General features: G+C 40.6%; 1 protein-coding gene and 1 non-coding gene across 2 annotated transcripts; both read right to left on the bottom strand.

Annotated features, from left to right (window-relative positions):
• Positions 1–49,731: 49,731 nt before the first annotated feature.
• LOC109547313 (SWI/SNF-related matrix-associated actin-dependent regulator of chromatin subfamily D member 2-like) lies at positions 49,732–63,765 on the bottom strand. The gene is given in 7 exon segments (XM_033864524.2): positions 49,732–50,086; positions 50,089–51,362; positions 51,364–51,455; positions 53,324–53,399; positions 62,631–62,825; positions 63,256–63,347; positions 63,652–63,765. Coding segments are annotated over 7 exon segments (1,995 nt in total). The 3' UTR covers positions 49,732–49,934.
• LOC117310039 (U6 spliceosomal RNA) lies at positions 60,693–60,799 on the bottom strand. Its single transcript, XR_004524308.1, has one exon. It is a non-coding gene; the product is annotated as a U6 spliceosomal RNA (small nuclear RNA).
• Positions 63,766–72,089: the final 8,324 nt, after the last annotated feature.

Here is a 72,089-nt window from a genome sequence, read left to right as displayed (position 1 = left end):
GATTTGGGCCTTTAACCCCCATAATCTCCATGAACCACCCATTCTTTGATAAGGACAGTTAAAGGAATGTTATGTATTATATATACATCTTTAGAACAATTTGCTATTTAAAAGAACTGATGTGGGACGTATAATGCAACCCCAAACTGTGTACTTTCCATGCAAAAGTAGCTTCAAGGTCAGTCCTTTAGCTATCTTTTTAAGTAGATTGCTACCACTGAACACCTTCTTTTTTGCCTCTCATTGTTGTGGCCTCTCCCATTGCGGAGCACAGGCTCCGGACGCGCAGGCTCAGCGTCTATGGCTCACGGGCCCAGCCGCTCTGCAGCATGTGGGATCTTCCCGGACCGGGGCACGAACCCGTGTCCCCTGCATCAGCAGGCAGACTCTCAACCACTGTGCCACCAGGGAAGCCCAACCACTGAACACCTTCTGTATGGAAATTCAGAAGCTGTCAGGAAGATCTACATGTGATTCTGGAAGAGGAGTTATTTCAATAGTGAATGAAAAGATAAATAATCCTAGAGACAATTTCAGGGGTTTCCTGGCTACAGGCCCTTCTTGATTTGGCCTCAGGTTGGCGTCCCAAAGATCTGGGGACCTGCCTGGGTAAAGGCTGTAAAAGGACAGTGCCTCCTGGGTCCCTCCTTAAAAGGAAGGGAGCAGACCTGCCTGACGCCAAAATGCAGTGTAATCATAAGAGGAAACTGTCCAAATAGCAGCAAGACAATCACAAGAATATAAGGAGATGGAAGGACTGAGGAAGAGAACATCCATTTGGATCTTCCTCTGTGAGCTCTCCTGATTTCACAACTGCATTGCCATTTGACCCCTACCGCAGTGCACACCAGCATCTTAAATTTCAAGGCTGGTTTAGTTCAGTGAAGGGCTTCCAGCAAGAGAGACTTTTAAGAGGGAAGAATAGCTCGAAATATCACTTAGGTTTTTCTGCAGGAAAACCTTGCTGGCATTTATTAGAGGATAAGTTAATTATGTGTCATTTTCTAGGCAGAAAAAAAGTATTCAAGGCTGATGGAATTTTGCCAGTGAGACAGACAACCTTCTTCTGCAAAACTAGATACCATCTCCTTTGAAAAAGAGTTTATGGTTTGCCCACAAGGGGGCTTTGAAAGTTAGGGAGGTACTTAAAGGTGCTATTTTCCTAAATGATAATGAAACATCCTGGAAACAGAAATGTTATTAAGACATCAGGAGCTTAGAACCCTACGTTACTGGCAAGGTCTCAGTGCTCTAGTCATCGGGACATTCCAAGTTCTGGACATACTGAGAGTCTGAGTTTTGGAATTCGATTTCAAATTGTATTGATGATACAGAGACAGATGCGTACTGTTCAAAGCTTAGTGCAAGAGGGGGATTCATTCACCCTCCAGCTACTTGGTTTAGGGACCAGTACTATCCAATATACCTTGTACATGAAATTATATAATAGCTAATACTTACTGCATGTTTACTACGTGAAAAGAACTACCCTAACGCAAAGTCAGGTACATAAAGGCTGTACGACGTAGCTCATTGAAAAGCATGAAGCTGGCCCCGGGAGAACTGAGACTAGAGCATGGGTCTGTCTGACTCCAAAACCCATCACAACGCTCAGGTGGCAATCAAATACATTTTCTGGGACTTCCCTGGTGGCGCAGTGGTTAACAATCCACCTGCCAATGCAGGGGACACGGTTTTGAGCCCTGGTCCGGGAAAACCCCACACGCCGCGGAGCAGCTAAGCCCGTGCGCCACAACTACTGAGCCTGCTCTCTAGACTCCGCGAGCCACAACTAGAGAAAGCTCATGTGCAGCAACGAAGACCCAACACAGCCAAAAATAAATTAAAAAAACAAAAAAACAAAAAACAGCAACAACAAAAAAAATTTTCTGTATCTCTTTTGCAGTCTCCTAACCATTTCTGTCTTTGTCCTCTCCTCAACAAGACTAGCATTATGCTAGAATCAAGAGAGAAAAAGCACTAATTTGTTTCTGAAGAAGCCCAGACACAGAACAAAATGAATAACAAGGGAATAGAGTTTAGATTAAAAAATGCTGGACAGAGGACACATACTGGGGACACCTGGGGGCCCATTTTGAACTTTGAAGGGGTATTTCCGTGCGGCTTCTCTTGCTGCCCTGGCCGGTAAGCTTTCCGCGTTCTGTGACTTGACTGGGCATCTGATGAAGCTTGGGGTTCACGATGGAAATTAAGTCAAGAGCCTGGGGACAGATGTTCCTTTTTGCCTTGAAGGAAGATAAACATGTCACTTAATAGACCAGAACGTATATATTGGATTCTTCAGAGGGTAAGCATGTGGATGCTCCCCGCCCCCTCCCAATAGATCTTGTTATCTAAAGCCTTGCTCGCAGTTGCCATTAATTGCAGGTGACAGCCTCTACCTTTCCCAGCCCTGCTGAAGGGCAGGTGCTGCAGCTCCTTAACCTGAAGTTTCTACTAGTCCAGGGCCTGGAGTCAGACCTGACCATGGAGCTGGACATCAAGAAGTGGTCTTGCTCTGGTGGGCTTGCTATCTCTGAAGGAGGTGGGGTGTATATGCATCTTCCAGACCTGAGGTTTCTTTCATCCTCCCCGAGCTGTGTGGCCTGTCTGTGGATTGTACCCCAGGGCTTTTCTCTAAAATCTAGCATATCAACTGGAAACACCATTCCTCTACTTTTTCAGGCTCTGCACCATTCCACCCATCAGATCGAACCCCTTTGGTCTCTGAGTTTGATCTGAAGAATGACTTTGAGGTCTGTGATTTGGATGACTAACCACCTTTGCCTTGTGTGGTCAGCCCAGTAATTTGTTTAACTCTCCTTTGCGTCTTTTCTTGCCTCTCTTTCCTCTTTCCATTTATTGATCCATTATGATAATTTTCAGACCAATCTTTTATTTCGAACTTGCAGGACTCAAACATCCATCGCGTATTTTTGAGAGAATCACTTCAGATGTGTCACACACTGTGCTAGGTGCTGAGGGATCTAAGATAAGCAAGTCACTGCTCCCCACAAAGACCTCACAGTCTAAGGGAGCAATTAGACTCCAAAATAGGTGATTGCAATATAATCTGGTAAACACACGGAGAGATGTATGTACAAACAGAAAACAAGGGTGGACATAGATAACTCAGTAACCCGTACAACACAAGAAAGACTTTTGGGTATTAAAGGATGGGATGGAAATCATGTAAAGGAGACTCCAGGCAGAGAGCAAACACTTGGAAGTAATAATAACACCTGTATGTAAGGAATCATAATATTTTTGTTATGCTGAAGAATAAAGATGGATCAGGGAATAGTGAACTTGAAAAGGTAGGCAGGGGCCATGTCATGAAGAACTTCATAAATAGGGTGACCATATAATTTTTTAAAACCCAGGTTCTTGGGCTTCCCTGGTGGCGCAGTGGTTGAGAGTCCACCTGCCGATGCAGGGGACACGGGTTCGTGCCCCGGTCCAGGAAGATCCCACATGCCGCGGAGCGGCTGGGCCCGTGAGCCATGGCCGCTGAGCCTGCGCATCTGGAGCCTCTGCTCCGCAACGGGAGAGGCCACAACAGTGAGAGGCCCGCATACCGCAAAACAAACAAACAAACAAAAAACAGGTTCTTTTGAGAGTGAAAGAAGTCCCAATAATTATTCAAGGACAAAAATTTAAAATAAGGCTGTCTCAGAAAACCTGGGACACATTGTCACCTTACTTCTACAGCAGGTATGGGATTTGAACTCTAGGCCATAAGTAATAGAGATTTTCTGAAGAGTGTTGAGTCGGTGGCTCCTTGCCATCTGAAGACCATCCTGTTTCTGGAGGCAGACGTTCTCCCCTACAGCTACCAGGCAGGTCTGGGTTAGGCGTGTGATCATGTTCTGCCAGATGGATGCTCCAGCCTGGGACTTTGAATCCTGAGAGTGAAAAGAGATTGAGTCCACGAGTGTGGTGGTGAGCCGAGCTGTGGTTCTGACACAGGAAGTGGTGCCTAGAACAGAGTTCTGGGTAGATCATTTCCGTGCCCCCATCTTAGCTGTGCTTTGCTCACCTGATGCATGTCTGTTTTCTGCGCCGGGTTCCCTAGGCTGCATATTGATTCTCTGACCTCTCGGTCCTCCTTCCAGAACATTCTTTTTCTAATTAAGAAAGCCAAAGTTAATGTCTATTTTGTGTAACCAAGAACCTTTTTTTGTAAAGTGAAGTCACAGGCTCAGGCATCTTTGGGGTGGCTCACCCTGGCAGCTGTGCCCAGGATGAAAATGAGGGGGACAAGTGAACGCACTGCCATCAGGGGGTGGGATGGTCCTTCTGCCATGTTCTGAGGAGAGCTGCTAAGGCTGCTCGCGATGTGCTGAACAATCATCTTCCTCACCGAGCAAAGCAGAAAGAGAACAAGACCTCCCGTTAGCGTCCTTCTTGGAGCCTTGACTGACCACAGAGAATGACAATGGGGAGAGCTGACCCAAGCTGGCCCTCCACTGCTGCTGTCCGGCACCGACAGCACCAAGCAGGGAGTCTGACTGAGGACTGTGGGGACATTTGGCTTGAACTTTTCAAAGTCCGCATTCTGCTGGCTGTAAAGAAAAGACACAGCCCTGCAGTCTCCAGGGCTGTTCCTTATGTGAGTAGTAAATTCTCTTCAAGAAGAGGGGATGGAGAGCTATGTTAGGCAAGTTTAAATAAAGACGCCATTTTTATCCCATCTTTAAAGGTTTGGATTAAAAAGAAATTCAGTGTATGTGTTCTGAACTTGCCTTAATTAGGAGAGTCACTGAAGCTGTGTTTCCCACAGCTTTCCTTGTGGTTTGTGGTTCCCTTTGTAATCCATTAAATTTTATGGCATTAGCAGTGATTTGAAGCACCAGATTTAATCGAGTCATTTCTCCTGCATCAGCACTTCTGCACAGTGCTCCGTATATTGCGCAGTATTTTAGTGCGCTGCCTGACCTTTACCTCTTAGACTGTACTTCCTAATTATGACTTCGTCTGTTTGACCGTGATGTATCTCTAAGGTCAAAGGTTATTAATAGCACTTGTGAATTTTCCCCAGAGGATCACAAAAAAATGTCCCAGTGTGTGGAAATCAGGAATGTCCATGTGTTTAGATCTGCTGATTTGGGAGGGTAGTCTGTAAATCACCCCAGATATGCTCTTTAGGATTCTGACACGCTCTGGGGTGCAATTCAAGTTTGGGACACGCTAAGCCCTCTGATACGAGGAAAATCATTTTCACACTCTCATTTTCCTACTGAGACGCTATGCTGACAGCCCATGCTGCCTATCTCATTGAGAAACTGCCTTCTAGTGGCAGAAGTCAGACCTTAGGGTCCCACTTCCTGTTTTCTCTCAGGGGACAGGTTCCTATCATTGCCCACAGTGCCTGTTAGCTTGGGAATGCTCAGGCCGCTGCACTGAACATTGGTCAATAGATCTACATCTGGGAGGATATTCAGAGGCCCATCCCTGTGGTCTCTGTCCTCTTTCTGAGTCAAATGGGAAAGATACTCTAAGCCAACAGCTTTCGCAGCCAACAGGCTTTTTTATTTCCAGAGCAACTTCTCAGTATGAGTCAGATCTTAGAGTTTGATAGGTCACCTTATTCTCAGTAGCTCTGAAGTGAGAATGCTGACTGTGGGTGTGCCTCTAGTCCCATCACACCCTGTTCTGAGCGGCAGTAATAGCCTTCCAGGTGCTGTCTGTGCCGCCATCTCTCCCTTCTCTGACTTGGCTCCCATTCTTGCTTCTAAGCCCAGCCTGTTGCCCCGTGACAGCTCTTGCAAGAGAATCACTTTCCAAAACATGACTCTTCAATGTTCCTCTGACTCAGTACTTTAGTCCTGTTTGTCTCATCAAGAGCAAAGCCTGGAGCTTGATCTGTAGAACTCAAAGCAACTCAACTCACTGAGAAAGGGCTTATTGTTTCCCTCCCAGGCCTGCTGGGTCCCCTGCCTCGATCATTGTGTTCCCTTAGAGGCATTTCTCACACTCATAACTCTGGACGATTGCACCCTGGGCTGGAAGTAGGGCATTCACTATAAGCAAAAAGTATTGGGAAGTGGGAGGGGAAGACCAGCTCTGTGACCTTGAGCAGGTTTTTAACATCTCTAAGCCTTGGATTCTTTATCTCTAAAGTCAGCACAATATGAATAGTTTCTTGGGAAGTGAAGTAACATAGGTAAAACACTCAACAGTGTCAAGAACTCCGAAGGGCCTGTGGTTTTACCCTACTTATAAGCTAACAAGTTAGCCTGCCACAGTTTCACAGATGCTGGGCAAAAGACACAAAACTCCTGGGTCAGAGATGAATGACTTTCTTACTCATAGCAATAGCAGTAGCTAGAGCATCAGCGATTACGCTGGTTACCTGAGCTCTACTTCCCATGAGGCAAAACCCTGAGAGCCAGGTGAAGCCTGCACATGCCATGGGTTTGTTACAGAAAGAAATCCTGATCTCGGGGAACTCCAAAGTAAACCTGCACCTTTGCCCCGATGGAAAAAATCTCTGTATCTTCCAAGGTTATTAGCTATACAAACGTCCTAGAAAAGACAGTCCAGAACAAAGTCAGTCAGGGCATCTGTTTGCAAGATGTGCAGGAACGCAAGAGACCCATTGGGAATTGTCTCCCAGCACACAAAACTTGGCTCTGATGAAGTTAATGAATTCCGGGTGTCATTATTGTTGATAAATTACTTAATCTAGTACCTAGCATATAACATGTACTCAGTAAAATGGTAGCCATTAAGAGCTGGATGTTTAGTTGAAAATAATGAGACTCAATTTCTGCCAGTGAGCAATTTAATGTATATTCAGAACCTATCTCAGAGCTTGATACACAGTAGATGTTCAATATGTATTACTGAAGGAATAAATATTATTTCAAAGTGAGAACACTTTGAAAATTGCATTAACCAAATAGAAGATGTGATTATCAGGCTGCAGACTATGTCTTTTTCTTCTTTCTCTTCTATCACATAATTCTTTTTCAGAATATTTTGCATATAGTCAGCTCTTAAATACTGTTTGAAATATTAATAGTAAAATAAACAAAATGTACACCCAATCACCAAATTTTAATTATAGCAATGATTTATTCTTCTCTCCCACCATGTACTGTATTAAATTGCTGAAAATATGAAGTAACTAGGATTTTAAATTTCTCCCCATACTCCGGTATTTCACTATAAGGTAGTGAAATGTATTCCTTGCCATGCTACTATGAAAGTTTTGAGAGCATTAAAATGGCTATAAAGGTAGACAGTGAGAGAGAGGAGAATTAAAAATATAAATAACACTGGAAAAAAATGTAAACTGGATAAGCAGGTCTTGAATAAATGGAAAGTTGATGTAAGCACAGGAGTAGTGCTTCTATATTTCCCATGGAAATTTACCAAAATTCATGCACTTTTCAAGATAAAAAATGTTCACCAAATCACCCCTTGGCATAAATCTTCTAACTTCTGAAATTAAAATCTCTAAGGAAAACCCAGGAGTCACATTAAACCAATTGCTCAAGCCTGGTTGGCATTCCCCATTGTCTGGATGGAAAGAAGGCTCTGTTTGGCTGGGGGTTAGAAAGGAGTCATAGCTGATGATGGAGGATTGGGGGTGGGCTGAGGAGGGGAGGACGGGGGTGGGAGTGGGAGAGGGGAGGGCTCTTGGCATATTTCTCCCCACAGGCCTCTCCTCTGCTCCTTGGAAGGTCTTTCTGTCTCCTGATGCTTCAGATTCTCTCTACAAATCAGGAAGGATGCTGTTTGCTGCGTGCTTTAAAGAAGGCAGTAAAGGATGTAGTGAGTCAGAGCACAGCAGATCAGACGGATATAATTATTGCACAGATTTGGTATTCACAAGGTCATAATACTGGGCGACTATCAGTTTGGTTAGATTTTTGGGGGGAGGGTCTCTGAGGCAAGTCATGAATAAAAAAGTAATAGTGTGCTGCGTACCACCTGCTGTTCTTTAAACTGCCGTTAAATTTCCCCTGATAATTTCTTTTCCATTAATCCTTTTGTCCTGTTAGGATATCTTTGGAAAATTGCTGACTTGGCAGCCGAAGATATTTTTTCGACAAGTCTTTTGAAAATGTAATTGTATTAAAGTGCCTTTTTCTTATCTTTGCCTTTAAATAATTTTTTTTTCTTTTTTGGTCTCTGCTGCAGGAAGAGGAATAAAATAAATGGTACATCTTTATCGTCCACACATCATTATTTTTGAACCTTTGGAGACCAGGGAAATTCTCCGCTGTATGAGATTTTAACCTTAAATCAACAGCACGTCAGGAAGCATTAGTCAGGCACGGCATGACACGCATATGCAGATGGGTCTGGTGTCTTCTGGATGGTCATCAAGCATAAATGAGCTGCTGGCCAACAAGCTCCAGAAACAAGAGTGCTTAATTACCCCCATTCCCATCCCTACACATTTAGGCTCCAGGGACACAAATACTATATGCCAATTATGGTAACACTTTCTGACCCCAATTTATCAAGAAACACAAAATTACGTGCTCGATATTTTGTGGAGCCCCCTATTTCAAAATTGACTTTTAGGGAATGGTTGCGTGTGATTCTTTTTGCCTCCGCTGAGAACTGGGGGTTAGTAAGAACAGTATATTTCTCTTGATGTCTCTCTGGGATAAATAAAAAGAAAATAGGAGGCCAATTTTTGGTTAGCCTCAAGTTCTCTTCCGGGCGTCTGGACTCATTTTGTCCTGCCTCTCTAGGGCTTACGCTTGGCCTATGACCCTGGAGGAGAGAATCACGGCATTGGATAGCCTGCCCTCACTTGTAAGTCGACCCTGATTCTGGCCAAGAGGCTTTGGCTCTTGATGGAACCCAAGGAAATGATTCTGGTGTTTTCCTCAGGCCACTGAGCTCGGTCCCACAGAAAAGTAATTTTTCCCTCCTGCAGCTGGTGCTGGGTGGGAGCGCTGACAGCAGAGCAGGAGCCCGGGAAAACCCACCAGATTTTGCATTTGATGCAAAATACTGAAGTGCTAAGTGCTAAAAGAGATTGCTTCCATTTCCTGCTCTCAGGCTGACAAGAAACAAATGCACCATCAAATGGAGGGTGGAATTAAAATCAGGGATTGGAATGAGGTGGCAGTTGAAGATTCTACATCAAAGAGCAGGGGGCCAACCCTGGGACTGTGGGCACCTAAGGCAAGTCACCCACGCGGATGGTGGAAGCTTTTTATGCTACCCAAAATCCTTTTGCAGTTACTTAGCTAAAAATGTCAGGGAACACCTGAGTTCAGGTCTCAGCACTGTCATTTTTTAGTTGGGTAGCCTTGGGCAAGTTACTTAACCACTCTGTGCCTCTGTTTCTTCATCTAAAAAGAGAAAATAATACTTCACAAGCTCATTTAAGGATAAAATGTATGTTTATGTAATGCGTCTGGTGCATAGTAGATGCTCAATTAATGTCTCCACCCTTTCTTTCCTAACATTTTAATGGCCGGTCATATTAGCCTTGCTAGACTGGTCCTCCAGAGGCCATTCTTTACCCCAGTTAGAATGGGGCACCAAAATTATTGCTCTGGATTTTATAAGAAATGCTAGCTTTTATGCCAAACTGCTAGCTCTTTCAAGTAATGAAAATAGGTAGGAGGTAGGTTCTTGGAAATGAGGTGTTATCTCAGTGTTAGGGGTAGGAAGTGAGACCTGGTAATTTACATAAAGGCAAAGTAGAACTTGTTTTTGTTGGAAGAATACAAGGATACATGGTATAACAGATCCAGGTGAAATGAGCAAATGAGTTAGATAAGTTAGAGTTTTTGGTGGCCAAAGTGGGGCAATGACGGAACTAATGAGGGCAAATGGGAAAGAGGGGCCTTATATCCCCTTTCTGTTTCTGTATCTTGATTTCGTTTTCATCAGTTTGTAAACCGAGGTGGGGTGTACATTAATTGAAAACACACACATATATACACTAAAGGAGGGATACAGTCTTTTGAGTTTGGAAAGAGCATGGTGGGTATAGAATTTGCAAGTGATCTTAATACATCAACATTTTACATTTCGAATTTTAGAATCATAAATACATGTCTCTTGGTCTAATTCTCATAGAATCTAGAATCCTGCCTGTATTACTTTCTTACTGTTGCTCTAACACATTATCACAAATTCAGCGGCTTAAAACAAGACAGATTCATTATCCTACAGTTCTGGAGGTAAGAAATCCAAAATGGATCTTATGAGGAATCAACAGAACTGCATTTCCCCTGGAGGCTCTAGGGGAGAATCTGTTTCCCTGACTTTTCCAGCTGCCCATGGTCCTTTGTTTGTGGCCCCTTCTCCCATCTTCAGACACATTATTCCAACCTCTGCTTCCATCATCCCATCTCCTTCTCTGACTCTTATTCTATTGCCCCCCCACCCCGCCAACTTATAGGGCCTACCCAGATAACCCCAGATAATCTCCCTGTCTCAAGGTCCTTAACTTAATCACACCTGCAATATATTCATAGGTTCCAGCGTTTAGGGTGTGGTCATCTTTGGGGACCATTTTTAGTACAGCACACCTCCATAAACCACCCCTTTCTTTTTTTTTTTTGCGGTACGTAGGTCTCTCACTGTCGTGGCCTCTCCCGTTGCGGAGCACAGGCTCCGGACGCTCAGGCTCAGTGGCCACGGCTCACGGGCCCAGCTGCTCCGCGGCATGTGGGATCCTCCCGGACTGGGGCACGAACCCACGTCCCCTGCATCGGCAGGCGGACTCTCAACCACTGAGCCACCAAGGAAGCCCTTCCACCACGCCTTTCTTATGGTTAGATATGCACCTCTTTTTGAACTCCCTCTGAGGTAGTCCATTCTATTACTGTAACAAACATTATCTGACTCTCTTTTACTAGTTAGATGAAGGAATGAATGAGTGGAAGAAGTCATGTCCTCTTATTCTTCCTCTTCACCGGCCAGAACAGAGCTGGACAAAAGTAGCATCAGGAGTGTTTGCTAGAGTTTTGGTTACTACCTTGAGTTTTAACAGGCAGGTTTCCAAAAGAAAAGTAGCTTGGTTTGCCCCAAGTCAAGAGGGCCACACAAGCTTACAAATGCATTGTTTTAGCATCTGTGAAATAACTAGGCATCATTATCCCTAACAATAACTTCTGTGATTAATTGTAATGCATGTACTTACAACTGTGTAGCCTACATCCAAATTCTTCTATTGTTATTGCAAAGGACAACGCCAGCATTGCCTTGAGCCAATTCAGATAAACACCAATAAGAAGTAATTTATTTATTCATTTACGTGCTGCAGCCTCAGTGGGGAGCCTCTGTCAACCCAAGGCTGTCCATTTTCAAAGGGGTAATGGTACAATAAGTGGCGGATCCCTGAGGCTCTGACAAAGACTATGTTCTTCTCCTCGTTTGTTTTTGTAATAGCGTTATTACTATTAAAACAATTTCAGGAAGCTCTTTCCTGTTGACAATATTTCCAGGTAGCTCTCTCAAGTCTATTTAGTTCAGTCCTCTGATGTACAAGGTATGTATAAAGTGTAAAATTTTGTATGTAAAATCTCTTTTTCCCCAAATATGTAGAATTGACTTTCTCATATATTACCTAACAACTTCTCATTAGAAAACTTTTGTCAAGCATTGAACAAGCAGAATGCCTTACCTATGAGACTGGCCCTAATAACAGAATCCGAAAGTCTATCCAACTACTCTGAGTGTTCATTTAAGGTGACTCGTGCTGCTGCCACATGCAGCCACTGGACAGACTGACCCCTGTTCCTGCTGCTCTGGCTGTGGCCCTTATCTCAGTCTAATGGTATTTTACATTCATTTTCCCCAACATTTTATTAATCACTATGTCTCTTCAACAGCAATTTCACTGAGGAGTTATTTACGTACAAATGCATATATCAGTGTAACTATCACCACAATAAGGTGTAGAACATTTCCATTATTGCACAGAGTTTCCTCCCCCGCCAAGCCATCAAGTCTTCACCATCGTCCAGGCCCAAGCAACGATTGATTTGCTTTCTGCCACTATATATTAGTTTGCCTTTTCTAGAATTTCATATAGATGGAATTGTACTGTATATACTCTTTTGTGTCTGGCTTTTTTTAAAAAAAAAACCCTCAGCGTAATGTTTTGGGGATTCACTTATATTGTTGTGTATATTAGCAGTTTGTTCCTTTTTATTGCTGAGTACTGTTCTATGGTACGGATTTACCACATCTTGTGTGCCTGTTTACCTACTGGTGAGTATTTGGGGTGTTTCCAGTTTTTGGCTATGATGAATAAAACTACTATGAATAATTGTATGCATATGATTTCTTTTGCTTTGCTTTTCTCTTTTTATTTTTTCCAGTAAATACCAAGGAGTGGAATTGCTGGGTCACAGGTAAATACACGTTTAACTTTGTAAGAAATTGACAAACTGTTTTCCAAACTGGTTTTACTGTTTTATGCTCCTACAAGCATTGAGCACTGTCTGAAAGTTCCAGTTGTTCTTTAGCAGTTGGTATAATCTTTTTAATTTTAACCATTCAAATGGGTGTTCAGTAATATCTCATCCTGGTATTAATTTTCATTTCCCATAACTAATCATTTTGGGCATCTTTTCATGTGTTTATGGCCATCCAGGTATCTTCTGTGAAGTATCTGTTAACATTTTTTTTTGCCCATTTTTAAATCGGGTTGTGTTATTATTATGGAGTTGCAAGATGTCTTTATATATTCTAGATACAAGTCTTTTATTAGATATATACACTGTAACTATTTTATCTCAGTCTGTAGCTCGACTTCTTATTTTCTTAACGTTGATTCTCAATTTCGATGATGTCTAATGTATTAGTTTCCTTCCTATTGCTACTACAACAAATTACTACAAATATAGTGACTTAACACAACACAAATTTATTCTTTTAAAGTCTGGATGTCAGAACACAAGACCAGGTTGGCAGGGCTGGAGTCTCTGGGGGAGAGTCCATTCCCTTGCCTTTTCCCACTTCTAGAGGCTGCCTGCATTCCTTGCCTGGTGACGCCACATCACTCTGACCTCTCCTTTCATCCTCACGTTGCCTTCTCTGACTCTGGGTCCTTACCTCCCTCTTAGAAGAACCCTTAGGCCCTCCTGGGTAATCCAGGGTAGTGACCCATTTCAAGATCCTTAATGTATCACATGAGCAAAGTCCCTTTTGCCATATGAGGTAACATATTCACAGGTTCTAGAGATTAGCATCCAACATATTCATTTGTTAAATGAATAATGATGAACCTTCTGTCACTCAGCACAGGACTCTCCTCACAATGGTGTTGCAGACTGACATTCACAGACTGTGAAGAATGGACTGGATGAAGGAAGGATGGTGAAGAGCCAATTTTTTAGTTAGGCAAAATTCCAATTAAGTATTGATATACAAAGGGATATTTGGGAATTCCTGGCGGTCCAGTGGTTAGGACTCTGGGCTTTCACTGCCGAGGGCCGGGGTTCAATCCCTGGTCAGGGAACTAAGATCCCACAAGCTGCACAGCCAAAGGGAAAAAAAAAGAAGAACGGATGCAAAGGGCAAAGGGATATTCTAATAGCCAAATCAGAGTTTGGGTAAACAAATGATAATATTTTACATGATAACCTTATAAAAGGTTAGATTGTTAGAGCATTCTTTCTCATAGTTTAATGTGTATCCAAATCGTCTTGTTAAAACGAACATTGCTGGGTCCCACCCCTAGAGTGTCTTAGATCTGGGGTAAGCTTCAAGAATTTACATTTCTAGGGCTTTCCTGGTGGCGCAGTGGTTGAGAGTCCGCCTGCCGATGCAGGGGACACGGGTTCGTGCCCCGGTCCGGGAAGATCCCACATGCCGCGGAGCAGCTGGGCCCGCGAGCCATGGCCGCTGAGCCTGTGCGTCCGGAGCCTGTGCTCCGCAACGGGAGAGGCCACAACAGTGAGAGGCCCGCGTACCGCAAAAACAAAAAAAACAACAACAAAAAAAGAATTTACATTTCTAACAAATTCCCAGGTGTTGCTGTTGCTCACTCCTCTGGGAATCTCATTTTGAGAACTGCTGGATTAGAGGAATAGCCTGTTAAGAGCTGTTCAACCAGTGTTTTTTCATAGGTGGGACAAAGGCCATCTATGTAAGAATCACCAGTAGAGCTTGTTAAAGATGTTGGTTATCCAGGCCCTACTCTCAAAGGTTTGGATTAGTAGCTTTGGAGAAGAACCTACAAATTTATTTTAAACAAGTTCCCCAGGAGAGTTCTTATGTCACTAAGGTTTGTGAACCGCTCTGTTAAACTGTGTGAAGCTCTTTTAAGCCATCACCCACTCCTGTGTGCTCTGTGTAGTAAGCAGGTGACTGAAGTGGCGTATCCTTATCCTCCATTGGTATCACTGTGGCACAGAGGTAAGCACTGAGATTTTTGGAGCTTGATAGAGAAGGGTTCAGGTGCTGTGTGTGCCACTTTCTATTTGGGTGACTTCAGACAATGGGACTTAACCATTCGGGGCTTTAAGTTCCTAATCTGTCAAATGGAATAATAATAATGAATAGTATTACATAATAATCACTTAACATAATATCTGATACTTAATAGGTAAGCAGTCAGTAAACACTAGCTCTTCTATGATTCCTTCCTATTTCCTATTCCCAGTAGTGTATTATATGCTGTTGACCCGCTAGACCTGTCTCTTCTGGGGTAGGGGAAACTGTCTTCCTAGTTTTCTATGCCAGTTGACATCAGTGGGAGGAATACCAAAGGAAAAGATAAAAAGGACTTTGGGACCTAACAGCTGAGTGGAAAAATAAAAAGGAAAAACACTCTTCCCTGGGTAGTGCTGGTGACAAGTGAGCAGATAGGAAGATTCCTTTTGGAAGCTGTTCACTGCCTGTTTGGTTACAACTCTTGTCCACATTCATAATGACACACATGTCCTCCTGTTACACGCTCCAGGACTCTGCAATGCATTTTCATGCACACTTAGAGGAGGGATGTGCATGCTTGTACATGTTTAGAGGAGAGATAGTAGAGGAGGTGGAAGAGGGTAGTCAGGAAAAATGAAGAAGACTCTCTGGAAGCTCAAAACAGACCATAAAGCCCGGAGCTGTTTTCAGTGTGGCCCAAAAGCCTGGCACCGTTTTGTTGACTTATGTTATTTCCCTGCATCTGTCCGGTCACACAAGGGAAGGGATACTATTTTTTTTCCTGAGTCCTTGCAGCACAAGGCCAAGTAGATGGACTCTGGTAAAGAGAGTAAGTGAATGTTTTGGCCTCATCTGTTCAACTGATCAAATAGTCCTTCTCACAGAGCCAGTTTTCTCTTGTCTTTTTAGATTTTTTTTGTGTGAGTATCTTCGTGTCAAAATGTACCTGCAATTTAAAGGACAGGATATTCTGGCTTCAAAAGAATCTCTCCTAGCTCTTATCTTGCTTGTGCTGCAGGTGTTTATTATATTTATAATGTATTCTTTTTATGAGCTCTGAACAGTTATAATTCCAAACAAACATGAGACAACAGGCCTAAAATTCAAAATGATTTTTGTTTTGTCTGTGCTAAATTTTAGTTCTGATCATCAAAAGACGATAAATGAAAAACTTAGACATGTGGCACAAAAGCAGGCACATAGATCAATGGAACAGCATAGAAAGCCCAGAAATAAACCCACACACCTATGGCCAGTTAATCTACAACAAAGGAGGCAAGAGCATACAATGGAGAAAAGAGTCTCTTCACTAAGTGGTGCTGAGAAGACTGGACAGCTACATGTCAAAGAATGAAATTGGAAGATTCTCTAACACCATACACAAAAATAAACTCAAAAGGGATTAAAGACCTAAATGTAAGACCAGAAACCATAAAACTCCTAAAGGAAAACACAAGCAGGACACTCTTTGACATAAATCTCAGGGATATTATTTTGGATTTGTTTCCTAAAGCAAAGGAAATAAAAGCAAAAATAAACAAATGGAACCTAATTAAACTTAAAAGTTTTGCAGAGCAAAGGAAACCATCCACAAAATGAAAACGCAGTTTTCTATTTTCTGCTCACATACGCTGACATTTCTGATCAGAACCAAGTCCAAAATCATCATATTTTCAAACTTGAAGGAAATTAAAGACCAGGAAACAGAGGCTCAGAGTATTTAAGTTACACAATAGTGTCGCTCATTTATTTGGTGTCAGAAGACAGATCTTGTGGTGTCTATTTCAATGCTCTATTGGACCAAGATTTACCCTACCACCCTTGATTTGAATCCGCAATCCCATAACTATTAAAATCCTTAAAGGATTCAGAGAAACACACTTGTGATGTTTATTACACTAAGACCTAATTCAAATCCATTCCACTTGCACAGATTTATACATCATTTTATAAGCTGGCTAATTAATTTATCAGAATAAGTTTTTGAATGATGACCACCCTCATTCCCCACTGTGGTGCAGGATAATTAAAAGCCCTCAGTGAATGGCTTCTTTCCTAAGACTAGGGGTACCTTAGTGGTGGTCTGTTTGAGACTGTGTCTCCTGCCATGGTCAAAGGCAGACATTAATACTCATTTTTGCTCGGTGTGTTTGGCACTTTACAAACTCCTGAAAAGGGTAAAACTTAGCTAGACATTTCCAAGTATAAATTTTTAAAAAATAATTTAAATTTTTAGTTTTTTTAACTTAGAATTTTTTTACTGGCTTCTTCTTGTGACAGTTGAGGACTTGGCTCTCCACCACCCTCCAAATTTCTTCCCTTCCTTTTCCCACTATAAATAATAAGACCACAATTTTAGTGAAGTCAAAATTCAGTCTTTACATTATTATTATTATTATCATTTTTTTAAACCAGGAAATTGATGTTGGTACCATACAATCAACTCAGGTACAGATACTTGGATTTCATTGTTTTATTTTTTTTCTTTTTAATTTTTCTTTTATTTATTTATTTTTGGCTGTGTTGAGTCTTCATTGCTGCACGTGAGCTTCCTCTAGTTGCGGCGAGCAGGGGCTGTTCTTCGTTGCGGTGTGCGGGCTTCTCATCCCGGTGGCTTCTCTTGTTGTGGAGCACGGGCTCTAGGCATGTGGGCTTCGGTAGTTGTGGCACACGGGCTCAGTAGTTGTAGCTCACGGGCTCTAGAGCACAGGCTCAGTAGTTGTGGCACACAGGCTTAGTTGCTCCGCGGCATGTGGGATCTTCCCGGACCAGGGCTCAAACCCGTGTCCCCTGCATTGACAGGCGGATTCTTAGCCACTGCACTACCGGGGAAGCCCTTTACATTATTATTATGATCTAAGTAAATATATTTTACTGAAGAACCTACTATTATATTATGATTGTACTTTCCTTCTTGTTTTTTAAAAATCTTCTCTTGGAATTTAAAACTCCCTTATTTTTCCAGTCCCATAATCTCCTTTATACCCACTAATTTTTTCCAAATGCTCTACTAGATCTGCTGTACATGTTTAAGAAGCTTTCCCCAAACAGTTTAACATGTCTGCTAATTTATTAGTTGTCACCACAACCCTTCTCCCCACTTCCCTCTGGTGAACAGATACTTCTGCTCCAATTTTTTTTTTTTTTTTTTTCCTCTAGGCCTGTTGCACATAATCATCTTGGGACCTCGCCTCTCTTCTGTGTGGGATCTCTTGTCTCCTGGATCATGTGCTTTCTTCTTCCTTGTTTTATGCCACCACTTTTTTGAGCAATCCTTCATAGATTAGAACTTAAATTGTAAAAAATGTACAATTCAAGGATGAGAATGTAATGAATCCCTACATACTTATCACTCATATTCAAAAGTTATCACAAGTTTGCCACATCTATTGCACATGCCTCATTTTCTTTTTTTTCCCCAATCTTTCTCCCTCCACTCTTCTCTCCTTCTCCCTCTCTTCTCTCCTCCCTTGCTAAAGTGTTTTAAAGCAAATGCCAGTATTTTAAGTCATGACACTGGATGAGCTCCGCTTGAGAGGCAGACTACATTCGACATACATGGTGAAAAAGAGACTCTGACTGCATCACCCAAGTTGCTGACACCAGCGCACAGGAAGATTTATCCCGGATCTTTCAGTTACATAAACCAATGCGTTCTATTTTCGAGGGACATTGAGTTGTGTTTATGGCACATGCAAAATTTTCAAGCTGACCAGAAGTTTTGGCACAATGATTTCAAAACTTTTTTTCAAGATAATAGTACTTAAATTAAATTAATTCCCAAATAAACTTGCTCTTCTTGCTATTGTTATCCAATAGGTGAAATGTTAAATTTATAATATTCAGCTATGGAGACTTATAAATATAAAATAATGTGATGTTTAGCTCCTTTGAAAATATGCTTCTTGTATAGTACTAAAATAAAGATTAAGGTTTGACATTCAATAGGAAAACTATTTTGTTTCATTGGGAGCTGTACAAATTTGATGGCAAAGGGCTTTCTATTTCTATTAATGTGTCATTATATAGCTTAGTTAACTTTAATCTAATAAAATAGATATAGCAATTTTGTATCACAAACCAGTAGCTAATGGAACATTTGATAACTAGAAATTGTGTCCATGAATTAGCACATTAGCTTCCATAAAATTGTAAATCTCATACTAGTATTTTTATTCAGGTGTTCTTATCTTCATTACTGAAAGATGATGAAGATAAGAATTCTTTTTGTATTTTCTGAATTGTATTAACAGAATAGCTGAAATCAATTTGATGTAAATAATTCAGAAATGCTGATAAAAATCTCTACCTCATCATTTTCGTATATATAGCTCCATTCTCCAAGAGGTCTTTTACTTTTTACAGTACACAGATCCCAGAAGCTTGCAGCTTTCTGGATAAATAACTTCATTTATAGTCCTATTTCTACTCTTAGATATTTATCCCCAGAAGGTAAGGAAATTAGGTTTATTATGAACAGTTTATCAATGTATTTATAATAAAATCTTCCCACTAATCTTATTTATACTGTACTTCACATGTTTTTAGTAATCATCTTCTGAAAAGGTCATGCAAAAAAAGCTTTGAGTAGCAGGGATTAATGAACTTATTCATATAAATGTTTATTAATATACTGATTAAAGTGACATAAAGATGAGTAAAATGCTTCCTCCTAATGACAAAGAAAAGCATAATTATAACTCAATTAATACTAATCATCTCAAATTTTACCAGTAGGTTGGGTAAAAATATCTAAGTAGTTATTTAAATGATGGCGATAATATATATATATATTTTAATAAATTTATTTATTTATTTAGGCTGGTTTGGGTCTTTGTTGCTGCACATGGGCTTTCTCTAGTTGCGGCGAGCGGGGTCTACTCTTTGTTGCGCTGCGCGGGTTTCTTATTGCGGTGGATTCTCTTGTTGCAGGGCACGGGCTCCAGGTCCGCAGGCTTCAGCAGTTGTGGCTAGCGGGCTCTAGAGCACAGGCTAAGTAGTTGTGGCACACGGGCTTAGTTGCTCCGTGGCATGTGGGATCTTCCCAGGGCAAGGCTCGAACCCATGTCCCCTGAATTAGCAGGCGGATTCTTAACCACTGCACCACCAGGGAAGTCCCAATGATGGTGATAATATTTTTTAACTCACAGGGATTTTGACATGATCTCTACCAGCTCATTTTACTAGCCTCCTAAACCTTGCCAGGGGAGGCTATGTTTTCCAAAAATGGCTAGATACATATTCCATTCTCCATGTGCTTCTTGAATTGAGACACCCTTCTTACCAAGAGGTGGGGCGTGTTCTCTCTTCTCTTGAGGTTGTTTTCCCAAGGAGACTAACAACTGCTACTTGGACTCAGTGTGAAGCAGAAGTGATGCTGCATGGCGTCCGAGGCTAGCCCATAAAGGGGATGCGGCTTGTGCGTGACTTGCTCTCTCCTGGGACATGCAGCTTGGAAGTCCCAAGCTATCGTGTAAGAGATCCAACTACTCTAAAGCCACCATGCTGGAGAGACCAGGTGGATAGACTAAAAGGAGATAGAGAAAAGTATCAGAGGATCCCCAGATGCTCCAGTCTTCCCAGCTATGATACCAGATACTCACATGATACCATGTAAGTAAGTAGGCTCCCTCTGTCTGCAACCATGTGAGAAAGCCAGAGGAGGATCTGACCGGTGGGGTCCAGTGAAGTCCCACAACCATGTGAGAAAACATTAAATTTCGTTGTAGTTTTAAGACACTAAGTTTGGGGGTAATTATGCAGCCATAGTAAATAGAACACTGGCCTTTCTCCATGGTTCCCTTATTCAGAGATCTGCATCATCACTCATATGACAATCCCCAAATTTTCACATAATGTACTTCTCTGAGATCCAGATGGGGAGTTCCAATTGCATATGCAAATTTCCATGGTCTCAAATGTACCTATTGGGAGATACTGCAAATCATATAGCAACAGGCAGCAGTGTGTGCTATCCATTCAGGGAGGGGAGCCAATAGCAGACAGCAATAATGCAATCTACCACAAGTCTATTAATGCAATGAGAAGATAAATGTTTTCTCTATATTTATCTCTATGTGGTGACATAAAAAAGGATTAAAAAGATACCCATCAAAGTACTAGCAATCCTCTGGCATAGGGCTAGAAATGTCAAACAGATGAAGGAAGACTCCAGTTCTCCTTAAACCTCTGTAGTGTTTGCATCTTTTACAACAAGACTCCAAGCAACCGAGGGAGACTGAGGCTGAGAGCTGCTGCCCGCCTCATACAAGGTCATTCAGCAGTCAGAGCTGAACCTAGTTTAGGATCGTTTGCAATGTATTTTGTCTGGTACCTGCCTTTGCCCATCTGTATGTGCCTCGCATATTTTCCTGTTGTCATCTGAGCATGTACAAAGAAAAATGACCATATGGGTTGTATTTCTGGCTGTTTTCCTTTAATTTCAGGCTTTGTATATGAGGTCATAGTTATTTACTTTTGCTTTACTGCTTCTTCATGTCCTCCTTCAGGTTATTGACAAAGTGTTGATGCCAGGAAGATTAAAAAAGTCTTTGGTGTTACTCAGAAAAAAGAAGCTGTACACCAGGTAGAACTGACCTGTAGTCTTCTCAGAGAAATTAGCACCAGCAATAGATCCGTGTTTTCCTTCATAGAAAGGTCTATTTTCAGGAATTAAAAAAAAATTTCTATGGATTAATAGTGAACATACCTTGGTTGTAACTGAGAATTAGGGCTCTTGATTCAACTGTCATTAATTTGCAAACTGTCTCAAGATATTCCTTTACTTTCCTTATTTACTTTTTATAGTGATACAACAAGGAAAAGAAAACTACAGATGTATCCTATTAGAAAAGAATCCACATTCAAAATGGGAAATTTTACAAAACAGATAAGTTATAGAGTTAGCCTGTGTAATTCCTTGATTTCTAAAAGGCTTTTCTTCAAGAATTCTTTTAAACGGGATGAATCTAATATACTTTGGATTTTATTTATGGATAACAAGGAAATAGGAGGTGGTGGTGGAAGAGGAGAGAAGCCAGAGAAAGGTAAAATGTTTTAGGAAACCATAGTGATTAAAGATCAATAAAAAGTGAAAAACAAACAAAAAAAAACACTTAGAAAATTGTTAAGCCAAGAGATAAAGATTAAATTCATGTTTCATGAAAATGTGATACAAAATGAAATTTTTTATGGTCCGTAAGGTGGAAAGTGTCTTTTCCTTGTAGTAAAAACTATCTTTCACACAGAAGGGAGGTATGGTCATGCACTTTGTGAAAACAAGACCTGCCATGAGTGATGAGAATGATGAAGTGCTCTATTTCAGCAAGTCGCGGGCAGAAAACAAAACCCCAGACAACTGGATAGAGCTTCAGCACTGTTGGAAGTAGGATACTGTTTCATTATTCTACCATGCACTTTGAAATCTAAACATTATTGCCAAATACAAAAAGGTGATCTGTATATTTGTATGCTGAATAGCATGCATTCTTAATGTCTATTGGTGATTTTGTTGTAAGAGCATATTTAGTCCTTGCTTTCATTTTTACTATCAAAGTAAATTAAACCGTCTATAAGGTCCTAAACAGCAAAGCTGTTTCTTTTCTATTTGTCAGCAAGCACTAGCTGAGCTCTCAGGAAAGGACTTCTTCCCTGCTTGTCTACTGTGGCAGCTCTGTTTTGCCAAGATGGCTGCAGATGCACAGGCTGCATAAGAAACATCAGGCTATGAATCAGTGGGAAAACAGATTCAGAAATCTAGGGAGTCAAACTTTTAGTTTTTTACATAGCTTGGGAATCTGGCCAGGGACTCAAACCTGAAATGGAGAGACATAAAGTGAATCTGCTCTACTATGGCATATTAGAAAAAGCTCCTTTCTTTCCATCCTAAATGGCAACATCCTTACTGGTGTTTTTCTTCCAAATGTAGAAATAATACATACTCTTTTTTTTTTTAAGTGAAGTATAGTTGATTTACAATGATGTGCTAATTTCTGCTATACAGCAAAGTGACTCAGTTATACAAATGTATACATTTTTTTAAATATTCTTTTCCATTATGGTTTAAAATCCAAGAGATTGGATATAGTTCCCTCTGCTATACAGTAGGACCTTGTTGTTTATCCATTCTAAATGTAATAGTTTGGGGAATTCCCTGGTGGTCCAATGGTTAGGACTTGGCACTTTCACTGCAGTGCCCCAAGTTTAATCCCTGGTCGGGGAGCTAAGATCCCACGTGGAGCGGTGAAAAAAAAATTTTTTTTTAATGTAATAGTTTGCATCTACTAACCCCAAACTCCCAGTCCATCCCTCTCCCCTCCTCCCTCCTCCTTGGCAACCACAAGTCTGTTCTCTATGTCTGTGGGTCTGTTTCTATTTCGTAGATAGGTTCATTTGTGCCATATTTTAGATTCCACATATAAGTGATATCATATGGTATTTGTCTTTCTTTCTGACTTACTTCACTTAGTACGATAATCTCCAGTTGCAAAAATGATATATACTCTTTAAGGAAAAAAATCATTATGCACAAAGTAGAAAGTGATATTCTCTTCCCTCCCCACAATGTCATCACCTCCCAGACATAACCCACTGGTAATATTTTGTTATAAATCATTCCAAATATTTTCTAAAAATGTGAACACAATTTTGTTTCTCTGAAACGAAAATACACTTTTGTTTTGTCATGTGATCTTTTACCTTAACACTATGTATTGGGCATCTCCCTGAGTCATTATCTACAGACCTACAGCTCACTCTTCAAACAGCATTATTATTATTTATTTAACAGATCTTTCAGTGATGGGCATTGCCCCTGTTATGCATGGTGCTGCAAGGAACATCTTTCCACTTATATTTTTCCATACTTACCCTTTCATTTCCTATGAGAAATCTCCCAATGTGGAATTGTGGGGTCGAAGAGTATGCATGATTTACGTTGTAGTGCATGTGGCTAATGGCCCTCCAGAAATGTCCTAAACACACTCCCGCTGGATGTTTACAAAAGCACTATATCTCCCACACCTTTGCTTAAACCAGATATTGTCAGTCTTCTTAACATTTATCAAACCGATAGGCAAAAACCAATATCTAATTTTTCTATAATTTACATAAGAACTGTTTTGTTTGGTTTGGTTTCCTGAACCTAGATCTAGTTATGTTTTCTTCAGGAGAAGTTTCTATCCTTTGGCTTGGGGAACACTTCCTTGCTCTCAGCCTCTGCCCCATCCTGCTTGTGAGTGCGTCGTTGCTGGTCGTTCTTGGTCTTTTGCCGCAGTCTGTCTGTTCCCCTAGCTGAGCAGAGGGGTAGTTTTGCTTTCTGTCTCTGACATAGATTCTCATTGTATTTACATGCACACACAATCACACACACATTCACAATCACAAATACACCACAGCATACACATACATACAATCTCTCTCCCTCTCACACACACCATATCACACACAAAATCATATATGCAATCATATCACACACACCACGTCGTCTGATAGAGTGTTATTACAACAATCAAAATGAAATCAGGTTTCTGACTAGTTCGGAGGCCCGTCACATTCCTGAGACACTTCATACACTCCCAGATGATTGTGACCTTTCTTGAGTATCATCTTTATCGTGTCAGTTCTCTGGTCCCTTGCTCTTGGAGCTTTTCTGCAAGCTGAGGGCTATTTCCTCTTGGCTGGACACAAAGGATGCTGGTAAAAAGGGGAGAACTGAAGTTCTTGGGTACCAACTCAAATTTACAAGAAATGTTTTAAATCTGTTCTCTCTCTCACCAACACCAATATATGTTATTTCCCCTTGAATTTTGTCACATGGATTTTAACCAATTAAACTGTGGAAAGACCTAAGTAGATCCAGTTTTGCCTGGTTTCTGCTTAAAACATTCTGATTTACCATTAGCCCAATGTCTCTTTCCTAATGCACAATTTTCTTTATTGATTTTTTCCCCTTTGTCACCAGCATTGCTCAAAACAGAACTACTAAAATATGCTGACCTCTTTTCTTTCCTCAGAGGTTCTTAGTAATAAGACTTACACAGAACATATCCATCAAATCCACTATTTAATTAAAATACAAAGTTAGGTTGGGAAAATATAAATAATAGAGCTGGTAAGGAATTTGTATATGAACACTACTTCTCCCTCTAGTTTTCTGTATATGATCCTGGGTCTAACTCTTTAGAGTTTGTATAACACAGTTATGAGCCAAATGGGCCTGGGCTTGCATCCTATGTGTGTGTGAACTCAGCATAATTTTCCTTTCTGAGCTTCAATTTTTTTTTTTTTTTGGTGTATAAAATGGGGTTAATAAAAGTACCACTAGCCATGAGGATTAAATGAGTACTTTGAACAATATAAGACTTCACTAAATTTAATAATGTTATTACATGGTAATAATATTATTTTTATTCATTCAAAAGTGCTTATTGAGCATCCACCATGTACCAATATTGTATAAGGAATTAAGGAGAAAGTGGTGATTAAACTTAGTGATGAACATGGTTGCTGCTCTGAAGAAGCTTTCTCTGGTGATGAGGAAGAAAATCTAACAAAAGTTTTCAAAAAATGAGGACAAGGGAAAAGTTCAGTGTGTAACTGGGATGCTCATAGCACCTCATAGCTCTGATTAGGACACAATCAGGGAAGACTTCCTGGAAGGAGTGGCACTGGGTTTTCCTCAGGTTTCAGGAAGTCTAGGGAGATGTGTTTGGATGTACATTTTAGTTTTCTTCTATGCAATACCTGACTTCATCAATATATTAAAATAATCAACATTCATGGACCCCCTAATGTCAACTAGGCTCAAAGATAACCCTGACATGGGTCCCATTCTGAAGGATTCTCATTTCCCTTGGGACGCAGAACATGTGTATTGTGTGTACATTGTGCTAATCATTATTGCTAACATTTACTGTCTGTGTGCTATGTGGTAGGCTCTAAGTACTTTGCATGGATTAGTTCATTTAATCCCCACAGTCAAAAGTATGAGGAACACGCCATTGTTATACCCATTCTAGGGATGATTAAACTGAGGCTACTGAACTTAAGGACTTATCTTAGTTTACACTGCTAGGAAGAGGTAGGATCAGGTGCATGAACTACACCACTTTAGTGGAGGTGTGTAGGTAGGAGGGAGGAAGCTAGTCCTAGAAGAAGAAATACTTCCTCCCCCCACTTCTTCCCTTCCTCTTTTTTAATATGTGACTTTCCTCACAGTGGTCTTCATTCTTTTGGCTTTAGTCACAGAAGGGGTTTTCCTCCTGTCAACAAATACCACTGGATGGAGTTAACCCATAGGAGTTAAAACTCATTCCGAGAAGTTCATCAGATCTTTAAGGTAGTGAGTCAGGAGAGAATCTAAGACACTGGATGAGAGGGAAGAACCCCGGATTGGAGGGCAGGGAGGGAGAGCGGAATTAGCAACACCCTCCCTTTTATGTTTATGCATATATCTGCTTTGGGAGCTTTTTATTCCTTCCTATAGGTCTGGGGTTCTCTTTGATATCTTTTCCCTTCAGCCTAAGCAACTCATTTTATTACTTCATGTATCTCAGCATTGATGGTGACACATTTATTTGGCTGGTTTTTCTGAAAATGTCTTTATTTCACCTTGGTTTTTGAAGGATATTCTGCTGGATATAGAGCTTTATGGCAAAAGTTTTCTTTGTTTCTGCTTTTATTTACACACAAACACACACACACACACACACGTTTCTTTAAAAGATTGATACTGTTAAAAGCAAAATAAACAGTATTTGGGGTTAAAAATAAAAATATAAGTGAGATATAAGACAAGGACCATGGGGGTGGAGGGTGTAAAGAGAATTATCCTGATAAAAGTTTATTACACTGTTCATGAATAAATACAATATTTGAAGACCAAAAAAGGCACACCTTCCTGCCTCACACTTGGGCAGAACTGTCTCTAGACTGGCCCTTCTCAGGGTCTGCGAGCCCCACCTGCTTTCCTGTACTCACACTTCACTCGGCCTGCTTTTTAATTCCTCCTTTATTTTAGGACCTTTGCCTTATTCTACATCCTCTATTCCACCTTTCCTCCCTTCCTCTAAGGCATAAAATGGGCCCAGGATTAAGGCTTTGGGGCATTCCCCCACCACCGTGTAAGCACAGGCACTCGTCATCTGCAGTTCTTTTTCTGTTGACAGTCTTTCCTCAGCAGGAATCTCAGGAGGCATTCCTGAGAACCTATCTTACTTTTTTAAGAAATGGAATGAAAAGAGGGTTTTTACTACTGTTAATTTTTTAATTATAAAAGTTATATTTACTTACTAAAGAACATTTGAAAATACAGAACTATATAGTGATAAAAATCACACCTAGATACAGTGAATAGTCTGGGAAAATTCTTTAGTCTATTTTAAAACAATGCGTGGTTTTTAAAACTCAGTGTAATCATTATATTTACGTGTATTTATATGTATGCATAACTACATTTGTATGTATATAGAAGATCTATGTGTATATATAAATATTGTATATATACAATTTTGTGAGGGCAAAAAAAGATTTCATTAAGATTCAGTCCTTATGCACTTGTCACTTCAATCAGCCCAAGTCTATTGACATCTGTATCGAATGTCTGTCATCACACTTGTGTTTTAACCTAAATTGACCACTTGGGCATCTGTTAACCTTTCAACACTTCTTTGTGATACAGGTACAATCTCAAATCTTTCCTGATTCAGTCTTGCTTGTTTGCTTCCCCTGACATCATTCTAATGTGCTAGAGTATAAGAGATTTTTCTTCTCTCACGCACTGGCAAGTGTCTCAGACCCTTAAGTGCATCTATTTCACAGTGTTCCTCCGTGTCCTTTCATCCTGCTGCCTGTTCAATACCATATTAAGGAACTGAGATGCTAAGAGGGCACATCAGGGCAGAAATGGAGAAGCCACTGGAAAGGTTACCATTGTCTGGGTGTGAGATAAATACCCCTTCCTGGAGAATTCATTATAAATGATGCTGCCTTCCTGATGAAGGATTGATTTGCTCAACAGAATGGATGGAAAATGACAGAGAAACACTGGGAAGCAGATTGAGTGCTGGGAAGCAAGATGAGTAGCCACTTCAGAAAATGTATACCCTGTTTCTAGGATAATGACTCCAGGGTTTTAGAAGAGTGATTAAAATTAAAATGAGAATCTTTGCATTCTTCTCCCAGACTCTTCATGTGATTTCTTTTGAGTAAAGGATACTAAACGCAGCAACTGAAAATATTAGGAAGAATTATTTATCAAGAACTCTTTTATTGTAGGGAGTTGTTCCCCCCCCCTTAGAAAATCTTTTACCATCCCAGGGGATATTCAGTCCCCTCCGAACTATAAAATAAGAGAAGCGGAAGCCCTCATTCCTGTGGAGATAATTGGAATTGAAACATTTCATATGTTCTAGAGTAGAAAATTCAGGAAGTAAATTGTACACAGAGAACAAAGGAAGACATGCAGCCTTTCAACCTTCCCCGTATATTGGTTTTGAACCCAGTCTATGAGGTGAAATTAAGCTTTGTCATAGCAGCACTAGAGTGAAGAATTCTTTAGGCTAAAAGCACCTTTGTTGGAGAAAATATGGGATGATCTGAAGTGGGAAGGGGTGTGGGAGAGTTAGAAGAAATGCTTTTTAATGGATAGAATCCTGAAATGAAAATTCAGACTTCTTCTAATCCCTGGTGAGACCTCGTGACAAAAGCATCTTTAATCCCTTGTAGTAACTCTCATACCATCTCTTAAACTCTTCTGATATGTTGATGTGGAGTCCCCAGGGCTCTTTCTTTGCTTAGGCAAAGCGTTCTATCCATGATCACCAATAGTCCCCACATACTAAGCCCTTGTAAAGGAGGACTATTTAACCTTGTTTGTTATTACTGATTGATGTCAATACCTAGTTCAGGGGTCAGGCTATGGCCAAACCCAGTCCACCAACTTTTCCATAAATGAAGTCTTATTGGAACTCAGCCAGCCACCCCTTCAATTACATTGTCTATGGTGGTTTTTGCACTATAACAGAAGAATTTAGTTTTGACAGAGATCGTATGACCCACAAAAACCAAAAATATTCACTTTCTGACCCTTTACAGGAAAAGCTTGCTAAACATTTCTAGTTGATTAGAACATGGTGAGGCCAGAGTACTAGGTTTTAATTTACATTTCCTAAATCCAGTTCCAGAAAGCTTCCATGGCAATGGTTGTGTCTGGTCAGATGACAGACACAGTGGTTTGAAAGTTTTTATAGTTATTTTATTTGCGTTTTGAATGGAAAGCATATTAATTATTTACTACATAAGTACAATGCATATTTGCATAAATAAAGCACTTTCCAAACAAGCATAATAGTTTTTCACTGTACTTTCTAAACAAAAGAGATTGATTTCACATTTTCTAAATACAAGACCACTCCCATGCCATGCTAGGTATATGGAACTCTCTGAAAGTTATTGTATATAAATGCAACACATCTGAATAATTAAACACAGAAATGCACAGTTAATAAACACCTTCACAGAAGATGTTGCTAATTAATTGTGTCACTTGTATTAGAGGCATCATTCTCCAGCCTCTGAAATAGGACTTGCCTTTTGGACATCATGGGGTACATATGGTGAGCATAAGGGAAATGATTTTTTTTTTAAGAGTGTACATACCCTCAATGAACTGTTCTCTAACTCATGGAGGACCTGGTTGCCATTTCACATCCTGGGAAAGTCTCTGGAGTCCAGATGGTTTTAGAGTTTTTGGGTGGACGTGTTCTGTACCGCAGAATAATATGCTTCATTTGAGTATCTTTATAGCAGTTTAATCTCAAATCGCTCTTTTTCAGCTTTCACTACAAAGTGTTTCACATCCTTACTTCTCTCTTGAGCCCCAGTTATCCCATCCTTGCTTAACCATAGACCCTTTCTTTCTTGCCTCTTAACCTCTGAGTCTCTGATTACTGTGTCCTCTGTCCCAAAGCACTTACTTTTCATATATTTGGCATTTCCTGCGTTCCTAACTACACTGTATGTCATTTGAGTGCAAGGGCTGTCTTCTGTCTGCCTTTCAGACTTAACAAGAAGCATAACTTCCCAAGAGCATCAGGTTGTTTAAGAGTTTTCCATTTTGCTCATTCTGATGGTTTTATTCTGTCTCCATTCATCAAATGGCTTAAAACAGGTTTTGGCCATGTTGCTTTTTGTTTGTTTTCCCTCCTCCTTTTTTTTACTTCCTTTTGGCATCCAACATGCCTGAACCATTCTCCCTTCTGCTGGACACGCCCTACCACGCCTTATTTTGTTCTTTATCCACTCTTCCTCCAGGAAACCTTCATGGATTTCCTCTAATCATTTTCACCTTGTTAGCACCTTCTAGGGGCTAAATTTATCTCCAACTCAAACCTGTAATTATTGCTGATTCTTATTTTGGGAAGTGGAGGAGGGGACAGTGCTCATGTCTGCGGTTGTGGCTGAAAAGTGAATGTTGGGCAAACAGTTCTGGAACATCTCCTTGGTCATCTTGCTACTTCCTGTGGGTCCCAAATTCTCCTCACTTGTAGCTCTATTTGAACACTTCTTTACTCTGCATTATGTTATAGCTGGTTATCTCTTCACCCTTCTTAGACTCTCAGAATTTTGAAAAAAGAGAGAATAAACACGTCTCTATGGCATACCAGCTCAGCATGGGGATTATTAGTTCATAGTAGATACTCAACGTATATTTAGAGTTGAAATAAAACATCCTTTTCTGCCCTGGAGCTGAGTTTATCTTGTGAGTAAGGACTATTTCTACTATGCAAAGAGCTGCTGTTCTCAAACAGTACAAAACTGTTGTCTGGGTTCACTGCCAGCCCAAAACCTTCTTCAAAATGATCAATTCCATTCCTTATTCTTTAAGGCATATGTTCCTAAATTGTTAGAATGATAATTACTTAGTAATACTAAATGTTTCAATAGATGTATAATGTGATTTACATATTGACAAAGTATTTATAAGAATATTTATAATTTAGTTGTATCATTTGGCCAGGTTAACCTCTCTGTGCCTAGGTTTTTTAATTCTGTAAAATGAGGGTAAGTATTGTGGACAAAACTCAGGGTCTTTTTTTTTTTTTTTTTTCAGTAATTCCTGGTATTTCTACCTCTACTCCACAGCTTTCCTCTACCTACGACAGATGTGGTCTAATATTTCCACCATTCACAGGAATCTCCGGAAAATTTCCTCTGTATGTGGGGACAGCTCCTACGGCAGAAAATGGCATCCTATGCAGGATAAGACCTAAACCTGGCCTTACCAATATGTCCTCTGCATGCTTTCATTGCAGTTGGGCTAAAAATGGGAAAATCAAGGTGATGGAATCTGTCTGAGGAAGGGTAGAACCATTATTTTGTGGCAATTTAAGTCATTTTAAAAATCAAAAGATGTTAATTGAAGCCCAAGTTGTAAATGAATAGTTAAACTTCCCTTTGCTGGGTGAGATGTGTCAAAGAGCAAGTACCCATCTCATGTTTCACTAAACAGAGTACTGACTTAAGGTATCTGCCCTGGATCAACTCGGAGCAGTACTTAAAACTGGACTACTAAAGAGAGGCTGATGTTCTAGGAGCTCCTTGTGGGGGTGACATTTATTGGGGCAGGTCTTGGAAACCAGCAAGGGTCAACACTGTGAATGAAGCTGACCCCACAGGTGCAAGGCTTGTGGGTTTCAGTTCCAGTCTCACCCTTCAGAGATCAGTGAGGGCCACCCTAGAGGCACCATCTGCAGGCCTATGGGAAAGACATCAGATTTGAAATACGTGGGAAAGAAAGAAGTTAAATTTGAAAGTTGACTTAATTATACTCTCTGCTTTCAGAGAGCTTCCTCTTTGTACCTCTCACCTCATTTTTTACCCACGCTGCCGAACAGTTTTGGCATTTGATTCTCCCCCAAACTACTGGTTCCTAGTTTCAATTTCTGTATCTAGTTGAGAAATACAAATGGGGTTGGACCTCACTGAGAAATACAGGAAAGTTACTTTCTGGTTTGGAGTCTTGCCAGGCTCAGCAGATACTTTTCATGAGTGCAAGATAACTGCTGTTGGCTTCTGATGTCTGTGTCTGGGGAGCTCAAAGAACTTTGTATACACCGTCACATTCATTTTACCTGAGGCAGGGTGGAGGCATGCTTTATTGTAAAATTTTCTTTAAAGTTCTACTCTTAAGTGTAAAAGAGAGATAGAAGAAAAATGTTGTCTATGTGTCAGTTAGGCACATTTAAAAAATATGATACTGAAAAAAGCTGGGGTTTTATAATAATGTTCCCTCACTCTCTTTAGAGGGGATAAGAGGGTCATTGGTGACCCAATCCCAGGGCTTCCCCCAAGGGAGGGCGTTATAAAGGGAGAGAATATAGTGCAGACGTCAGCACTTAAAGAGGGGCATGTTATAGATGCATATCCACTCCACCACATCCTGGGAGACTGGCCATTGACTTAAGACCTCTCCAAATTGATTGGACTAATACCTTAAAGTTTTGCTGATTCTATTCTTTTGCTGTTGGCCAAAAAATCCTCACATTTTTATTTTTTACTTTTGGACATAATTAGAGACACCGTAGAACTCTAAACTGTAATGATACTGCTTCTCCTGCCACCTAATAAAAGTATTGGGTTAAGAATTAATAAATCTAAATTATTTCCTTTCTCTGCTGCTGTGACTCTTTACTGGGTACGATACTAGGGATCTCTAGGCCTGAGTTCCTTCACCTACACAGTGGAAGTGAGGGACCATATCACCTCTAAGATTCCTTCCAGCTTTGCAGTTTCCAGAAGTATATAACATGTTTTACTGCTTGCTGTGCAGGAAAGAACATGCAGAGAATATCGGAGTTTCTTTGTCTGAATATCCCTTGCAGCCTTTTCCTCTCTCTCTTAAAGTCATAGATATAACCTAAAAAATCTTATTCAAAACGCTACATGGGGATTCCCTGGTGGCGCGGTGGTTGAGAGTCCGCCTGCCGATGCAGGGGACACGGGTTCGTGCCCCGGTCCGGGAGGATCCCGCGTGCCGCGGAGCGGCTGGGCCCATGAGCCATGGCCGCTGTACCTGCGCGTCCGGAGCCTGTGCTCCGCAACGGGAGAGGCCGCAGCAATGAGAGGCCCGCGTACCGCAAAAAAAAAAAAACAAACAAACAAACAAACAAAAAAAAAAAAACGCTACATGCTTGTTGTACAGAACAGTTAGAAAATGTAGATAAACAAAAATAATAAAAACTATGCATACTCTCACCACTCTTGGATAACTACTATTAACACTGTGGTATACAGTGCCTCTGGCATTGTTTCAGATATTTCTGAAAACACACACACTTTAGTTATGTCAGTGGCATCTTGAAGGTTATTAAGGTTGAGGTGCATTAAGAAACCGTCACTATTAGATGTTCAGGATACGTCTAGAGTTTGGAGGAGGGACAGGATGGTCCTTTGCTTCTATTTTGGGTTATGTGTCAGTCCATCTAGGTTTGCCTCAGATGGGCTTCCTCTGGCCTCCTTTCTTTTTGTGTTCTCTAAAATTGCATTTTTAACATTTTATCGAAGTATAGTTGCTGTACAATATTATGTAAGTTTCAGGTATACAGTATAGTGATTCACAATTTTAAAGGTTATACTCCATTTATAATTATTATAAAATATTGGCTATATTCCTTGTGTTGTACAATATATCCTTGTAGTTTATTTTACACTTAATAGTAGTTGTACCTGTTCATCCCCTACCCCTTTATTTCCTCTCTCCTTTTCCCTCTCCCCACGGGTAACCACTAGTTTGTTCTCTATATCTGTGAGTCTGCTTCTTTTTTGTTATATTCACTAGTTTGTTGTAGTTTTTAGACTCCACATATAAGTGATATCATGCACTATTTGTCTTTCTCTGACTTATTTCACTTAACAAAATGCCCTCCAAGTCCATCTGTGTTGCTGCAAATGGCAAAATTTCATTCTTTGTTTATGGCTGAGTTGTTTCCATTGTATATATATATATATATATATATATATATATATATATATACACACACATCTTCTTTATCCATTTACCTCTTGATGGACTCTTATGCTGCTTCTATGTCTTTGGTCTCCTTCTTGTCTTAGAATTCTTTATCTTCTTTCCCTGTCTCCTAGTTTATTGGTTTGATTGATTTCCCCTCCTGGAGAGGTGGTACTAGCACCTTTCATCCTGCTCTTCCTTGGAAGAAATTTTATACAGAGTTAAACATTTATAGGACAAAAAAACACTTTGGTTATATTGATGCCTTTTATAGCATAAATTCAGTGCCTTACTAGGCTAGCAGATTCTCTGCCTCTTTTTTTCCTACCTTAAAAAGACACAAACAAAATAAAATGGAATAAAAAAATAACTACAGGACATCCCTGGTGGTGCAGTGGTTAAGAATCTACCTTCTGGGACTTCCCTGGTGGTGCAGTGGTTAAGAATCCACCTGCCAATGCAGGGGACATGTGTTTGAGCCCTGGCCCAGGAAGATCCCACATGCCACGGAGCAACTAAGCCCGTGCGCCACAACTACTGAGCCGGTGCTCTAGAGCGTGTGAGCCACAACTACTGAGCCCTCGTGCCACAACTACTGAAGCCTATGAGCCTAGAGCCCATGCTCTGCCACAAGAGACACCACCACAAAGAGAAGCCCATGCACTGCAACAAAGAGTAACACCCACTCACTGCAACTAGAGAAAGCCCGCGCACAGCAATGAAGACCCAACACAGCCAAAAATTAAAAAAATAAATAAAGTAAAATAACTATAACAACAACAATAATGACATAACGACAAAACTCAAAACTCCTCCCAGGAAGGAGTAGAAGAGAAGGAAAATAAAGAAGGGAGGAAGGAAGAAAACTCTGACTTGCTTTGTGTTTACATTTGTAAATACTTTCTCAATATTTTCTATCTCAACAATCTATTTTAAAAATGTGAGCATACTTTGTGTAGTTTGAAACCCACTTTTTCTCATAATAAATCCATCACAAACATCTTTCTACCTCATCTAATAAATACCTAAATCATATATGTAGTGGTTGAAAATTTTTGCAGGGGAAGAGATAACCTACCTAACTTACCCCCATTATTATTTTTGCTGACGTAAACAATAATAAAGAATTACATTGGATGACCAGACTAGGATAATGGCATAATTATTCCTGTCTTTCTTCAGAGTCCTCTATGTCCATGATAGGTATATGCAAATATGTATCCATAATCCTGCAAGACTTTACTAAAAGACAACGACCCTGTAGCTGAGATCTCAGCACAGTGCTCCAGGTAGCCACAACTAATTGATTAGAGATGACAAGCTAGATGAAATCTAGGCCACTCAACTTCTCTGGGTCCCCATATTGCCAAAAGCAGGAATGACATAGTATTAGAATCTGTCTCACATTGGAGAGCTCAGTAAATTCTTTTTTATTAGTATGTTTACATGAATCCTACTGAGCCGCCTATTGGCAGAAAGAGATAGGTTGATATTATGGACTGAATGTTTGTTTCCACTGCCCCACCTCACCCCCCCCACCAAGTTATATGTTGAAGCCCCAACTCCCAATGTGACTGTATTTGGAGATGGGGCCTTTATGGATGTAATGAAGGTTAAATGAGGTCAAAAGTTTGGGGACCCTGATTCAATAGGACTGGTATCATCATAAGAAGAGACACGAGAGAGGTGTCTCTCAATCTCAGTCTCCCTCCCTCTCTCTGCCATGGGAGGACAGAGGGAGAATGTGGCTGTCTTCAAGCCAGGGAGAGAATTATCACTGGGAACTGAATGAGTCAGCACCTTGATAAGGGACTTCTAGCCTCCGAAACTGTGAGGAAATACATTTCTGTGGTTTAAGCCACCCAGTCTATGGTATTTTGTTAGGGCGGCCCAAGCAACCTAAGACAGTAGATACAGTATCACTAAGTATTACTCAGTTAAGGACGAAATATCAAGGATTTCCTCTGAAAGATGTAATTCATTTGTCTAAACATGCAAAAGTGTTTCCATTTGAGAGTCAGAAATTTTGAAATACTGTGATTAACTCTGTTGGTAAATCACAGAATCACAGGATTGACAGGTGAGAAAGAAACTTGGCCACTTGGCTCAGCTACCCACCAATGCAGTAATAATTTTTTCTAAATAACACAGACTTTACTAGAATTATTTATCAAGTGATTTTTCTTTATATGAAACTCTGATCTACCTAGGTATAGCTTTCATCCATAGGAACAAGTTCTGTTATCTTTACCTGACAGAACAAGTCTGTTCTTCCCTCCACTTCATTCATCTTTCTAGATGCTGTGATGGTTAATTTTATGTGTCAGTTTGTTTGGGCCACAGTGCCCAGATACTTGGTCACATATTTTCTGGATATTCCTGTGAGGGTGTTTTTAAATGAGATTTATATTTAAATTGGTGGACTTTGAGAAAAGCAGATTGCCCAAAATGTGGGTGGGTTTTAATCAATCAGTGGAAGGTCTGAATAGAACAAAAGGCTGACCTCCCCTGGAGAAGAGAAAATTCTCCAGCAGACTGCCTTCAGACTTCACCTCCAAAATCAGTTTTTCCTGGTTCTATATCAGACTGACTTTGGACTTAAACTGCAACTCTTTCCTGAGTCTCCAGCCTGCCGGCCTCCCCTGCATATGTATGTATATATATGCACATATATGAATACAAATGAATATATAATATCCATTTATATATAATAATATATATATTATATATGTCTAATTAGTTGTGCTTCTCTGGAGAACCCTAATACAGATATGTCATGTTCCTTCTCTCTTCAAAGTTATCCATTGGCTTCTCATCTCAGTCCTGTAAAAGCCAAAACCTCATGATGACCTCAAGTCCTTACATGCTCTTCCCTCATCTTCACCTCTAAACCCCTCATCAATAACTCTAACTTCATATGTTCCAACTCTTTCCCTAGATCACGCTGGTTCAATCACACTGGCCTCCTAGCTGTGCCTGTCTCAATATTGTTGGATTTACAATTTCCTCTGACCTGAATGTTAGTCTCCCAGATAACCGTGAGGCTGGATCCCTCACTTTCTTCACATCTTTACGCAACAAAAATCTCAGTAAAACATTTCTTAGGTCTCTTTTAAAAAAATCAATGTCCCTTTCCAATATTTCCTATTCCCTTCATTATTTTATTGTTTTCCTTAGCACTAATCACAATCTGGTATACACTGGTATATACTTTTATCTTTGCCATCTGATTTCCCTTTTAGAATGAAATTTTCATGAAAGTTGGAATTATTATCTGCTTTGTTCATTGGGCAAACATCTAGAGCAGTGTATCTGCCCAACACCTAGAGCAGTGTCTGAAATATAAGAGCTGACCAATTAATATTTGTCAAATAAATGAATGAGTCAGAACATCAGATCCTTTTCGAAATTTTTAGGTTGATTTTCAAACCAAATCTTCAAATTTAATAAGTTTTGGCTTAATTTTAACATTTTTACACACTGTTAATTATTTTGGAATTGAAATATATTGTATATTAAATATGTAACTTAAATACCTTAGTTTTCACCTGTTCTTAATCCACTGTCAAATACTGTTACTAAATAAATGAGGCATCTCATAAACAACATTGTTTCTGAGGTGATAGACAGTAGCAGTAGTAATGGAAGATATTCATTTATCCTTCATCAGTTTCATACTTTACATTTTAAAAAGTTATCAGTCATACTACAAATATTTATATAATGCTAGTTTATATACTTATTAATATATTAATTATTTTATATATAATTTATGTAATAATAATTATAGAACACTATACTAGATTCAGGGGAATTGGCAACATAAAACATATGTGCCTGACTCTATGCAACTTGCAGTCTAACATACAAACCAAATAACAAACATTTTGTTTGAAGACAATTCCCTATGGGTCTCTCCTGTTCTGTGAGTTTCTATAAACAAGGGTACCAATTTGCCCTTTGCTCCAGATGATCATTTTAAGAATCTTGCTAGGACTTCCCTGGTGGCGCAATAGTTAAGAATCCGCCTGCCAATGCAGGGGACACAGGTTCAAGCCCTGGTCTGGGAAGATCCCACATGCCGTGGAGTAACTAAGCCCATGGGCCACAACTACTAGAGCCCACGCAACTAGAGTCCGTGCTCTGCAACAAGAGAAGCCACTGCAATGAGAAGCCTGCGTACCACAATGAAGAGTATTCCCCGCTCTCTGCAACTAGAGAAAGACCGCAAGCAGCAACGAAGACCCAATGCAGCCAAAAATAAATAAATAAATAATTTAAAAAGAAAAAAAGAATCTTGCTATAGCAAACAGGCTTGGAACACAGAGACAGTGTCTCTCTCCAGACCAAAGGACAGATATACTTACTGCCCATTATAAAAGATTTAGATCCCTAAGCTCAGGGTTCTTCTTTTATTTTTTTATTTTTAATAATTAATTAATTAATTAATTTTTGGCTGCGCTGGGTCTCTGTTGCTGCGCATGGGCTTCCTCTAGTTGTAGCGAGTGGGGGGCTGCTCTTTGTTGCGGTGTGCGGGCTTCTTATTGCGGTGGCTTCTCTTGTTGCAGAGCACAGGCTCTAGGTGTGTCGGCTTCAGTAGTTGTGGCTCACAGGCTCTAGAGCACAGGCTCAATAGTTGTGGTGCATGAGCTTAGTTGCTCCACGGCATGTGGGATCTTCCTGGACCAGGGCTCAAACCCGTGTCTCCTGCATTGGCAGGTGGATTCTTAACCACTGGGCCACCAGGGAAGCTCAGGGTTCTTCTTTTAAAATGCAACTCACTGCACATGTACACATCTCTCTGGGCCCATCCACATCACCTCTATGGGACTTGGGGGCAGGTGGAACTGATGTAAATATGCTAGTACTTATGCTGCCTGTTGCCCCATGCATCATGAGGTCCTGGGTCTCTGAGCCAGGATTCTCATGTCTTTAGCAACATCCATGAAACTTGTTTGTTTGCAAGTAAATTGAAATCTCAGACCCTTCACAGTTCCTGATACACGTCACTACTATCATCATCAGAATTCTAACATGAAAGCTCATTATATTCTTGGTTCTAAGATGCATTTTAACATCATAAAAATGAGGCAGATGAAATCTTGTTAAAGGGTGGAAGGACCATAGAGAAATAAGCCTGAATTCAGTAATTTGATGTTGTTTGTAAAAACAATTATATGACTTACCTGAATTTGTTGTTTTCGTCAGTGACTCTCACTACTCTGGACCTTTGTGTAGGAATTCAAATCAGGAATAATTTGAGTCTCTCCTGGGGCAGACCCACTGGACACTTTTAGTCCAGACCGATTCCCTTCAGGCTAGCTAGAAAAGGATTGAGTTAGTAGGGAAGATAGAGTTATGGGGATTCCTACTGGTGTTCTCACTAAATTTTATTGCACACGGAATGCTCAATTGAATAAAGAACTATAGATTCCACAGATACAGATGTGAAGAACATGGAATCTAATTGACTCAACTGTGATTTGTAGGTCTTTGCCACATACCTCACTCTAACTAAAATCCTATATTGCGTTGAGTTATACTCAATATTGTGGTATTTTCAAAGAGTGGTCCCCAAACATCTCCTGGGTGCTTATTAAAAATTCTGATTTCTTGATCCCGCTCCAGACTTAATATACTGGAATCTTGGAGGTGGGGCTCAGCTATTTCATTTTTAACAAACGTCTCAGGTGTTCCTTAGACACTTCTCAGGTGATATTTAGATTCTCTAAAGATTGAGAATCAGTATATAGACTGGGGTATCAGGTGATGAGGGTCACTGTGATTCTGGTGGGAAATGTGGTGTGTAGTGTACTATGGTATGACGTAGAGCCAACTGAGTATGATGGTTAATTTTATGTGTCAACTTGGTTCGGCCACTGTACTGAGATATTAGGTAAAACATTTTTCTAGTTGTTTCTGTGACAGTGTCTTTTTAGATGAGAATGACATTTAAATCACTAGACTTTGAAGCAGTTTACCTTCCGTAATGTTGGTGGGCCTCATTCAGTCCATTGAAGGCCTTGATAGAAAAAGATTGACCTCCCCAGAAGAGGGAATTCTGCTAGCTGACAGCCTTTGAACTTGAATTGAAACTCTTCACTGGGTCTCCAGCCTGCCGGCTTACCCTGCAGATTTTGGACCTGCCAACCTCCACAAGCAGTCTCTCTTGCTGGTTCTGTTTCTCTGGAGAACCCTGATAATACACCACGGTCCCAGGATTACCTTGGGGGATGAGAGGACATAGTCTCTGATCTTCAGAATGAGAATTTAAATTTTTGTGTTTGCATTTAATGATAAATATTTATATTCAGGATCATCTGGATGTTCATCTCCCATCAGAGGACCATCATATGATTTCAGTCATGAAATTTGTGATAGGGTTATGATTGCTGGGGACAGTTGGTTGTCTAAAGTGACAGCATTTAATTTTTAGTGTGTTTTTAAAATTTGAGTACACAGAATTCTATGTAGGGTTGCCAGATAAAATGCAGGAGGCCCAGTTAAATTTAAATTTCAGATAGGCAACAAATAGTATTTTAACATAAGTATGTCGCAAATATTGCATGGGGCATGTTTATACTAATAATTTTTTTGTTGTTTATCTGAAATCCAAATTTAACTGGGAATCCTGTATTTTTATTTGCTAAATTTGGCAATCCCAATTTTGAGGGTATATTTCCAGAGGTCCAAGACTTTTCAGATTTGAAGGTGTTCTTTGCATGTATTCGTGCATGTGACTGTGTGTGTGTTTTAGGCAGAGAGACGGTGCTTCTTGATTACTATATTTTTTCATAGTTACCTCTATATTACTCCTCTGCATCCTCTGTTTCATCAGTCTTTGGGAGATTTGTTGACATTAACCATACTCTCAAGAGACCTCTTTGAATTCAGAAAGTTAATATTGATTTACAACAGGAGATATATTTTGCTAATTATAGTTGAGATTTCTCTGTGGCTGGGTTCACTTAAGAAACCAAATGGCATAAGAAAATAGAACTTGAGAAATTCAGGTTTAAAGGGAATGGATTTTTAGGAATAACTTTGATATATATTAGCTTGATAAAATTCTGTTTTTTGTTTTTCTCATAATTTGGATTTTAAGAAAAACAAACAAACAGATTATCTCTTTCATTGGACATGGCTGAGGCACACGACTAAAATATTTTCTTCCAACTCTCCTTTCTGTAGTCCCTGCGTTGTCCCCAAACTCAACTATTGCAGTTTTCTACCTCACTGAAATACCTTCCAAACATCTTTACAATGTCAATATCCAATTTTACAGTGACTACCTTTTCAATGGACTGTCTCCTAATTGCTTCTGGGATGTTTTCTAGGTGCCAATGGCTCTTACTCATTTTATGTGGATTATTTTTGGTCTCAGAGAATGTGTCGTTTTTATGTCCTTGCTCTTTCCACCTGTGCTCTAATTTTTAATGTCCAGAGTTAAGAAAATAATAGGAGGATATTTTACTCTTAGACCATAAGTGGTCACTGTCTATTCTCCAGATGAAGTGTAATACACATTCTTCTTAAAGCTGGCATTCTAGTTATATGCTCATTTCACATAACCATTGTAATTGTCTTATAAACCATAATCTAGGCTCATAAGTGAAAGCTGATTCTGTATCCACAGGAAAAATATTCATTTCTGTAGCGTATGCATTAAAAACCACATGACTTTTTAATTTTGTTCTTTTCTTTTATAAGTGCTCCCATTTACTACAAAATTTAATTTAGGTGGTTATTTAGAAGAATGGAAACTATTAAAGTAAAACCAAGCAAAAATTATATACAGAGGAGGGGTGAGAATCCCATTATGGTTTCTTATTATAAACACTCTTAGAATAGTTCACAATGCAAAAGTTAAAGTTAAAGAATGACAGTAGTTTTCCCAAATACTTTAATTTAATGTATAAATATTGTCTTTCATTCTAGAAGATGAATTTTCTTCCAGAGTTCAGATTTAAACCTGAGATATTTCTTTTTTTTTTTTTTAAAGACTAGTCCTTTGTTTTATTAATTAATTAATTTATTTGTGCTGTGTTGGGTCTTAATTTCTGTGTGAGGGCTTTCTCTAGTTGTGGCGAGCAGGGGCCACTCTTCATCGTGATGCACGGGCCTCTCACTATCGCGGCCTCACTTGTTGAGGAACACAGGCTCCAGATGCGCAGGCTCAGTAGTTGTGGCTCACGGGCCTAGTTGCTCCACGGCATGTGGGATCCTCCCAGACCAGGGCTCGAACCCGTGTCCCCTGCATTAGCAGGCAGATTCTCAACCACTGCGCCACCAGGGAAGCCCCTGAGATATTTCTTTTAACACTCAACCTGAATTCATTCAGCCAATTGGAAAACTTGAAAAAAAATGAGTGCTGTTAAAGTAGATACCATCTAAAATCTTTTTGGTACAACTTATCTCTAATATTGTCATAAACACACTCACATATCTTTGCATATACACATAGATACTTACACATCTTCCTTCAGATGCCCAGATTTTTATTTAGCTTTACTGTTTAATAAAGACACTCAGGACACATAACCCACCCCAAATAATGACACCATTTCTCATTTTTAATAATTATGCTTTATATTTTCAGGTGCTTTGGCATTTAAAAAAGGTCTAGCAGGCATGCAGGGCAGATATAACTACATTTAATTTTCATTTTATAGGTGAAGAAAGTGAGAATCACAGTAGTTAAGTTTTTGTGCACTAAAAAGTGACATGGTTTGGGGACTTCCCTGGTGGTCCAGTGGTAAAGAATCTATCTGCCTTCCAATGCAGGGGATGTGGGTTTGATCGCTGGTTGGGGAACTAAGATCCCACATGCCACGGGGCAAGTAAGCCTGCGAGTCACAACTACTGAGTTCGCGCACCTCAGTGGGAGAGCCCACGTGCCACAAACTACAGAGCCCACACACCTTGGAGCCTGTGTGCCACAACCAGAGAGAGAAAACCCGCACACCACAACTAGAGAGAATCCCGTGCACCACCACTAGAGAGAGAGAAAAAAAGTGACTAGGTGGGAGCTAAAGTCCAGTCGTTTTGACTGCCAGTTCTGTTCTCCTTTCCATACAGTAAGAGTTGTCATGAGCTTTATAAGAGATGATGTGTGAAAAATACTCTAGAGTATTAGTCATTATAATATGTCCTCCAACTTGCTGTTCCCAAACCTGGTTGACTATCAGAGTCCCTTGGGGATCTGTACTTTTGAAAACACTCCCCAGGTGATTCTGATGATCAGCTAGAGTGGAAAACAACTTCTTATGTCACGTTCTCAGAAAACCAACTGACTGATGATGTCAGTACCCTGTGGATCATGTGCTTAATCCAAATATGTTTCCTACTGCCTACCTTCAAGTTGTAAAGTCTTATTCTCCTCATAGGAAGACATCATGGTAATAGAAATTTTTATCTTCACCTTTGCACTTTCCACTCGTAGCCTACGTATTAGATGCTGTCGGCATTATCTAAATGTGAGGGAGGTGATGTTATCACCCTCTTACAGACTAGGATGTTGAAAAGCAGGGAAAATAAGTAAATTTCCCAAAGGAACTGCCATTGAATATATTGATTTGGTTAGCATAAGGTTGATTATTAGTTCATTAATGATCTGTAGTAACTGAAGCATCTTCAAGTTTTGTCATCAAAAGTTATCTTTCAAAAAGAAAGCCGCAAAGGCTCTTTCATTTGCAGTTTTATTTAGAAAATTTCCAAAGTCCCTCTCTTTCTTATCTCTCTCTCTCTCTCTCTCTCTCTCTCTTTCTCACACACACACACACACACACACACACACACACACACACACAGTCATGTAGGAAAAAATCTGAAACCTGATTGTTTTAAAACTCTTATTCTATAGAACAATTTACTTATGTAATTGAACAACAACTTTAAAGGACTTTCCAGACCATATTTTCTTGAAACCTTAAATATTTTAGTTCATCCTGGGAAGAAACATTTGCTTTTGAAAAAGACTGATGGTTTGAGTAACATACTTTGCTTTGATCCCCTTTTCTGCCTGGGGAAGAACATGTCTTATTCATCATTCAATGTGTAAAGTTTTATTGTTACTCCACAGTTAGAGGAGGAGAAAAATAACCAAGGACAATTGCAATTTGAGAGAGTACGCAAGGGCAGGGAAGAAGACATGAGATGATCCTAGACTTAAAAAATATATTTTATGTTTGTAATATCTTCTAGATGTTATGAATTTGTTTGCACACTTAGCTTAACTTTGAAAGGAGAATCTCTAAATCAAGAAAATAGTTTTAACCATACTGTGCCAAGTTCAAAGCCAGGTCTTGGAGTCAGCTATAATTTGAGTCAAACAGTAATAGTTACAGCAGATACAGCTTTTCCTTCAGCCTGTCCAGAGTCTTACTGTGTGCAAGTTACTTAATCGCTCTTGTCACTAAGACCAGTCATCCCCGTCTCACAATAGAAATTACAAAAATCAATGTGTCATATCTTGCTTCCCTGGAAAGCAGCACTGAGGATCTATCAGTCAACAGCAACTATAACAGACACCATTCATGTCACCTGCCCCTTTTTCTTTTGTCCCCTACATCTCTCATAGGCTAAAGAAGAGAAGCCTGGGTTAGTAGCCCCTCACTGGGCCCTGCTTATCTGACAACAGTCAATTAATATTTATTAAACATTCATAATGAGCCTAGCCTGTGTCAGGTGTTGGCTCCCATCTTACAGCCCTCTTCCTGGAGGGTTATCCTCATCAGTCTTCACATGACTGGTTTCATTTTAACGAAAATTTTCAATTTCACCACTCCAAAAAGGTTTTCTTTCAATCTGAAATAAACATCTTAATCACATTGTATCATATGATCCTATTTGAATTCTCTGCATAGCACTTATTATTACCTATTATTTTTCTTATTTTAAAAAATATTTTTTAAATTTTCTGTCTCCTATTACTACAATGTACATACCACAACAGGTGGAAACTTCTCTGTCTTGTTATTACTATGTCCTTAGCACCTAGAATATTTCCTGACACATAAATATTTGTTAAATGAGTGAGAGACTTAGAGTACAGTGGTGGGACAGAAGTGGACATGGTTCCTGATTTTGCGGGGCAGTTTGTAGTTTAGCAAGGGCAATAGACATTAAGCAAAGAATCCTACAATTTAATGCAAATTTACAGCTATCATTAGTGTGGAGATAGAGCCATTCTAGGAGGACTTAGTAATGGGCCATTAACCATAAAATGGAGGTCACACTAGGGTCCCTGAGAAAGGGAAACAAGGTGAGATAAAATCTAAAAGTAGAAGTGAAAGGGAGATGGGACAAGTAAGGAAATTGTTTGAGACCAAGGAATTTGTATGTTCCAGGTTCTGTGGTTGGAGGGAACATGCCCATTCAAGAAAAAAAGCAGTGTGGTTGGTTCGCAGAGGGAAAGTGAAAGGGTGGTTTTGAGATGAGGCTGGGCAGGCAGATGGGATCCAGGCCAAGGTAGGGTCTTGTGGGCAATGTTAAGCGTTTGTATCTTTAGCCTAGCATTGATGGAGAGCCTCTGATAAGTTTTAAATAGTAGTGGAATGATGGGATCAGATTTGCAAGTTGAAAAAAATCACTGTGCATTGTAGAGAATGGACTATTTGGTGGTGGTTTAAAAAGGAAAAGCAATGCCATCATTCAAGCAAGAGATGTGGGCAGTTTGGGTTGGGATACTGTAGAGGAGATGTGGTGCAGTATACAGATTCAGGAGGTATTTTGGAAGTGAAATCAGTAAGATGTGGTTTTGGAGTAGCTACCAGGGGCAAGAAAGAGGGAGGTGACTAGGATGATTCTTAGATGTCTGGCTTGCTTATCAGAATGGAAGCTTGTGTCGTTCACTGATAATGGTCACTGTAAGAAGACGTGGAGGTGGGGTATGAGGCTGGAAACAATGAATTCAATTGTGTGTTACGTTGTGTTTAAAATGCCTTTGAGATATCCAAGTAGACACGTTTAGTAGGTAATTGGTTATGTGAGTCTGGAATGCCAAAGAAAGGTCTGTACCTGAGAAATATTCACAGATTTGAGAGTCACGTGTAGGTGGGCAAAAATAGAAGTTGTTGATGTCGATATAAGAGCCTGAATATAGAAATTGGAGAGAGAGAAAGGCTAAGACAGAGACTTGAGGAAGTTCCATCACTTAATATTATTTAATTATTGGATAGAGAAGGATGGTCATGCAAAGCAGAGAGAGGAGGAAGCGCCAGAGAATAGGAATAAACCAGGAGAGACTTGTGTGATGGAAGACTCATCCGTGTCAGAAGCTGTGTACAGACTGAAAAGATGATTGTCTATTTCCCCCACTGGACAAATAATTTTTTAAGCAATGAATGAATATTGAACCAGAGTTATGCCATCTTCAAGGAAGATAGAAAATAGGGCATTAAGGGAAAATGGGGATGTCATAACAAAAGGTGGGACTGAGGAGAGAAGTAGAGATTTCTGAAAACATACTCATCATGAATGATGTTTGTGGTCAATTACTAGTGTTAGACTTAAAATATAGACCCTAAATAGATCACCTTTCTGTCTTCTAAACGTCACGTGGATATAATGGCAAATTCCAGAAGGGGCAATCTGCTGAAGAGGAGCAGTGAGACCCTGTGTTATCTGGGAGGGCTCACAGAGAACACAAGGTGCAGGTGCGCTTGGCTGCTACTTACAGGGGCACTTTTTGATCTACAGGGAATTCCGTAGCTACTGCTCTATAGCCATTTGAGGTGCAGGCATCAGAACTCGGCATGAAACATTGCTGCTTTGACTAAAAATGCATTTATTTTAGTCACTCTCGCAAAGACTTAGATTACACATGGTAGATGCTGTCTGTAACAAACCCCAGACTTCACTGGCTTAGCCCACTGGGAATTTGTCTCATTCATAGAGTGTTTTTGTGTAGGTGTGTGGTAGTGGCATTCCCTAGGGTGACTTATGAACTCTGGGTCCTTCTAGCTTGTGGATCTACTGTCCCTTAAAGCCATGGAGGTTTCTGCTGAATCCTCTGCTTCCAGTAGGCCAATGTGAGAAGAAAGAAGAGTGAGCATTATGACAGAGATTTTATTTATTTATTTATTTATTTATTTATTTATTTTTGCGGTACGCGGGCCTCTCACTGTTGTGGCCTCTCCCGTTGCGGAGCACAGGCTCCAGACATTCAGGCTCAGCGGCCATGGCTCACGGGCCTAGCTGCTCCGCGGCATGTGGGATCTTCCTGGACCGGGGCACGAACCCATGTCCCCTGTATCAGCAGGCGGACTCTCAACCACTGCGCCACCAGGGAAGCCCGACAGAGATTTTTTATTTTAATGGGCTGGACTGGAAGTAGCGTCCACCCCTTCTACTAATAGTCCAGGAGTCAGAACTCAGTCCTGGGGCCACACTCTACTACCAGGGAGTCTGGGCTGTGTACTCAAGTGGAAAGGAAAACAGATTTGGTAACCCTGTCCACCTCTCTCCTAAGGGCTTTTTTTCATTTTTTCTGCTAGTTTGAGGACCTAATTAAGCCCTAGTACCTTCCTTGCCAGAGAATTCTCTTTCTTTACTTAACATATTTCCTTTAAACTGTTTCTGCCTGTTGGCCTTAACTTTTACTTAAATGTCTTCTCAAGAGAGAAAAATATTTGGGGATGATTTCCCACAATTGTCTAATGATTATTTTCCAGCCAAGAAGACTCCACCTCTGGCAACCAAGCATATTTACTTCTCCAAAAACTATTACTTCTCTCTGACTTTACCTTTGAGTTTTTAAAAAAATATATTTATGAGATTCTATTTCAACAAAATTTGGGGGAAAGGGTTTATAGTTTGGCTTTTGTCTAAAACAGTGGTTTTTAAAATTTCAGAAATGCCTGGAGAGCTAGCCCACACCCAAAGGTTCTCATTTTCTGCGTCTAGGGTGTGGGCTGAGAATTTGCATTTCTAACAAATCCCTAAGTGATTCTCAAGCTGCTCATTCAGAAACCACATTCTGAGAACCACTTTTCTAAAATAAACTGCTTTTTATTTTTTTAAAGAGGACATCCTGCTTTCCTAACCCTGAGATTTTGTTTGCATGTGAACCTAACACAATAGAAAATACATTTTAAAATCAGAAAAAAGCTTAGAGGTAGAAAATCTTAATCCTCGTTTTGAACCAGTCACTTTTTAGTCTGTAGTATGAAAGTAGGCTAGTCATTCTACCTCTCAGGGTTTCCATTTCTTTATTTATAAAATGATGATAATAACACCTACTTTGCCTGGAACAAGAGATTTTGTCCCAGGCTAATGAGGAGCAGAACAGCCAGGAGATTGGCTTGTTTGTATGAAAAGGGAGATTTACGCTCCATCACAGAGTTTCCCCGGGGGGCTGATCACCCCCAGGGAAAACTACTATGTAGCCTCCACAAAAGAGGCTGCCTTCATTTTCTGGAAGGCAGTATACACCCAGTCCCTGGACTGAATTTTAAAACAATGCACCAGCAACGACACTGAAAGGTCAACACTGCATCCCTGTGATTCTCAATGCAGCTCTGTGACAGAATCACTGTGTAGCTTTGAAAAAAATGCCCAGGCCCTAGTCTCGGGCATTCTGAGGTGGGGTCTGGGTGTCCAAAATTGTGTCTTAGGTGCTAACTGAGGTTGAGAACCTTCCTGTGGGAAACAGACTGGCCCTGTCCTGGTCAGCGAAGTGGGTTGCACTGTGACTTCCAGCTTACAGATGACGGACACATTCTGTGCACATCAAAGTTTGATTGCAGTGGGGATATTAAATTCCCATGCAGGGAGCATTCTATCACAGGACAAATGAGAGTGTCAGAGCAGGCTTTTTAAGGCCTTGTGCTATTATGTTGAATGATAAACTGCTTGCAGGTGATTAAGCTGCCTCCACAGGCTTAGGCCCTCACTTCTTTTGCTTTTCAGGTGATGCCATCTATATTTGTTTTTCTTTTCTTTTCCACCGAGGAGAAAGCACACACATGTTGAATTGCTGCAAAGCATCCTAGATACTAGAGAAGTAGGTTGAAGAAGGTGCTTCATGCTTAATTTCCCTAGTCATGCAGAACTGGATCAAATCTAATGTAACTATGTCGTAAGAAATTGGGCAGCTATAAATAATCTTGGGTTTCAATATCTGATTTGGAGGTGTTATTTTGGCTTTTATCACTAGGATAAAGACAAGAAGAATGGTAATTGTGAGAAGGAAGTGAAACAGGCTAGTATGAGATTCGAATGCTGTTATGACCTCTGCCGCTTTCTCTGTATGTATCACTTGGATTTCTATTGTTCCAGCAGAAAAAATGGGCCAAAACCCATGTTGTTTATTTGATAAAGGAATGCTTAAACTTGCTCTCTGAGCTCCCCATGTTTACACTTTTGAAAAGCCACTATTAACATACTTGACATTAAAATAATTTGGCTTGAGTAATATTTGTCTCAGAGTAACTTTCATTTGGTTCATATATAAGCACTAGATATTCAAATATTCAATGATTCCAGAAAGAGGCAACTAGAAAACACAAATTGTGGAGCTTCTGATGAACTGAACTCCGTAAGTTGAATGAACACCTTAAGACCAAGACCTGTTATTTTCTTCAAATGTACTGATAAGGAAAGAGCAACTTTGTAATGGCTCTGTTATTTATTTATTTATTTATACCACCAATAAACAAAGATTTATTTGGAAATTTCCAAACCTGCCAGAAGTGGCACTTGCCAAGCCCTAGGTCCACCCTCCTTACCAAGCTCCGAAGGGCAACGATAGTCCCCCCCCACCTCCCCCCTGCACCTCCCCTGCACCTCCCCCTGCCCACACACACCCATGCCTCAGGCCACACCAGAGAACTAGTGTGTCCTCCCTCTAGGAGGCATTACCCCTGGGCCCAAGAGCTTGGGTGGCAGCCCTCTGGCTTCTCAGGAGATGATGGCGGCCAGAGCCGCTTGCATAAATTGAGAAAAGAAAATAAGGAAGGAGCCACCAAGTAGGGCTCCCTGAAAAACCCAAGCTTACCCCTGTACAAAAAAAGTGGCTCCCACATAGAAAAACCTGCTCCACGAATACTGCAAATACCCAAAGGAAAGGAAAAAAAAAAAAAAAAACCAGCAGCAAGGCTGGGCTGGTAGGAATGGCAAAGAACTTTGGTTTGGAAAGGCTAGGAAGAGGGTGAGCTGTGCCCCTCTTCCTCGCAGAGCTCCTCAGAGCCAGCGCTGACACTCGCCCCAAGGGGGTCAGTAAACAAGCAAAGCCAGGGCCCTTTGGTTCTGAAAGGTCTCCATTATGATGTCAAAGCACGGCTTCCAGGTCCTGCTTGGGCCTGCCTGCAGGGGGCAGAGGAGGCCTCTGCTGTGAATCCAATTAAAGCCAACGGGTAAGTAGTAAGGCTTTGGGGACCAAGCAACAAGGAATCCTATCACTACACTTATGAAACTAAAGCTGGGGAGCAGAGGGTGACAGGAGACACCCCTCACCCCCTCATCCTACATGTCTGTGCCCCAGAGAGTGGTCCCCTTCCAGGCTGAGGAAGGGGTGGCTCCAGGGCTGGGAAGAAAGGAAGGGATCCCTGAGCAGTTAGGTCAGGTGGGTTCCCAGCACCTGTTCCAGTTCCTGCCTTTGCTGCTGCACCTTGGCAATGATGTGCCTCCCCACTGGTTCCTGGGCCCAGGGCTTGTGGTAGAAAGCAGCTTGTCTCTCCTCCTCAGGATTCCCAATCACATCAGATTGAGGTCCCAGCGCTGGGAACGGAGCCATTCCTGGATGAAGTCCTGGGGGTCAGTGCTAAAACTGAGCATGAGATCCCTCTGGGTCTTCAGCTGGTTGATGGACTCAATGGTCTCATGGATTTTGACATCAAGGGAGGCAATCTCCTGCTGATTGGTGGTAGAGGCCAGAAAATTGCTCATCTGGGCCTTGAGTGGGTCATCCACCTCCACATCAATGTCATAACAGCCTGTCTTCTTCTGGTTGTTAGGGTCCAAGCTAATTACATGGTTGACGACAATGGGGTCTGGAGGCTGCGGCAACCTGGCTAGCTTCATGGGAATCTCAGAGAAACGCAGTCGGCCACAACTGAAGATCTGGCAGAAGTACCGGTTGCAGTTGACGTACTCCCGCTCGTGGCCGTCCTGCAGCTGGTTGTGTTTGATGTAGAGCCGCAGGGCCTGCGTGACGGCAGCCCTCGTGTGTGTGTGCACCCCCAGCGGCCTCCCCAGTCGGGGGTCCGACTTGTACTGGGGAGGCTGATGAGCCAGCAGGAGCAGGCAGGTGCACTGGACGTTGAGGTTTCCAGGCGGTTTCACCTGGAAGCCATCTGTCTCCTGGGTGGTGGGCATCCGGTGCCACTCCAGCAGGTGGTTGTCAGACCCGTACAGTTCCTTGTCCAGCTCAATGACGAGGCTCTTAAAGAATTAAGAAAACTTCCTCTTCTGTTTCCTAAGATCATCCAGCAGTTTTCCCTCTACTCGGAGTTCCCAGGAAGCCACCTTGTCCCCTGCGGGGTTTCCCCCCGGGATCCCTGCAGTTCCCGCACTATCACCTTCTGCCTTGCTGGGACCGAACATATTAGAAATACAGATCCGCAGCTTTCGTTTTTGCGTCAGAGGCTTTTTGATGGCCTTCTGGATCTCCATCCGCTTTCGAGCAATGGTCTGGTCCAGCTTCCGCTCAAAAGCCAAGAGATCCATGCACGCCTGAGGCTCTGGGACAAGCTCCCAAGTTCGCTGAGGTAGAACTTTATCTGCCACCTTCCTCCTCTTTAACCCCCGGCGCTGGGCAGGCATCGGGGGCTGGTCCTGGGGCACAAGCAGGAGTTTTCGGAATGGGTCCATCATGGTGGGTGGCATGCCAGGTCGAAGTGGAGCAGCTGCGCCAAATGGGGAGCCAGCAGGGGGTCCCACCTGCAAGCCAGCCATGGGCATCTGACTGCCTGGTGACCTGCCAGGCCTCTGGTACTGCGCTGCAGGGCCCGTGGGGTTCTTGGGGCAGAAGGCGGCAGCCCCCCACGCCTCCAGCAGGTCTGGGCCCCCTGAGCACCGCTCCAGGCAGCGTGCTGGGTCCCGCTGGCGGAGGCGGAGCTCCCAGGGCGGCCTGGCTCTGTTATTTTGATAATTTTGATTGTCTGAGATAATGGAAATTTTTCATCAGATGCTGTCTGTGATCAATGCTTTCTGAGACCTCTTTTCTCCTAGAAACTTCTTTTTCCTGATTACCTCTTGGCTATGGCTTTTTGATGACCTAGGTTTGGTTTAGATGATTGCTTCTGGAAAAACTGTGTTAGCATCCTTGCAGTGGTGTGGAGCCTCCTGAGAAGGGAGAGGCAGGACAGGATTCTAGTTCAAGTCGTCGCAGTTAGTAGGAAACTGGGGCTTAGAACCAAATAGAATCAGTATCCCCAGTGTTTGAGGAGAGACACCCAGGACAGAACTGGCTTCAGACTCTGGACACGGCTGAAACAACTTATGTCAACTGAAGGTACCTTTTCTAAGTTCCAGCCGTCCATGGACATTGGAGAGCACATGTGCGGTTCCCCAGCCTGTTTTAGGCTCTGGGAACAAAAGCTGGCACTGTATTGCATTATACTGGAAACTGACTAGAAGAGGCTTAGGTTTTTATTGTTTTACTTCCAGGAGGAGAGGGGAAAAATTAACTTGCAAATCAGGTGGATGAAAATTGAGAATGAGAAAGATTTGCTTGTTGAAGGTAACCCTGTTTTCTCTCTCTTTTATTAGGTGTTTGTGAAGAGGCAAGTAAGGCTGAAACCCTTTCTGTTCTTCAGGAATTCTTTTAAAAGTATTTTGTTCTTTGTCTTAGATTGAGACTGAAGATGTGACACCATACATTACTGTTATCACCTTCTGCAGCTGACATACAGACTCCAGAACTGGATGTGGCATGGTGTAATTTTTCTAATTAGCCCTAGAACTCCACGTTAAAGGCTCAGACTGCGTGTCCTTTGGCATGACATCAGTCCACCACTGACTCTGATTGTCAGCAGGAGTCTAATTATTTGGGCCAAAGCATTTTGCCTAGAGTTTATATTTGTATTCAAAGAGAACTTCTGTGTAAGGAAGGAAAGGCTTTTTGTTATTATTGTTCCTCTTCTTTGGAATTAGCGCCTATCTAAATTAATCCTCTCTAACTTCTCATACTTCTTCAGTAGGTATACTTCCTAAACTTGTTTAGTAACCAACAAAAAGGGGAGTGATGGTCTTTTAATTAGCTTTCTAGAGATATAAAATTCACAGCTATTAAATCCAAGCTGTATCTAATGTGAAGTTTCAGCCTAATGAACAGCTGTAAGTATGCTGCCTTCCCACACAGTGGAACTTGATGGAAGCCCTGGTTTTACAACTGCTGGTTATTGATTAAACAACTAGGCTGTTTTGATGCTGGTTGTTTCTGTTGTTGCACTCATCATCTTAGGTTTGGAAGAATTATTGCAGATATTAACGTTATTAGAGTTATTAAAGGTCACTCACTAGTCTGTCCCCTCACCCATCCTATGCTGGTAACCTCTTTACAACATCTCCCCCAAGTGGTTGTCTTGATCATGATAGAACCCACCTAATGACAGTGGGGAGAAAGCAGACTCCATAATCCAGCAGTTATAATTTAGAGTTATTCCTTAATATAGTTTATCTAAAACTATAGTGAACTCCAGCTTAGGAGAGGACCTAAATGTATAAATAGATAAGTTGATATAAAATGTGGTGAATGCTTGATAGAGGAACAGATAAGTTGTTTAGAAACAGCTAACTGCGTGGGAGAACATGGGAAAGAATTTGTCTTGAAGGATGAGTACATGTGCTTATGTACTCGTGTGGTGTGTGTGTGTGTGTGTGTGTGTGTGTCTGTGTGGTGGGGAAGAGTATTTCCAGAGAGAGGATATAGGTGCAAAGATATGGAATTTAGGAAAGGCTGTGTTAAGACATGGTGAGAAATTCGGAATGGCTGGATGGAACCTGCAATGGTGAAAGAGATGTCTTGAGGTAGGCTATTTGGAGTTTTGTTGCCCACTCAAAAAGTTTAGATTTTATCCTACAGGAAAAGAAGAGATTTCAAAGGGGTTAAAGCATTGGTGTGGCTTGATCAGATTTCAATTTTATGAAGATAATTCCAGTGGCAGTTTTGAGGACTCATTTGTTGGAGGAGAGACTGTTTCAAGGATACAGGTTGGATACAAAGTGCTCTGCCCTGCTGGCAGCCCATGTGTCCTATAATATTTCTGGTTCAGAAAGTAAAGTCACTGTCTATAGAGCCAGTCAGGCTTAACTGGTTGTGGTGGGTTCTTGTAAAATGTTACACCTAATGTTGTGTGAATACTGGCAAAGTGAAATAGGAAATCATGGCACAATCATGGATTGTGCGGGGAAATAAAAATTGACTTGAAATACTATCTTAAAGAATTTTAAGATGGGAAATATCTAGGTCATTGAGCAAGGTTTTTTCCCATGAAATGCTCAACTTTAGTTTGGCTGGACATAGTCTGAGGCACATACTCAGTAATTTGATGATTTCAGCAGTATGTTATTCTGTGACATCCTTATGGATCAAAAAGTCACTCTACAGGTCAAAATGAAATCACGTAAGTATTATTTTGAAAAGGAAATGTCAAAATAATATTATGAGAGGCTTTAGAAATTTGTATGTACTTAACATTCAGCTGGAATGTGGGGATTACTACTCTCAAACCAGTATAGGTGGTGCATTTTTTTTTTTTTTTTTTTTTTCAGTACGCGGGCCTCTCACTGTTGTGGCCTCTCCCGTTGTGGAGCACAGGCTCCAGATGCACAGGCTCAGCGGCCATGGCTCACGGGCCCAGCCGCTCTGCAGCATGTGGGATCTTCCCGGACCAGGGCACGAACCCGTGTCCCTTGCATCGGCAGGCGGACTCTCAACCACTGCGCCACCAGGGAAGCCCTAAGTGGTACATTTTTGATTACCTTTCAGGAAATGCATTGGTGCTCAGAAGGTGAGGAGTTTTGAACTTTTTAGCTCTCACCCACATTTACATCTGCCCTACGATGTTTACATCATCTGCCCTTTTTGTTTTGCTGGCTAACCAATTCCCATTCTCCACATGCCGTAAACAACTATTCCTAAGATAGGTAATGTCACAAACAGAAATTTAGCTGTTTCAGAAAAAGATGGGGGGGAAATATGCCTGAATTAAAGCCATGAAACAGATCCTCAAATATCCTCGCTAATGTAATGTGAGAAATAGGCTTCCAATAGTTTATTTTTATTCATGTTATTTATTTAGTAGCATCACCACGCGGAGGAAAGTAGATTTGTTACCAACTGACAAAAGAGTTCAGTCTGGACACTGGCTGTCTTCGCTGTGGGGCTGGCTGGCTCCCGTGCTTTGTCATCTCTCAGAGTTTTCCTGATAAATAAATATGTGTTGGTCAGAATTGATCTCTGGCATTATTGTCAATGGCACCCATGAGTTGGCCCACAACGGCACATTTTCCTGCAACTGGTCTGTGGCTGTACCCTATCATTTCATATTCACAGCCTGCTCCATCAGGCCAATAAATCAGCTGTTTCTTATGCATGACATTCTGTGTCGTGTGACTGACGGATAACTGCAGCATTTTAAGTCTTGTTCTAGAGTCTCCATTATGCTGCCAGCCTCTCCGTTATACTCTATAAAAATGTTTCCTGTTATGGGCTATCAGAAGCAAAAGTAGGTTGTTTTAGAGTCAGAGCAATCGGAACCCTGTAAAGTACTGCTAGATTAGCAGGCATGGGTAGATGAGGAGAAGCTGTTTGGAAAAAGATGTGCTTAAAGGCATCAAACCTAAGCACAAAAATTACCTTTTTCATGGCTCTGCATATATGGACATAGATAGAGTAGCTTCTGTGGAAGCTGTGATTCAGTACGAGCTGGAAAACTTCTTTCTAAGAGGTCTGGAGACTTGTTAGAAGAAAGACAAGGACAGGTGACTGACACTCATTAAGTACTTTGTGTCCAGTGCTGTGCTATGTTCTACTGCACATATTAGGTCATTGATTCCCAAATAACTCTGAGAAACAGGGATTTCTATCCCCTCCCCCTTTTTTTTGGCCACGGTTTGTGGCATGTGGGATCTTAGTTCTATGACTAGGGATTGAACCCTCGCCCCCTGCAGTGGAAGTGCTGAGTCTAAACCACTGGACAACCCCCAGGGAAATCCCTATATTCCCTTTTTTTCGTTAACGTGTAAGAAACAAAGTCTGAGAAATTGTGGAACTTTCTTGCTTTCTCACAATGAGTACAGTTCTGTGGCCCTTCCTGTGCCCTTTTCATGACCCTCTCCATGCTCCCAACTGAAATGCTCCCCAGGGAAAAGCTCTGTCTCTAACCAGCTCTGGAGATTCTGGGAGGACTTGACAGGACTCCAGCAAGTTGCTTCTTGAGGTTTCAGTGGCTCAATGGCTAGAGACTGTTCGTCCTAACAACACGAAAGCAGACTTCAGTGTAGTCTGTTTCTACTGATAAATTACATACACTGTTTATATTAGCAAATAATGTGGCAATTTAAAAATCATGTTTATCAAATCATTATTATGTCTTAGGGTTCTGTAGAGCACAGTCTGATAACTACAAGCTTAATATATTCCAGTAAATGGATTAGCTCCTTTGACATGTGTGTCTTCCTATCTCTTCTTACCTTGAAGTCTTGACCTTCTTACATTTACTCATGGTCATTCATTAGCTCCAGGGAAGGTTTTTAGAGCATGGCTCTGCAACAAGAGTGAAGTTCTTGGCTTATGAGTTGTAAGAATCTGGAATTTGAGCATCAGAGGCCTTAGTCCTGAGATCAGCGGGCAGAATTTATGGCCTACGTGATAGATTTGGAAGAATATGTTGTGGCTCAGAGGCACTTTTTCTAATATCCAAATAGATGAAGATTCTGTGTGATGATGAGTGAGAGGAGATAAATCAGAAGAGACACACAGAGCACTGCTGACGGGTCTCCTGAGAAGGATCCAACACTCTTTCCAGACTCTTGGGATATAATCATTTTAAAATATAGTTTTAAACAAAAGTTGTGTATGTGTAAGGTATACAGTATCATGATTTGATATATATATATGGGTATAGTGAAATGATTATTATAGTTAAGCTAATCAGCATGTTGTCTCCTCACATAGTTATTTGTGTGTGTGTGTGATGAGAACACCTGAAATCTACTCTCTTATCATATCTTCAATTTCAATACAGTATTATTAACTATGGTCATCATGCTGTATATTATTCTTTAGACTTGTTCATACTACATAACGGCCAACAACTTTGACCAATACCCTTGACCCTTGACCAATACCTCCCTTATTTCCCCTCCCCTCCTCCCTGCTTGGCCCAGCCCTGGTAACTTATGTTCTAGTCTCTGTTTCATGAATTCAACTCTTTTTTTTAAAGACTCCACATATAATTAAGATCATACAATATCTTCTTCATGTGTCTGGCTTATTTCACTTAGCATTATGTCCTCCAGTTTCACCCATATTGATGCAAATGGAAAGATTTCCTTCCTTTTCATAGCTGAATAATATGTCAGTGTGTGTGTGTGTGTGTGTGTGTGTGTGTGTGTGTGTGTGTGTAAAATCTCAAGCTCTGAACTTGGATTCAAATGATCTTGTATTCCTAGTTTCCCCAGGTGCTTGGCAAAAGCATTATAAAATCCTGTTTGGAAGATAATAAATTGATACTACTAATAATTTTCAAATAACATATTTAACATACAATAAGAACATCTAGATCCAAAGGACAAGACTCCTCTAGGTGAGAAACCTCAGTTAATAGGAGCAGGTCCATAAAGAATGTAGATACTGAAATTATCAGACAAAAACTATGAAACTATGGTTACTATGGTTCTGAGAAAATAAACATCAAATATAAAACCGTGGCAGGTAACTGAAAATTATGAAGAGTGACACAGCGCATTAAAGTATATATTTTAGAAGTAACTTCAACAATTGAAATAAAGAGCACAATGAATGAGTTTAATAGCAGATTAGACAAAACTGATAAGAAAATTGGTGAACTGGATGACATGATGGAAGAAATTAATCACAATTAAGTAGAGAGAAGCTAATTTATGGAAAATATTGAAGGAGGGGTAACAGAAATAGAGGATACAGTGAGAAGGGCTGCCATAAGTGGAGTCCAAGAAGGAGAGGAAAGAGAGAGAATGTGACAGGTGGAATATCTGAAGACAATGACTGAGAATTTTCTGTAACTTATAAAATACACAGATTCAAATATCCTAAGGATGACAAATAAAAAGAAATCCACACTTAGACATATCAGAGTGAAACATATGCAAATATATGTATGAAATAGGCCAAGTTTACTAATAGATGTACATATACACACCTGAAAATCTCTGTATGTCTCTTAATCTTTAAAGTATCTGGAAATAGCACTGTAAAGTTGGCATCATCTAACAGTGTGTGAAGTCCTGGTGCTACTAATGGAGCCGGCTCCTTCACAGCCATTGCTCCCCTCCTTGAATGTGCACAAAAAGCCTGCAATCAAAAGGAGTGAAATTCATTTAGAAGAACAGGCATTGGCTCTAATTGGAAAGATAAGCGTCACAGTCTTGTGTAAATGCACTTTCTTCAGCAGCACATGTTGAATCCTTATTTTCCCACTCAGTCTTTTTAGCTATTTTTGCAGAAGCTGAGAATTCTTTAGCAGATTTGTGTCTTCGTATGTGTTCAGTGATATCACTATGACCTTCATAGTGGTTGGTAAATGTTGACAAGTTTTGCAAGTTACATGGTCATCATTAACCTTCTCAGAGATAAAGATGTAGCACTTATTTTTTTCATTAAACACACTGTTCCATTCTTTTGAACTCATTACTGCTAACAGGATTTATTGTAAATTGAAAAATGATGAAAATAATAAAACAAACAGCTATACATTTATAATTTACATTGAAATAAAGACAACCACCACTGTAGCAAGTGTGTTCAGACTACTCTTCTTATGCTACGCAGCAGGATTCCCCATCATCTATTTTCCAGGCATACTTCTTGTAGACCTAGCCTATAATTTCCCATTTTCCACTGACTCTGCTGATTGGATGCCTGTGGCTTCATGCATATCATCAGTATAGGGTATGGCCTAATTAGCTGGTGGACCAGATTGTTGTCAAGGGCAACAGCATTCCTGTTTGAGTGCAATTGTTTTATCAGTAAGCTTCTGCATGCTTTCCTTGAAAGGAAAATGTTAGTTCTGTTGTGTATGAGAAAGACTTGGAAAAAGAGAAAAGGCTTAAGACACTTAGGATTAAAATATCAAACATCTAGAAATAAATTTATGGAAAAAACTATAAAACTTTATTAAAATAAACTAAAAAGACTGACATAGAGAAATAGATATTGGTTATAGACTAGAAGATTCAAATTTGCCAAAATGTCTTTTCCCTAAACTTATTTATGGATTTAGTTCAAATCCAATAAAAATTGCAGTAGGGTTTTTTTTTGTGTGTGTGTGGAATGTGAAAAGTTGATTCTAAAATTTATATGGAACTACAAAGATTAAAGAATAGCCAAGTTAATATAAGTTTACATTAATTTATACCCTGTGGTATTAGCACAAGGACAAACAGACAGGGGAATGAAGAGAATAGAGTGTCTAGGAATGGAACCATATACATATGGCAAAGTAACACTGCAGAGCAGTAGGGGAAAGGTTAGTATTTTCAACAATGGTTCTGGGACTATTGGACAACATTTATTGTAGAAAAAAAAATTGGATCTCCTGTCACACCTAACACAAAAATCAATTTCAGGTGGGTTACAGACTTACATATCAAAAAAAAAATCAAACTTGTACTGGATAAAAAAGAGAATATCTTCATGACCTTAGATAGGAAATGATTTCTTTTTTTAAATTAATTTTTATTGGAGTATAGTTGCTTTACAATGTTGTGTGAGTTTCTACTGTACAGCAAAGTGAATCAGATATATGTATACATGTATACCCACTTTTTTGGATTTCCTTCCCATTTAGGTCACCACAGAGCACTGAGTAGAGTTCCCTGAGCTATACAGTAGGTTCTCATTAGTTATCTATCTTATACATAGTATCAATAGTGTATATACATCCATCCCTGTCTCCCAATTCATCCCATCCCCCCTTTCCTCCCTTGGTGTCCATACATTTGTTCTCTACATCTGTCTCTCTACATCTGCTTTGCAAATAAGATCATCTATACCATTTTTCTAGATTCTGCATATATGTGTTAATATATGATATACGTTTTTCTCTTTCTGACTTACTTCACTCTGTATGACAGTCTCTAGGTCCATCCACATCTCTACAAATGACCCAATTTCATTCCTTTTTATGGCTAATACTCCATTGTATATAGGTACCACATCTTCTTTATCCATTCCTCTGTTGATGGACATTTAGGTTATTTCCATGTCCTGGCTATTGTAAATAGTGCTGCAATGAATATTGGGGTGCATGTGTCTTTCTGAATTATGGTTTTCTCTGGGTATATGCCCAGTAGTGGGATTGCTGGGTCGTATGTTAGTTCTGTTTTTAGTTCTTTATGGAACCTCCATACTGTTCTCCACAGTGGCTGTATCAATTTACATTCCCACCAACAGTGCAAGAGGGTTCCCTTTTCTCCACACCCTCTCCAGCATTTATTGTTTGTAGATTTTTTATGATGGCCATTCTGACCAGTGTAAAGTGATACCTCATTGTAGTTTTGATTTGCATTTCTCTAATAATTAGTGATGTTAAATGTTTGCATTTCTCTAATAATTTCATGTGTTTATTGGCCATCTGTATATCTTCTTTGGAGAAATGTCTACTTAGGTCTTCTGCCCATTTTTTGATTGGGTTGTTTGTGTTTTTGATATTGAGCTGCATGAGCTGTTTGTATATTTTGGAGATTAATCCTTTGTCAGTTGCTTCATTTGCAAATATTTTCTCCCATTCTGGGGTTGTCTTTTCATCTCATTTATGGTTTCCTTTGCTGTGCAAAAGCTTTTAAGTTTCATTAGGTCCCATTCGTTAATTTTTGTTTTTATTTTCATTACTCTAGGAAGTGGGTCAAAAAAGATCCTGCTGCGATTTATGTCAAAGAGTGTTCTGCCTACGTTTTCCTCTAAGAATTTTATAGTGTCTGGCCTTACATTCAGGTCTTTAATCCATTTTATTTCTGTGTATGGTATTGGGGAGTGTTCTAATTTCATTCTTTTACATGTAGCTGTTACATGCAGTTTTCCCAGCACCACTTATTGAAGAGACTGTCTTTTCTTCATTGTATATTCTCACCTCCTTTGTCATAGATTAGGTGAACATATGTGCGTGGGAAAAATATGGAACGCTTCATGAATTTGCATGTCATCCTTGTGTAGGGGCCATGCTAATCTTCTCTGTATCGTTCCAATTTTAGTATATGTGCTGCCAAAGGGAGCACGGAAATGATTTCTTAAACATGACACAGGGCTTCCCTGGTGGTGCAGTGGTTAAGAATCCGCCTGCCAATGCAGGGGACACAGGTTTGAGCCTTGGTCTGGGAAGATCACACATGCCACAGAGCAACTAAGCCTGTGTGCCACATTACTGAGCTTGTGCTCTAGAGCCCACGAGCCACAACTACTGAGCTCACGTGCCACAACTACTGAAGCCCGCATGCCTAGAGCCCGAGCTCTGCAACAAGAGAGGACACTGCAGTGAGAAGCCTGTGCACCACAACCAAGTGTAGCCCTCACTCGCCCGCGTGCAGCAACAAAGACCCAATGCAGCCAAAAATACATAAATAAAATAAATAAATTTTTTAAAAATGATGCAAAAGGCACTAACTAAAAGGAGAAGATCAACAAAGTTGATTTCATTAAAATTAAGTTCCCTTCATTGACATATACTATTAAGATAGTAAAAAGCAACCATAGGGTGGGAGAACATATTTCCAACAATTTTAACCAAAATATTCAGAATACATAGAGAATTATTACAAATGATTAAAAAGAACCCCAAAAGCATTGCTGCCAATTCAATAGAAAAATGGGCAAGAGAATCCACTAATGAGGAAATCCAAATGACCAATGTACATTTAAAATGGCGTTCAACCTCATTGGGAAGCAGAAAAAGCACATCAAAACCTCAGTGAGAAACCATTGCTTACCCACTAGATTGGAGAAAATTTAAAAGTAGGACAATTCCAAGGCAAGAACATGGAGCAATAAGAACTTTCAAAAACTGGTGGCAGTAAACACTGATCCAGTCATTTTGGAAAATGCTTTGGCACTATCCAGTAATGTGCAGTTGTGCATATCCAGAAATTCCTCTCTCAGAGATATGTTCTATTTTTGAAATGCATACTTATGTGCACTACCGTACACTTGACAGGAATGTGCAATGTTGCGTACAATAGCCTCAAATGGGATCCTGCCAAACATCCATCTACAGTAAAATGAATAGACAAACGGTTTATTCATGTAATGGAATAACATTCAGTAGTGAAAAATTTAAAACTACAGTTGTGTGCAACATAACATCAACAAAAGAAACAAGACAAAAACAGATAAAGTAACCCACATTGATTAGGGGTTCCTGCTTCTGTCGCAAAACTATGAAACAAAGCAGGGACACATTAACCTAACAGTCAGCAGAGTGGTTACCCCAGGGGAGGCAAGAGTTTGAGATGAGCAAGGAACATGGTGGGGAAGTTACTTATCCTCCTGATTTGGTCCCGAACAAGGATCCTTCTGCCCAGTGTCATCTGAGCCAATAGAATGAGACCAAGCAAAAGAAAGTTTTTTGTCTTTTAATTTTATTTATTTATTTACTTTTTGGCTGTGTTGGGTTTTCGTGTCTGCGCCAGGGTTTTCTCCACTTGTGGCGAGCAGGGGCCGCAAGGGCGCGGGTCTCTCACTGTGAGGCCTCTCTTGTTCCAGAGCACAGGCTCCAGACGCGCAGGCTCAGTAAGTGTGGCTCACGGGCGCAGTTGTTTCATGGCATGTAGGAATCTTCCCAAACCAGGGCTCGAACCAGCGTTCCCTACATTGGCAGGCAGATTCTCAACCACTGCGCCACCAGGGACGACCAGAAAGTTTTATTCTTTGATGAAAGAATGGAGAGAGGCGAGATCATCCTGTAGAGTACCGGCTCTCCCTGGCAGCCCAGAGGTACCGCTGCTTTACAGGGTTTTCTTCAGCGGGGAGGGGGTGGAGTTCTCTTGGGGGCGGAGTTCTCTCAGGGGCGGATTTCTCGCCGGGCTGGCACAGCCGCTTGCGGCTTTAGATCACGGTGCCGGGTGCAGAGACGCTGCAGACGGGCTGCAGCCGCCATCTTGACTTGCTGTGTCGTTCGTGGAGCTTCTGCCCTGTGTCCCTCCCTCGGAGCCGAGGTGTCGGCGCAGCTGTTTGTGCACTAGAACTCTGGTCTGAAGTGCTGGGTGCCAGGTCTCTTCACACGGCCCCCTATGACCAACTGAAACTAGACTACGCACAGAGGAAAAGAAAAATGAAAGGTTAGACTTTTTAAATTACCCAGATTCTAGTTTCATTTACCGGGAATAGTCAACGGGCTTTGCCAGTGATAGCAGCAGTCTCTGATGCTGATGATGTTAACTATCTTGACCTTGATGAGTGTTACACAGGGATCCACTCTACTATAATTTGTTAAACTGTGTAGTTATAACTTGTTAAACTGTACACAATATTTTATACACTTTTCTTCATGTCATATTTCATAATTTAGAAATGTTTAAGCATATGCAGGGTACAGAGGGAATACAAAGAAAGGAGTCATTTCTATGGGAGGGAGGAAGTAGGAAAGGCTTCTTAAGAGGTTTCCGGTGAGCTAAGTTGGGAAGTGGCTCAAGGAGTAGGAGGGTACCGTCAGACTTTGATTCCTGTCACAAATGCTTACTTGTGTGTTAGTGTCCAGACTGGGAAGACTGTTTCAACTTGGCTCTTCCTGGGGGTGCAGGTGGGAGTGGAAAGATGCTGGCGATGAATACACTGGGCAAAAAAAAAAAAAAAAAACAACCAATTTAAGGTCCATAGGCTACACATAGAATATAGTTAAGTGTTGTCCTGGGCAGTATGGTTTAGTTGTATGACATTACTGGTTCATTTATTCAGTAATTAATCCATTCATTCAACAAATATTTTCTGAGCATCTGCTCTGTGCTGTGTATTACTCAAGATCCTGGGGATACAGTGGTGTATGAGACTAATGTGTTTTCATTGACCATGATTAGCATGGGATTATTATAGGCATCTGCTTATTTTCCAGAGTAGGTTGAGTGATTTGGGATCCTACGGTCACTGCAGAATAGACGTTTGCTTCTGGATCTCCTCCAAAATAGCCCAAATCAAATGTGTTCCTTGATGTAAGGTCCATGAGATTATGTGGGTTTTCCTCAGCGTCACCCATGGCATCTGGGTCTTTACCTTGTCCCAGATTTGCACCCACAGAGCTCAGTGGGTTATAATTTGGAGACTTGGCCAATTCTTTTAGTTTAGAGAAATAAGACAGTATTTATCTGTGTAAGTACTTAGGTGTCTCCACCATTTCTGATTCCTTCAGATTTTAACTTTACCTTCAGCAGAGCTCATTGAGCCCACAATAGAGGGAAAAAAGTGTTTGTAACAGTTTTCTTTATACGAGACAATTTTAAAAGATAGTAAAAGGCAAAATGAAACTAATCCTAAGAAGATCTCTGAAATAACTACTGTTTCAAACTGTAGACTTGGGGTTACTTTTTATTCCAGAAGTTGAAAAGTATTGAATTGATTGTTTCTCAGGAAATTTTACCCTCTAATAATATAAAATTTATTGCGTGGTGAATTTCACTGAATAGGCCTGAAGAAGATCCTAAGATGGAATTCTTGAAGAGAAGTTATTTTTTCACGTTTAGTTTACAATGTATATATATAATGCTTGATTTTCTTTATTTCATATTTCAATGATATGCATTAATTTTTTGTTTTTAGTTTGGGTAACTTTGGCTTTTATCTGATCAAAAGACTTGTTATCATGCTGACCTTTCCAGCATTTGATTGACAACTGATTCCTTCAGAGTCTCATGGGATATATGTTTACCAAAGTTTACAAATGCTTTTATTTAATAAGACCCCCCAAAAATGGTAATTTCTCAGTAATTTATCCTGCTATAACTCTTTTCTCTTAGCATTCTTTAAAAAAAAAAGATCTTTTCCCAAAACTACTTCTGAGACATTATAAACATACTAGCTAATTCAACAAACATTTACTGAGTGCCTACTACATTCCAGACACAATGCTAGTTTTTCAGTTAAGACAAAACAAGTAAGATGCAACACCTGTCCACAGGACTTCACAATTAGTTGAGGATTGAGAGATATAAATTGTCAACAAAGATACAGTGTGATAAATATGATAATCAAGGTTAGAATAGAACGCTAAGTAAGAAAATAGGAAAGATATTTAGTTGATATCGGAAGCAAAAATGAAGGCGTTTCTAGGTGAAAGTGACCTGAGATGAGATCTGAAGAAGGTGTAGTGCTGGGTGATTAAGGTAAAGATGTTAAGCTGGACAGTGACCTAGGCAGAAGGAACAAAAGGCGTAAGACACAGGGTGTGAGAGAATGTGGTAAAGTTAGAACTGCAAGTGGCTTAGTGTGGCTGAAGAGTAGGTTGTGAAGTAAGTGGACAGAGAGTGAGATGAAGAGGCTGGTAGGATCCAGGTAATTAAAGGCCTTATGTGTCATTCTAAGGGGTATCAACCTTATCCTGAAGGTAGTGGGATGCACTGAACAATTTTAAGTAGAGGAGTGAGAAAATATTTGTATTTTAGACTAATCTTTCTGGTGGTAGTTTGGAGAACAGATGGTAAGGTGAAAGCCTGGTGTTTGGGGATGAGGCCATCTGACCAGAGGCAAAGTTAAAGCACTAAACTGAAGCAAACAAATAACTTAGAACTGAAGAGTCAGTTTGGTTCCAAACACCTGTGTAATTCAGATTTTTCTCTGACAGATTTCCAGATTATTGCCAGCTCACTTTACCTGAGTTGTTACATATCTATATAAAGGTAGTAGATAATTAAGCAGAGTTTATGTGAATGAAGCAACATCTATTCCTTCTTTGAATAGGGAACAAGATTTCAAGGAAAAGAATCTATAATGCTTTAACAACGATGTGAGATATAATAAGAAAAATACAGTGTCAAGAAAGGCCTGACTTAAATTACTATCAATAAGCCAAGGTGAGGTCTAATGACAGCCTTAACATTGTTTCAACAGCTGCCAGTATTTGAAGCTAGTGATTTGTTTATATTTGTCCAAGAGATAGGTTAACGGCAATTTTGTAGATGGTGGCAGGCATCCTAATCAGTCTTCCAGCAGGACAAAACCATCATTTAATCATGTCACTGGCTCAGGATTGATATAGGGAGAGTGAGAAGTTAAGTGAGTCTTCAAAACACTCTATCCATTCAAAAAGGGGACTTCAAAAAAAGATTCAAGGAGAAGAATTCATGTGTATCTTCAGCTTTAGATATATTGGTATATTGAAAAAGTAGAAAAGAGAATGTGGAACAGACCTCCAATGACAAATTCTGCTCTTTCCCCTACTTGAGAACCATTAACACAAAATTTCATGGTGGTAGCTTAGGTTGAGAGACCTAAACAAGTGCAAGTTCTAAATGGGTGTTCCTTTTTTTTATTTTTTATAAATTTATTTTATTTTTGGTTGCGTTGGGTCTTCATTGCTGCGCACGGGCTTTCTCTAGTTGCAGTGAGCGGGGGCTGCTCTTTGCTGTGGTGCACGGGCTTCTCATTGTGGTGGCTTCTCCTGTTGCAGAGCACGGGCTCTAGGTGCACAGGCTTCAATAGTTGTGTCACGTGGGCTCAGTAGTTATGGCACATGGGCTCAGTTCCTCTGCGGCATGTGGGATCTTCCCAGACCAGGACTCGAACCCGTGTCCCCTGCATTGGCAGGTGGATTCTTAACCACTGTACCACCAGAGAAGCCCCTAAATGGGTGTTCTAATATGATATTTTCCCATCATAAAACATACCAGCATTATTTGTAAAAGCCTAGAGACCACGAATCCATGTCCAAGCCCTGTTGTCCAGCTCATCTGGTTAAATCTGGAAAGAACTAAATGTGCAATTCTTACTTTGAACAACCCTTGACATTGCTATCAGATAAAATTGCAAGCTAGAATTCTATGAAAAGTCACATTGTAATTAAGCTGTTGTAATTGAATACATTATCTTTTTTAATAGTTACCCATGCCTTCAGTTTGTTAGTAAACATTATCTAATAAAATACTGTATTGTTTAGGAAAGTTTGCGTAAAAGGGAGATTGTTTGGGGAAAAGAGTAAGCAATGAATAGAATCTGAAAAGAAATGTCTCGTAGCAGCCAAGCAATTATGTTCCTTCACAGAATAAGTGCTTAGTATCAATTTTGTGCATGTAGAGGGCATCTCTAGTGATTCAGAAGAGAGAAGCAGTTCTTGGTGCTTTCCAGTTCCCAATAAAAACACTGCATTGAAAAGATTAATGAACATACAGTTGTATGTTTAAAGAATAAAATGATTTTGTTTCCACTACCGTTCATGAGATGATGAGTGAATGGGTTGATACTGCAGCTGCTATGGTTTCTGGTGTTAGGAAGACTACCCTACGGTCAGTTTCACCACATTCTGCTTGATTGGCCTTTTGGGAAGGGCGATAGGCCAATCCTTGATTATAATGATTTGCTCCCTGAATTTACGTATCCAAAAAAGTACTTAGCTCCTAAGAGAGTGGTCTCTACTTCCATCCAAGGGGTCAGATGACCTCACACAAACAAAAATCAGGATATGTGTTTTGAGAAGTAAGGAAGAACTTAGTATTATAAATAGGAGTTGCTATGTATTAGTTATGTATTGCTATGTAACAAGTTACTCCAAAACTTAATGGCTTACAAAACAAGCATTTATTATCACACGTTTTCTGTGGGTTAGGAATCTGGTGTGGCTTAGCTGAGTGCCTCTGCTTCCGGGTCTCTCACAAGGCTGAAATCAAGGTGGCCAGCGTTGCAGTTATCTCAAGGGTCAATCAGGCATGGATCTCCCAAGCTCACTCAAGTGGTTGATGGCTCAACTCGGTTCCTAGTCGGGTGTCGGATGGAAGGCCTGAGTTCCTTGCCAAAGGAGACTCTCCCTAGGACAGCTCACACCATGGCCACTGGCTTTCTTCAGAGTGAATGTGCAGGATTGGGAGGGAGGGAGGGCAGCCCAAGAAGGAAGGCACAATCTCTTTGTAACCTCATCCCAGAATTGACATCCCGTTACTTGTGCTGTAGCCTCCTTGTTAGAAACCAGTCACTAGGTCCAGCCCACACAAGGGGAGGGGACTTCACAGGGCATGAATAGTAGGAGGCAGGGATCATTGGGGCCATCTCAGAGGCTGCCAACTGCAAACTGGGAAAACCTGGCAAGAGTAGTTCTTCTTTAAGACACCTCTTAGTCAACTTCCTGCAACCAGGATTCTTCATATTCTTTCATCTTTGGGATCCCTGTCCCAAATCTCCCAGTTTCTTCACTTTTCATGAATTTTTTTCCTGGAACAGTTTTTGAGGTTGCTCTGTAAAGCCATTAACAGTGGCCTAGAATTAGACTGCTGGTGTGATCTCAGAGACAGGTATACTAGCTATAGCGTGTGTTCTCTTCACCTACCGATTTTGAGGATTAAAAAAACTTTAGACCCACCTTAGAATATTTACATATTTATTATCAATTTTAAATGTAGGAGGTGTGGAATCTGGTTAAAACCCCAGGCCCAAGAATTTGGAAGATTGAACCTCTGGCTTTGTTTGACTTCTAGGCAAAACTCATTGTCCTTCAGCTACACATTCCCGTTGTTCTTAAAACCTGCTGTATGGGAGGATGGCGCCTAAAGAGGGAAAATGTCTTGTCCTTGCCACCACCCAGGCTGTTATATCTTTCTGATAAATATCAGGCTGCAGTCACTTGTGAACGTTTCCCTCATTAGGTTTGGATAATTAATTGCTGAGTCTTGCTGCTTTCTTTTGAGAAAGGGGCAGTATATAAAGTACATTTTGTAAATAAAAATATGTCTGCTGCATCTGATTTAAGAATAAATGCTCAATTTCAGGACTGCAGTTTGGCAGTGTGTTTTAAATTTGTCTACTCCCTTATGACCAGAGTAAGGTCAACAGTTTAATTAGTTCAGTATTTATCAAGCACCAAGTGCTGCCAGACATGGTGCCAGGGCCCGGGAATATGAGAATGAGTTATACACATTCCTGCCCTTGCGGAGTTCTCAGTCTGTTGGGAGGAACAATCAGGTAAACCAATAATAACAAAATAATGTGATAACAATAGAGCTGCCTACGGAGTTCAGAGAGGGCCCTGAGAAGCGGGTGTCTAACTCTGCCTGGGAATTTGTATTCTACAGCATCCCTTAGAATACAAACCTCAGAAGGTCTGATGTGTTCGGGAGGAGAAGCATGTATGCTTGTAGGCTGTGCAATGTTTTTTCAGCTGCTCTGTCCCCAGAGGGAAAAGAGCATTATGTCTTCGCTGAATTTTAAAGTTTTTTTAATAATTACTAAATTATTATCTTTAGAAAGTAGAAAATAGTTTAATTTTACCAATGTAATTCTCTTTGAAACCAACTTTGAAATGTCAAATGTCAGATTGATTCTCCTAATAAACTATTTAGCCAGGAAGTCCTTTCACCAGGAAATGCTTTGTTTACATCACTGGAGGTGGTCCTAAAAGAGTAGAGGGTATGTATTAGGAATACTTTGTACTTAGCAGCATGTACAGTGATGTCAACTTACTCACAATGTAATACATTCATTTATGCCTATAAAGTTGTTTTGACTTTAATGAAAAATACCAGCAATACTAGTGTATTAGTTTTCTAGGGCTGCCATACAAAGTATCACAAACTGTGTGGCTTAAAACAAGGTATCAGCAGAGCCATGCTTCCGAGGCATGCTCGGAAGATTCTAGGGGAGAGTCCTTCCTTGCCTCTTCCAGTTTCCGGTGGCCCTGGATGTTTCTTGGTTTGTAGTAGCATCACTCTAATCTCTGCCTTGGTCTTTTCATGGCCTTTTCCCCTGTGTCTCTCTGATTCTCTCCTCTTGTTATAAAGACACTAGTCATTGGATGTAGGGCTCACTCTAAACCCACAGCATGATTTCATCTTAAGGTCATTAACTAATTTTATGTCTGCAAAGACCTTATTTCAAAATAAGTTCACATTTTAGATTCTGGGTGGACATGAATTTTGAGGAACAGTATTCAACTTATTACAGTTAGAGTTACAGAAACAGCAAAAGATATATTTGCAGATCAAGGATAAAAGCTTTATACTTCACATTTGAAAAAAGATATTTCTTTATATTATTTTTATACCTGGTGGTAGAAAGAAAAAGAAGTAGGGAAAAAGTAGACTTTAAGGGTAGTTAGGTAAGATCTGATAGAGGTAAGGAGATTTAACATGTAGAGAAATATGAAATGCTTAGGACCAAAATGTAATGCAGGAAGTGCTGTGATAGCCTAACTTCCCCAAAGTTGTTCTTCCAAAAATGGTTACGGATATTTAGATTGGAAGTCAGAAACTTAATTCAAAAATAGGTAAATTAGTTTACTGAAGGGCAGAAAGGTAAGAACCATTGAAAAGTCCTAAACCACTGAAACTTTTAAGTATTGACTTGGCAGTTTGAAAGTCTGTCCATTTTTTCTAAGATGTAAGTCTGATAGACTATCAGCTCAGTCTTATTTATCCCTGTATTTAATTAAATGAGTCAAATCAGTAATCATTTATTGAAAAACTGCTTTCAAGGGAAGATGTTACATTGTACCTAAAGAAATATAAAACAGCCCTTTCTTTCAGTAGCTTAGTTGTGAAGACAATCTGAATACATATGAAAAGATAACTAACTGTATAAGCAGTAAAACGACTATGATAAGGCCTTATAGCAATTTAGAGGAGTGAAAGCTGCTATAGGTATTTTGAATAGAAAGGGGTTAAATGCAGGGCCTGAGAGACTTACACAAGTGTTGCAAGGGCTGGGAGTGCTGGCTTTTAGGAGACCTGGAAGTGCAGGGTTCACAGGGAAGCTGCCACTGATGAGCTCAGCTGTCTGCAACATTGGAGTGGCTGATTCTCAGGAGATCATGTTTATCCTTGTGGAGCGCTTGTTCTGCTGGAGGAAATAATCAGATAAACTCATAATCAAAATACAGTGTGATAAGTGATGTGGTAGAGTCAGGTCCAGAGCGCAAAAAGGGCAGAGAGAAGGGAGTGTCCCCGGCCAAACCTCACATTGCCATCTGGGAGTGCCACCTCACTTACCTGCAGATGATCTAGGGGAGTAATGACCTGTTCATCCTGCCTTCCAGGTCAGCCCCTTATTGGTAGAATCCAATGAGCTCTGCTGAAAAGAGCCTGGAAGTGTAATTTCCTGAATTTATCCCCTTCCATGCAGGAGAGGGCTTAGAGGGCAGTGATGTTTCTGAGAATCAACAGACACATCTTCTGCAGTAGCTAAGAAAAGCAAATGAAAGAGAGATATAATGTGGGTCTTAAAGAGAAGTGAGATTTGGATAAGAAGGAAGAAGGAAGGTGTGTATTCCAGGTGGAACCAGGGCTGAGGATATTCCAAAATGTGTTCAGGGTGCAGGGATTATAGCAAATTGAAGTCATGTGGAAAGTCAGTGACAGATAAAGTTATAAAGATAGATTGGGTCAGATTATGAACAGCTCAATGGTGAGTTGAAGGGATGGGAATGGATTTTAGGTTAGTGGGTCCCCACTTGTGGGCCTGAGGCCTCTGGGACCCTGGAGTTATTATTGTCAGGGGCTCTCTGATCCATATGCATACCGTGCGTAGCCTGGACACGGAACAGATATGTCTGTCCCATGATATGAGCTACGGTTTGTACTTGACTGTAGGTGATGTGACTTAGCAAAATACAGATTAATTGTATATGTCTAAATCTATTGCAGCATGTATCATCTATTTTTTTAATTAAAGTGTTCTAATAGTAAGACTACTATCATGTGGTGACCTATACAAAATTGTTGATATCGTAAAGGGGTTTTCATATTTAAGAAGTTTAGGATCACTACTCTAGGCAATATGAGTCCTTTGAAGGCTTTGGAGCAGCACAAAGACAAAGTGAAATGATGGTTTAGGGAAATCAATCTGATAGTGCTTTATAGATTTAAAAGTGGAGATTAAAGGCAGCTAAACCAATAAGAAACCTCGTGTGGAAATTAAGCTTCAGAAAACCAGTGAGCTGAGAATAAGCAATTCCTAAAGCATGATGTGATGTGTGACAATGGGTACAATTAAAGAATTGTGCACCAGGTATGAATTTATTGCCTCTCAGCTCCAAATTCACACTGTGATGCGTGTTCTGTGAGAGTGGAGCTGGGCTCTGTCTGCCAGCTGATAAGTTGTTACGATTTGCCATTGAAGGGCACTGCAGGGACACTGGAGGAAGGACTTCCTTATATTGGGCCCAGTGTGCACCTCTCTCCGGACTCCTGTAGCACACATGGCTTCTCCAAGGTCTGGCTTTGGCCGCCTGTGCAAGTTCTCTAGCATCAGATTCCTGTAGCATCAGTGCAGCTTCTCCTGGCACCCCTTCAGGTGGCTTTGCAGCAGAGCCACTGCCGAAGGACAACCTTGTGGATGGCTTTCTTCCAGGACACCAGAGGTCAACTTTCTGGCAAGCTCTGCTGGCAC

Source organism: Tursiops truncatus, chromosome 1, assembly GCF_011762595.2.
Source record: "Tursiops truncatus isolate mTurTru1 chromosome 1, mTurTru1.mat.Y, whole genome shotgun sequence".
NCBI lineage: Eukaryota > Metazoa > Chordata > Mammalia > Artiodactyla > Delphinidae > Tursiops > Tursiops truncatus.
Note: the sequence above shows the minus strand (reverse complement) of the source record. Positions and strands in the feature narration are given on the sequence as shown.